This window comes from Cupressus sempervirens, chromosome 10 (assembly GCF_028749045.1).
Source record: "Cupressus sempervirens isolate cs-2001-9-10 chromosome 10, ASM2874904v1, whole genome shotgun sequence".
Lineage (NCBI taxonomy): Eukaryota > Viridiplantae > Streptophyta > Pinopsida > Cupressales > Cupressaceae > Cupressus > Cupressus sempervirens.
In genome coordinates this window covers 354,215,314-354,287,402 of record NC_143127.1, presented here as the reverse complement: position 1 = coordinate 354,287,402, position 72,089 = coordinate 354,215,314, and the positions used below count along the sequence as shown (strand labels likewise).

The 72,089-nt window shown below is 33.1% G+C and overlaps 1 protein-coding gene across 1 annotated transcript; it reads right to left on the bottom strand.

The window, feature by feature from the left end:
- Positions 1 to 29,296: 29,296 nt before the first annotated feature.
- Positions 29,297 to 30,032, bottom strand: LOC149534051 (citrate-binding protein-like). The gene is made up of 2 exons (XM_089805959.1): positions 29,781 to 30,032; positions 29,297 to 29,677 (listed from the first exon to the last, which is right to left on the bottom strand). Exons 1-2 carry the CDS (start codon positions 30,030 to 30,032, stop codon positions 29,297 to 29,299), a joined length of 633 nt encoding a protein of 210 aa, XP_089662085.1.
- Between the last annotated feature and the right edge of the window lie 42,057 nt (positions 30,033 to 72,089).

Sequence of the window (72,089 nt, the reverse complement as noted above, 5' to 3'; positions counted from 1 at the left end):
TAAATAAATTAGTTATTAAGAAAACAGCAGGTATTGTTGAATAATGGAGTTGTAAGTGTCAAAGAAAGAACATCCTTACATTTTGAAAATATGGTCTTAGTTGACAGTTATATAGAATACTGTAGTAAAAGTTTTTATAAACTTAGAAATTTGACTATGATTAGAAAAAGAAGTTATATTGATTTGAATGTATAGCCAAAAATGTATGACAACATTGTTATTGGTCAACTGTTCAAACAATGATGGGATCTGAATTTGTAAGAAAACTATCAATGGTGTTAGAATGTTGTATTACAATTCAGTCATAATGTTGAAACAAAAAGGAATTTATTTATATTAAATGTTGTACTCTATTTTATTAAGAATTAGAGTTGTTTTCCAAATTCTATTGAAATGGAAAGGTTATTTCATTTTAAGTTTCGATTATGAAATATGTTGATGAAATTCATTTTCACAATGAAGGTATCTTTTGTACTTGATCTTACTTTTTAGCTATTTCAAAGGATAAGTAAAGATTATCATGACAGCAGGGATAAGTAGTATAGTACTAAGATCAGTAAATATCATTAAGTTAAGATGTCAATTTAATTGTATTTATGCGTTCTATTATTATAATATTTATTTCTATTATTGTAGTAGTCTAAATTTACCTTGGAAATAGGCAATGTTAAGATATGTTCGAATAGATTACAGGATGTAGTATCATGTTGAAAACTGAGTTATATATGTAGCATGAACATTCTTAAAAAATCTGTTTGATGTGTGTTTTAAGATTAGCTGTGATGAACGTATATCAAGGTGGCTGAATTTGGTTTATCCTATTTAGTTAATTAATTCGGTGATAATTATAAAATGAATTGGGTAGGTTAATTACATATAAAAGATAAGTTGACCTTACCTATGACTTAAACCTATATGGTTAAGTACGGAGAACAAGGCATATCTCTATTCTGTCAATGACAAGTATAGTAGAGAAACCCGTTATATGTTGACTATGAGCATACCATACATGGATGCAGTATCTTAGTGCCATAATGATGACACCTTAATATATATATATGTTTCATTTACATGTTATTCTTAGTGCGAGTTTAATTTTGCAATAATGAGTAAAGGTTTACTTCATGCATATTAATTTTGGAACTGCACTATGTAAAAGTGAATTAGATATCTGCATTATGGTTTTGTATATGATTGGTCTAACATGCATGTAGGTGGATTACGCTTTTCAACTCAGTGTGTACTAAGCCCTCTTTTGTTTTGTATTGCATTCTGTGTGATTCTAGGTGCTTTGAGATTACAAGTAGCTAAAGATGTTTATTGAAGTTCTTCTTGAGTCATTATTTATTTGCTTGTAGGGTCCATATTTTGGACATAGGCATTTAAGGATGAGATTGTACTTCATTATTGTTCTGAACACAATGTGTATTAGAATCTTTATGGAATCATATTTGGATGATAATTACTTGTATTTTGAGGTTTTTAGATTTTGAGTGATTCAATCTATGTTATTGTACTTATATTAAGTGGAAATAAAAAAATTGCGTTCTTTGTTCTTGTTATTTGATTCAAATTTTGGTTCTGTTAGTGGAAGTGCTACATTAAAATACATGATATATGATCAAGTCTACCAAAATAAGTGCTATAGATGAGAGAAAAAGAATAGGATCCCACCTTGAGGGATAGTAGTGGTTTTTCTTTTAGATCTCAACTAACCCTATCAATTTGGACCAGAGATAGGCTAAGATATGAAATGCAAAGACATATAACTCCTCACTACAAAAATAAATTAGAACACTAGGAACATGTGTCTTTTGATATATCTATACTTAGTATAGTATAGTTTGTGGAAGCCTATACCTATAGGAGATGAAAGTGGAGATATCATATATTTGATGGATACTTTCGTTTTGTATCATCTTTTCAATATTTCCAATTCCTGGAACTTGCACGTACATACAAAAGGGATGGAATTCTTTTTGTGGAAAGGGGATTCCCATAGTAATCCCTTGTTTAGGAATCAAAATTTAAATGAATATATTAAATAATGAAGACAACATAAGTCATAGTATTCACCATTTTGTTTTATACCTTCATGTATCGATTCAAATCATCTATCTACAAATATGTCCACTTTGTTACATGTATGTTGAAATGTAGAAGTAGAGTGTAGGATGTCTTCACTTATGTAATAGATCAAATTTTCTCATGAATCATGGATTGTAGAAGAAGGAAGAATAAATTAATAGTGTATATTTTTCCTTCCTTGATGGCTAACTCATTTATTTTATATAGATAGAGCAACAAGATGTATCAAATGAAATTCTTCATTGCTTGATTGATGAAAATGCTAGCTTGCTTGAAACCCTTAAATGCACAATGTCTTGATGGATTGTTATTTTTTGTATGTGGATGGATGAAAAACTAAAGGGAGAAGACTTTATTTTATAGTGATTTAGGGTTTCAAATTTTGAGAATCCAAATCTAAAAGATATGAACATAAACAGAAATATTACATTAGGCCTGTTACCCTCAAAAAGGGCCTTCGAAGTATAGGTCACCCTTAGGTAACCTATACTAGGAGGGTACCAATTTTAAGAAAAATGTATGGGGATGAGTAAAGTCTTAAGTGGATTAGAATGATTTAGAAATATGCATGATGAAATTGATTAAAAATGTACTTGAATCTTTATTTCACCAAGATAAGGCTTAGGGTAAGAGTAAATTTTATTATTGGAGAAAAAATGGAGGAGGATGCATATAAATTGGATCCTACCTCAAAAAATTTACAAACTAAAAGATAGAGAAAATTTAAAGGAGGATGTATTAACCTTAACTATAAAAACAATTAGAAAAGGGAATTGAATTTGGTAAATGAGTGGGAAATTGTGTATAGGAACTAGAGACAACATAGAGTTTTGAGAAAAAAATGAGGAAATAAAAAGAACTTGATTTATTTGATGTATATTAAATTAAATGCAATGAGAAGACTCTAATTTAAGAGGGCTAAAAGGTCTCAAAAAGGATATAAAGTAATGACTACTTTCAAGATGATACAAGGGTAAAAGCACAAAATTGTGTTACATTTTAGGCTATCTTATTAGCACAACTAAATTTGAGTATTTCTAACTAAAAAAGCTATTTTGGTCAAATATATGGTCTAGATAGATTCATTCTAACTAGGTTAGATAAGTTCTAAAACTTTTGCAACTGGAATAATCTACTAAATGCATGTTTTATACCAATTTGGGTCCAATTACTAAAGTAATAATTTTTGAAAAGTGATGTTTCAATAACTTCCATTCTTTTTAATGGTATCTTTTTTAAAATATAAAAACACCCTTTTGTAGAGATCAAAGTCAAGAATATGCTCCTATAGATATTATAATATTTAAGTTACACATATTATATTATACTAAAAAGATATTGCAAGTTGGTATTTTGATAGTTGAGAAGATGTTGATTTGGAGAAAGAAAAAATAGTAATTCATATTAAAAAATAAAATGAAAACTATATTTTTTCACTATAATAGAGTTATTTTTTAGAATATTTAATTTCAATATTGATTTGGGTAGACTTGTTATGAGAAATATAGCCGGAGATGAAAATTGTTGATTTTAGGTGTTTTGAAATTTTAATTATTATAAAAGATAAAATATAGGTCAAAACCCAATTTCTCAATTTTAATGCACTAGTTGTATATTTCATCTATAACATATCCCTCTACCTCAAATTTCTAAACATTTATTTTATAGTCCTTTTTTAGTAAGTTTTAAGATTGGTTTGGAAAGAGGCATAAAAATGGTTTCTAATTTTATATTATACTACTAATAGTGGGTCTTTTTAAATTAATTTGTGCAATCTTTAGTTGAATCTTATAAAGGTTAAATTTATGGGTTGGCCTTTCAAAATATCTAAGCCCAAGGAGTGTAGAGAGCTCATATAAATAGTTAAATATGGGACATCTTGTTCAATGGAGATTTAATGCCTTATTTTTAGGTTATGGAAATACACAATACTACCCTCTCCATGTAATTATATAAACCATTTGACAAGGAGAATATGTTCATTTGAAGTACTAATTATTTTTATTGCTTCAAAAGTTATTGTGCTAGCTACAAGGTAGAGCATAAAATGTCAAAAAGCACAATTCTAAAGACTATAAGTCATACATGAAAAGGTTCTTGGAAAGGGGGAAAATTGGGGCTAGTTGGTAAAGAAAATGGGTAGTGAAGATTTTATCTTCTCCACCCACCATGATTTACTTAATTTTAATGTTGTGAAATACTTCACTCTAGAGGGTCATTATACTAATTTTCACAATTATCACTTCCTCATTCTTAACCACAAGTATAAAATTAATGAATTTTTTTTTTTCCTCTTTTCATTATTAGAATAGCCAAAGGTGCCTTGACTCATTTTATTTAGATATTAATTTATGCTTTTTATAAGCATAAATTTGACAAGTACCCATTCCAAAGACAATTCCGCTCTTACCCTCAATAAGATCTAAAGCAAAATTTTGAACCTACCTAAAGCTCTATTAAAATTGATCTCAATGAGAACTATCCCTTCCCTAATAAGCCTAATCTAAGAGGTAAGAAAAAGGATAAAAAAATTTAACTTTGTCATTCCCCAAATTTCTCTTAAAACTATTTCTCTTGATACAACTCATTTTGAAAGAAAAACCCCTCTGTGTAAGGCTTCACATAAAAATATATAAAAACTAGTAAAGGGGCTAAGAAAATGATCCATAAACCTAATTATAACAAGGAGGTAGATGATACTAAGAAAGTCAAAAATCTAGAAGAGATGATGTAGGACATGATTTTTGGGGAAATGAGGTCATCTCCTATGTTGAATAAAGAGTTTAAGGGAAAAAGAAATATGGAGGGAGTGGTGTTTGAAACTGATTTTTAATATGAACTAATTGAAGGAAGATCCATAAATAATTTGATGATGTTGACTATGAACAGGGAGAACATGACTCATGGGAGGAGGAAAAAGATAAATCTATGGACCTAATAGTTAATCAGAACAATCTAGATGAAGTAGCTTTTAAAACTTTTTCCCTCTATTATAGATAGAGATGAATACATGGAAAATACCCCTTGATCACCCCACCCCAATAAAAAAAATGATATCTTTTAAAAAATAAAATTAGATCCCTTATATGATCTTTAAAAAAGAGTGTTCATCTCAAGGACTTGACAACTTTGTCTATCATTAGTAAGAACATTTTAGCAATATTATCTTCTCTTTGTGTGGGTTTTGGATGGTCTTTTGAAGAAAAATATCTTCAATGTGTTACTAGTAAAACTAGGATGAGAAAGATAACAAGGTAAAGGAAATTTGATGTTCAAAGTGACGAGGAAGTGCAAGATGAAGATAACAAGGACAAGATAGGTGAGATGAGGAGTCTCTCAAGGAACTAGGAGATGATCACTAAATTTAATGATTACAAAGTTTAAAATCCTTAAGGTTTATATGCCTTTATTTTTTCTCATTATACTAGAATATGTTAGTATTACTATTATATTTAGCATGCTTCATAGTTACTATTTGTAGGATTACATTATTAAACTTACAAGCTTGGGAAAAATGAGGTATGCTCATGTTTTGTTAAAAACTCACTCTAATAGGTACTTAATGTTATTTTTGATGAAATGTTATCATGTTTAATATTAATAGTAGTGTTAGGTTAGAGTTAGATGCATATATTACTATGTTTTTTTTTTATTGATTATGGGTAGTTCAAGTTTTCAAGGGCTTATAACTATATAATGGTCTTGAACTAGGTATTCTTGTACTATGATGAGAATTTTCTATGTTATTGAACTATGATATCATGACCCATTCCTTGCCAAATTGATTAAAAATAATTAGGTAGATATAATTTTGTATTCTCAACCTACACCATAGCATTTTGAAATAATTTGTAAAACTTGTTAGATTATTTATCTTATTTATCCTCACTCGCTTGTCCTCCACCTTGTTGTGAATAAAATCATAAAAAATCTATCGACACATTTTCATAAGAAAAGTAAGGTTCTTGAACAAACTATAAGATCATGTCCTACTAAGAAAAACCACGTCATCAAATATGCAAGAAATATGGAATTCAAATAAGAAATCCCTATTTGACTATTCAACCATCCAATTACTTAAAACACAATCAAAATTATCAATTAGTTTTCCATGTTTTAATCAATATCAAATATAAACAATATTGCTTATTAATTAAGCAATTAGGATGCCAATTCTTTGATGTTGACCCAGTGTATGTCATACATCCATGACATAAAAGAAAAAAACATATGTTTGGTTTTATAATGTACCAATGGATGCATCAAATGATTAATTGCACCAATGATGTGATTTTGTACATTACACCACTTGAATATTTTTTTTAAAAAAATTGCTTCAAACATGCGTCCATCTTCATGTCTCACTCTCCATAGCCATCAACATCATACATCCACTATCTTAGATAGGAGTCTAGCCTACGCAATTGTAGCATGCCAACTTGACACAAGGAGGGAAAAGAATAACTAGGGCCAAAGGCACACGTAGCAATCCAAACCAACCTTGTAGAGTTAACACAACAGAAGCAAACACACAAAAAGGATAGCACCACAAAGAGAGAGAGAGAAAATAATAATTTTTTATTGATTCATGAAATGATTAGCATACATGCCTAGCTATAAGGCCTTCTAGTTTATGACTAGATACAATATACATTCAAGATGAAAAATCTAACATCAAATTCGTAGCTCCAACCACATATGCAACAAACTTTCTAAACTTTCACATTGTACTCTTAACTCCCTCTAATATGCCTAACCCTAAGTCTAAATACTCTATTTATACTTGCCAAAATAGCTTATAGATCATTCTAGAACATTGCATAATGGAAAGGCCGACCCAATAATGGTCTAGAAAAATACTAAGATAGGATCTTAACATAAATGTCACAAATGAAATAAATCTTGCAAGTTGGCTTGCACAAAAAAAGTAGAAATCATGTCCAAAATGCTGACACTTAGCATAAATAGAATAACTTGACACATGAAGAGTCACTCGACACATGAAGAGTGACTCAACATACACTAGGTAACTCAGCACATGAAGAGTAGCTTGGCACATGCTGCAAAGATGGGATAACATGCAAACCCGAGTGTTAACATGATGTGGGATAACTTGAAGTCATTTTAATCTACAAAATTACTGGCACTTAGCAATTGCTGCAACTCGGTAATGTCTGAAGCTCAGCAACAATTGGAAAAATGGGAAAAAATGAGTAGGATAACACATTGAGATGTTGCAACCTGAGCTAAATCCAACTCAAATTTAGAAATCCATGTAGCATCTTCAACTAGTCTATTTTTCCACTTCACCAAATATTCATAGTCATGCTTTCCTCTTGTGCTTTTGCCAACTCTTTGATCCAATATCTATTCAACTTATTCAATTTGCTTCTTAGGATAATCATCAGGTACAAAAACTTCACCATCTGACTCATGATACTTATACAAATCAACAACATTGAATATAGGAGATATATCCATGTCATCAGGTAACTCAACTTCATAAGCATTTCCACTATCAAACTTCTTCAAGATCTTACAAGGTCCAAACTTCTTCATCTTTAGCTTACTGTATGTTCCAACTAGAAATCTTCCTTTCTTTAAATGAACCATCACCTCATCATCAACATCAAAAATATGATGTCTTCTAGACTTATCAGCATTCTCCTTATACTTCTAATTACTTTGTTCCAATTTCAACTTCACTTCCTTATGCGAAGACTCCATAAAATCAACAAATTCTTGTCCTATAGCACTTGTCTTCTCTTCACCAACAATATCTCTTAAATCTGATACTTGGGTAGAAGCAACGAGTTGGGTGACAATTCTATGGAAGTCTACAGATTGAGATCATGCTCTTCTAGAAATGGGTACCTGGTTCTAAAAATGGGTACTCATTTTAGGCTCAGGCACCTAATCCAAAATATAGAAAATAGGCACCCATTTTTTTAAAAATCGGGTACCCATTTTTTATTTTCAAAAAAGGGTACCAATTTTTGAAAACATAATAGATTTCTATTTTTTTAGAAGTGGGTATCTATTTTTGAAAAGTTTTTAAGAAACGGGTACCCATTTTTTACTTTTCAAAAATGGCTACTCGTTTCTAAAAATTTTAATTTTTTTTTTTTGGAGTGATTTTACAAGCTGATTTGACTTTTTCAAAATGGGTGCCCATTTTTTGAATTTCAAATAACGAGTGCCCGTTTCTTACAATATTGGGCAAGATTTTTTTCTCCTACCTTAGATTTTGGTTTGGGATATGCTTGGTGAGGCCAAGCCTATGCCTTGGCCTCTGAAGATTTGGCTAAGGCATTGAACTGACAAATTCATGCCTTGCCATAATTTTTAGAGGGTCTTCCCAATCTTATTTTTTATGAAACAAAAACCCATTAGAGATCTCACTTTCCTAGTTTCAGAAATATAAATTTTATAGTGTTATGATTTTATTTACTATTTTTGCATTATTTTTTAATGAAAGATCGTACCTAAATGTAAAATAGTAAAGTTCACTAAAACTTTAATAACTTTTTTATTTTGTAATTTTTCTTAAATTAATTTATAAGTCACCAATCTACATACGGTTCTTTTGAGGTTGAAAATTTTGAAAAAAGTGAAATTTTGATCAAATGATGGTGTCTGTACGCGAGAGGTTTTAAAATTTACCTTTATAGCCAATTAATAATTAATAAAAAAAAAATTATTCCATTAAAAATTAAGGGAAAATATTGTCATTAATCTTAGGTGTATTAGGTAACTCCCTTTAAAAGGATTTATGAAAATTCAATTATTTGTATCAAATTATGGTGTCTGTACACGAGTGTGGTATAGTCCTGAAATACACATTTTGAAAAAATGATTTTTAAAGATCCATACCAAAAATAAAATCTATCATATGGGTACACAAATAAATTACATATTCAAAAACTAAGTTTCGAACACTAAAATTTTTATTTGTGAAGTTTTTTTATATTCAATCTCTAAATGCCTCAAATTTTGACATCAATTGACAAGAAATTTCAAAAATAAGAAAAAAGACTTCCACTTTTTGCCCAAAAGTGAGGCCCAACTTCTTGCACTTACCCACTCCTCTATGCTTCATTTTAGTAACAATCTCAAAAGGTGTCTTTTTTGTACTTCTATTCACAAAATTATTATATGCAAACTTAGCTTGTGCCAATACCATCTCCCAATTATGTGTTTCATCTCCAACTAAGCATCTCAAAAAATTACCCAAGCTTCTATTCACAACCTCTATCTATCCATCAGTCTGCAAATGGAATGTAGAACTGAACTTTAGCTCAGTACCCATCTTCTTCTACAAAATCCTCCAAAAATAGCCAACAAACTTACTGTCTCTGTCAAAAGTAATACTTTTGGGTAATCCATGCAATCTAACAACCTCTTTGAAGAAAAATTCAGCAACATTCTCAGCATCTGATGTCTTCTTACATGGTATAAAATGAGCCATTTTAGAAAATCTATCCACAACAACAAGTATAGAATCATACCCCTTTGTTGTTTTAGGCAATCCAAGAATAAAATCCATACTAATTTCACTCCAAGTTTTCTTAGGAACAATAATAGGTGTATACAAACTAGTATTCTAACGTACTCTTTTTGCAACTTGACAAACTCCACAACTCTTCACAAATTTCTAAACATCCTTATACATTTGTGGCCAATAATGCTTCTCTTTTAGCAAACTCAATGCCTTATCAATTCCAAAATGTCTAGCTAATCCACCACTATGCTTTTTCTTAATCAAATTCAACCTTATAGAACTTCTACGGATACATAGTTGAATGCCTTTGAACAACATGCCTTCTTGAATGAAATATTCATCATACTTACTAATGTGATCTATCAAATTTGGTGCTCTGGACTCTCTCCATGCCTCAAAAAAATCAGGATCAGCATCATAAAACTCTTTCATTTCATCAAAACCAAGAATTTCAACCTTCATCTCATTCAACAAAGAATGTCTTCTATTCAATGCATCGACAACTTTATTACTAACTCAAATCTTGTGCTTAGTCACAAATGTAAAACTTTGCAAATACTCAACCCACTTCATATGTCTTTGATTTAATTTATGTTGACTTCCCAAGTATTCTAAAGTTTTATGATCAATATACAACACAAACTCCTTAGGAATCAAATAATGTTTCCACTTCTTCAAGGCTTGAACAATAGCATAAAACTCTTAATCATACAAAATATACTTCCTTTTAGCATCATTCAACTTCTCACTAATGAAAGCATCAGGCTTACCTTCTTGACTTAATAAGGCTCCTATTGCACCACCACTTGCATCACACTTTATTGAAATCAGGAAAAGCTAATATAGGTAATTCAACAACCCTTTGTTTCAAAGTCTCAAAACTCTTAATAGCTACATGTGTTCACTTGAATTCCTTTTTATCTCCTCTCATTGTCTCAGTCATAGCATTGCAAACAAAGCTAAAATTCTTTATAAACTTTCTGTAAAAACTAGCCAAACCATAAAATGATCTTACCTCACCCACATTCTAAGGTGTAGGCCACTCCAAAATTACTTTAAGCTTTTTCAGATCCATCCTTAAACCATCAACTGAAATAATGAATCCCAAATACACAACCTCCTCTTGAATAAATGAACACTTTTTCTGATTAATCAGGAAATTTTCATCTTTTAATCTTTGCAATACTTGCCTAACATGCTCAAGATGTGATTCCTTAGTCTTACTGAATATTAGAATATCATCCAAATAAACAATCACAAACTTACCCAAAAATCTTTTCAGAACTTTGTTCATCAACCTCATGAAAGTACTAGGTACATTAGTCAAACTAAAAGGCATAACCAACCATTCATACAAACCATCTTTTGTCTTGAAAGCAGTCTTCCATTCATCACCTTCTCTGATTTTGATTTGATGATAGCCACTCTTCAAATCAATCTTGGTAAAATACTTTGCCCCACTCAAACAATCCATTATGTCATCCATACTCGACATAGGAAACCTCTATTTCACCATGCTCTTGTTAATAGCTCTAGAATCAATGCACATCCTCCATTCTCCATTCTTCTTGGATGCTAATATAGTAGGTACATCACATGGACTTAGGCTTTCTCTGATCAAACCTTTCTACAAAAACTCATGCACTTTTCTATCAAGTTCTTCATTCTCTATAGATGTCAATCTATATGGTGCTTTGTTTGGCAAACTAGCTCTAGGAATCATATCCATACAATGACTTATACTTCTTATTGGTGGTAAACCATCAGGAATATCTTTAGCAACAATATCCTTATACTCGTTTAGCAATTTTGTAATTTCCTCTGGTACTTGGCTACCACTATCTACTGTCATTCAGTCATTACCAGCTTCTGTTATCACTCAACCATTACTGCCAACACTCAGTCCTCTAGGAACTACAACAAAATAGACTTGATTCTTCTTCACTTCTTTTTCAAATTGTTTCCCACACACCATGCAAACTTTTATTGTAGTGCAACTAACCTCATCTAGACTTTCAATCAAAGGCAACAGTATTTTCTTCTTCCCATTCACCCAAAGAGTATATTGATTCAATCTTCCATCATGTACAACATATCTATCATATTGCCAAGGTCTACCCAACAAAATATGACAACAATCCATAGGCATAGTATCACATAGTACTTCATCAAAATAATGCTCAATCTTGAACTTTACAACACTTTGTTCACTTACCAATCTCTTATGCTCATCTTTGATCCATGAAACATGATAGGGTTTGGGATGTTTCATCCTCTATAGCTGCAACTTTGTAACCAACTCTTCTGATGCCAAATTTGTAGAACTTCTACTATCAATGATCACCTTGCAGCATTTTTCAGCTATCTTACATCTGGTCCTGAAAAGACTTCTCCTTAAAACAGGTTCCTCATCACTTCCCTTATTACATAAGGTTCTTCTCACCATCAAATTTTCTCTAGCCTCAAGTCCTCTTGGTGAACTCTCAATGTTGTCTTGAATCATAGTATTTCTATTATTTTTCCCACCTTCAGAAGATCTACATTCAAAAAATCTATGCCCTTCTTTACCACATCTAAAACAATTACCATAGAAACCACCTTTGGAACAAGAATTACCTCTTCCTTGGTATGATCCAATACCTCCTCACTATAAGCTACCACCTTTCTACTCAGTCCTATCTTTGTCATCATTCTTCCATTCAGATTTTCCTTTATCATGCACAGAACTGTCAAATCTACCACCTTCTCTATAAGACCTACCTTTGCCTCTTTGAAATCTACTACCTCTACCTCTTTGTCTTTGTTCATGCTTGATTGTCAAGATCTCCTTAGCTTTCAAGGCATATTGATATGCTTCTTCAACACTTTCCAACTTCACAAAACTTATTTTATCTTGAATTTTGGATCTCAATCCATTTATGTACCTTGCAATTTTCTCAACATCATCATCCACATCTCTATATTTGATGTCCAATCTATAGAATTCCTTGATATACTCTTTCATAGTTATGTCTTTTTGCTTTAAATTTTACATCTTTCTCAACAACAAGCTAACTTGGTAATTAGTAGGAAGGAATTTGTTCTTTACCTTACTCACCATTTTTTGCCAAGTCTTGATCTTCTCCCTTTCTCTCCTTTGTCTATTAGTTTGCAAATGTTGACACCATAGTGATGCATGACCTTTTAGCCTAGTAACTAAAATCTTCACCTTTCTATTATCAGGAGTGTTTTCATACTCAAAGAACTTCTCCATATCTAAGATGCAATCCAACACAACATTAGTATCCAACTTTCCATCATATGGAACAACTTCTACAGTAGGCTTTGAATGTGCCCTAGACAATACTCTCGGCAATCTTCTCTCATTTTGATCTTCTTCCAGTTCTAGATTAGGGTTTGGTGCTATCATTTCATCATCACTCACATCCTCAAGATGAGTTCTTCTCCTCTAGGATATCTCCACATTGGTTGCAATTTGTCTCAATTAATCTAATATAGCATTATTGACATTTCCTCTACCATGAACCATCTTTACATATCTGGTTCCTGCAAGATTGTAACCCCCTGCAAGTTATAGGTCAAATCTACAGATTTGTAACCCTACAACCAAATCTGAATCAGTGTTCTACATGATCCAATCAAGCTACAAGGATGAACCTCAAGCTCTGATACCACCTAACACAAGGAAGGCAAAGAATAACTAGGGCCAAAGGCACACCCATCAATCCAAACCAACCTTGTAGAGTTAACAAAATGGAAGTAAACACACAAAGAGGACAGCACCACAGGGAGAGAGAAAATTATTCTTTTATTGATTCATGAAATAATCAACATGCATGCCTAGCTATAAGGCCTTCTGGGTTATAGCCAAATACAATATACATTCAAGATTAAATATCTAGCATCAAATTCATATCTCCAAACACATATGTAACAAACTTTTTGAACTTTCATGTTCTACTCTTAACTCCCTCTAATCTACTTAACTCTAAGTCTAAATAATCTATTTATGCTTGCCAAAATAGCTTACAGATCATTCTAGAACATTACATAATGGAAAGGTAGACCCAATAATGGTCTAGAAAAATACCAAGACAAGATCTTAACATAAATGTCATGAACAAAATAAATCCCATAAGTTGGCTTGCACAAAAAATGCAAAAATCACATCTAAAATGCTAACACTTGGCATAAATAGGATAACTCGGCACATGAAGAGTCACTTGGCATACACTAGGCAACTCAGGACATGAAGAGTAGCTCAATACACACACTTTGGATCTTGACACACACTGTAGAGATGGGATAACACATGAACCCAAGTGTTAACATGACATAGGATAACCTAAACTTGACTTAAACTACAAAATTACTGGCACTCGACAATTGCTGCAATTTGGAAATGTCTGAAACTCAGCAACAACTAGTAGAATGGGAAAAAATGTGTGGGATAATATGTCAACCTAGGATGCTCCTACATCACAACCATAAAGTCTCTAGCTCCCTCAGGGTCTTTTCCTAACATGAAGAACACCCTAACTTTGGCATGAGAATCCTAGAAACTTGGAACAAGAGGATCAAATATAGTTCTAGTGTGGGTTTTAAATATACTACTTTCCACATATGTATAAGTAGCCTAATCAAAGAATGTGGAAGGGAATACAAAACAACAACATATCGACACATATATAGTGAAATAAGTAAGCGTATGAACTCATATACAAAGGAAAAAATGAAAGAATATCTATGCATATGCAATACAATGAAATAATGACATATCTACACATATATTCAATAAAATAAAATGGCTTTAGCTACAACACTTTAAGAGCTAGATTTAGCTGACTGACCAGAAAAAATATATTGTACCCATTCTAATCAAAACTAACAAATAAAAAGACACAAAACCTACTATATCCATTTCTATCTCTCCCAAAGTGATGCATTACACCCAACCATAAGGAAACTAAATTCTCTCAAGTAATCCAAATAATATAATATAAATTAGAGAAATTAAGCCATATAATGATTCACACTAACTCAAGGAGTAGTTTAAGTTCAAAATTTAACTCAAATTGCACTATCTACACATAGGCATAAGTTTATGCATGCTTGCAAGGAAATGAGCATGAAATTTATGAAATAGTTTTAGTGCACGTATTTTCTTCACCATTTAGCATGATATCAATCTTCGAAATGAAGTTTTCTTGACTAAATTTCCAATCACAAGGATTGATGTATTGTAATGCATGTTGCAATCCATTCCATAGAAAAACATAAATAGGAAAATATTATGGATTTTAGATTTGAACATAGTTCTTATGCACTATGTCAAAATTTCATATAATGCACCTTTTTTTTGTATAGACTTTAATGGATTATATGCTCAATAGTTTTATTTTATATAGAAGTAAACCAAACAAACTATAAGGAATATTGTTATATCACAAAGCTATGGAAATCCCTATGCATACCATTGAAATAATTGTTTATAATTAAGTTCAATGCCTATCAACACTCTTCCTAGGCACAAGATCTTTAAACATGATATCCAACATACCAAGAAAAATGGTATTCTCCTTTAACATTCCAATAAGTACCTATTTTCCTTAGAGAAAATTGTCATAAAGCACCAACTTTTGACATGTAATAATGTCATAAGAACATCTCACTATACATTATATATAGAAAAAGTACTTTCTTACTAATTATACTTGCTTCACTCATTATTCTAAAACAAGCTATATCATTCATATCACAACAAGAAGAAAACTTAAACTGTCATTTGCAAAATATTCCAATCCAACATATTCAATCCCTTTATGTGGTTCGTAGTCAAGTTGAACATAACATACATAACTATTGGTCCTTATGCCAATAAGAATGTTACCAATAATGGATGAGTTCTAACATTTCATAGACTACACAACAACTATACTTACAGTTAGAGTTTTCAATTTCATTCTCATTATGCATTTAAATTCATTTTCAAGGAGTTTTATTCCTAATGTTAAATGTCGATACGACCCATGTTTCTTTTCCTATGAAATTTTTGTTAACATTTCTACTAAGAAAAAGGAACATTTTAAATATTCCAACATGAGATTCAATACAAAACTTTTCATGTGCTTCCTGTGAACACCAAAAGTAACACAAAAATGACCCGCGCAACAAAAGTTACTAAAAAGAAAAATATTCAGAGACCCATTTTTGGAAACTTACTTCTTAACTCTAGCATGGTGGGATATACTTAAAAGAAACATATTTAGTGACCCATGGTCTCTCACACCTCTATTGAACAATCAATTTTGTAGTGATTATCTATTCTTAAGGCAACAAAATATTTGATTGTTTCACTTGTTTGGATTTATCCTATTTCTAGCTACGACAGAGTTCATTTACAATATGCACCTAAATAGATGTACACTAATGAAATAACTAACTTAAAAAATATATACAAGATCCCTTATTCATAAAGAGGAACAACAAGTTTAGAAAACTACTGGCCAATGTATTCATTTGTTTGTATATAGAATAAGTCCAAACAATGATTGGAAAATATGTTTAAATATGCCATCATGTACATGCAGCAATGCACATCCATTTTTAAGATAAAAAGGAATCAAAATGAATACTATTCATATTTCTTAAGGTTGTACATGCAATTTTGAATTCTAGTAACTGCAAGAAAAGGAAAATGGAATGTGGTTAAATGTTGGTTGACTTGAGGTTGTTTTCTTTTCGATTTTATCTTTAGTCTCCCCCAATCCTTCAATCGTCGATGATCTTATTCCAAAATTATTTTTGTATTTAATTCTCCCAAATTCTTTAGGTGCATAATTGGCCTAATTCATTTTCCTTATTCCTAAAAGAAAGTTTTCTTTATACTTATCCCATCAAAATTAAATTATCAATTCATATCTAATGCATGATCATCTTGGGTTTTCTCGGTGACTACTTTGGATTTTATGTGGGGAGGATCAGTTATGCTTGGTAAAACATTGACACTTGGCATGGTTTCTTTGATGCTCTATTTGGCATTGATTCTATGTTAACTGAGATGTTTATGGGTTGACTTGAGCATTTAATTTTGGTTGTAGGTATTTAATAAGTGTTGTAGCCAACTTATGGCTTGCATGGGCATTTAATGTAAGGGTTTATTTTAATTTATAACATACTAGGCCAACCTATGGTGTAGTTGTGTATAAGTAGTCGGTCTTGTGGAGTCTTTTGTGATAATCATCTAGCTTGGAGAAGAGGATGTGGAAGAGGAGTGAATTTTGAAGAGCTAGAAGCTAAGACTTCAAGGAGATTTCTTGGTTGGCTTGTGAGCACAAGTTTAGATATTCTTTCAAGGTTTGTACTAGAGTGTGGATCTATGCTAGCACATGTTTAAATTGGATCTTGAGGGATCTTGCAAAACTATTACTTGTTTCGTATTTGGTCATAACCAAGAAAGCCTTATAGCTTGACACATTACATGTAATCAGTTATTTTATGAATAAAGAGTTGTAGTTTGGTATCAGATCTTGCATTGTTTTTGTGTTTATATTGGGTGGTTATGGTTATTTGTTGGGGGCTAGGACATCTCATTTGGGGATTCTCCTATCTTGCACTATGTCAGATGGTATCAGAGAATAGTTTTTCCTAAGTGTCTAGACAAACCACTAAATTTGAGGTAGTTTGCACCATGACCTTGGATTAGGACAAGTTGATCTAATTAATATTGTAGTGGATTGTAATTTTTGGAGTCCTAGATATATTGGTTGTGAGGTAGAAGATTGTGGTTCTGACTTGAAATTTTAGAGGACTTGCAAATGGATCAATGGATGCAAAGATGGAAAGTTGATGTCATTGAAGAATGATCACAAAGAGTTGTGTGCTTTATGTTGTAGATCTATGTTCTTGGACTTGTTATTTGTTTCTAGTTATTCATGCAAGGTGGTAGGTTGTGATCTGACTTGCAAAAAAAATGGGTTTATCACAAGGTGTGTGGGAAGGATTTGTTGCAAGAAATTTGTAAAGATCTTGGAAGATGTCTCTGAGAAGATTGGACCCTGGGATGATTACAAATTTCTGTGATATGATAAGGAAGAGGCTTTCTGAAATGTTTGCTTTGTTGGGGTAGTTTGATTGATCAAGTTAAGGAAGGGATGGTTGAGTTCCATAGATGTTTGTGGAGCTAGAGTCTACCAACCTAGAAGAAATTTGTTTGGTTGGTTAGAAGACTTGTCCATGAGAGAACATGGGAGAACAAGGTTTTAGAGGAGGTAAAAAATGTATGTGAGGTTGGTTTTGATTAGTTTGTGGAGTCTGATATGAAAAATACAGAGCAATTGGTGGTTGTTTCTAAAATACCCAAGCTTATCGGGGAGATTCCTAACCTTTTTGATGCTAGGATGTAGATTGGTTTTCATGATTAATTGGATGGATCTGGCATCTAGATTGTAGAGTGCTTGGTTGTGGGTGATCAGGCTGTTGTTGCTAATGAGTTATGTGTTGCAGAGAAGATCTTGTTGTGAGCAATGAGATTGCTGATATTAAGAGTTTGGCATATTTTGCTGAGAAATTACATATTGTTGTTGATGTGGATTTTATCTTGAATCTACATGTTGTCATTATGGACGTGGAGTTGGATGCTCTTGTTTTTGATTGGATGGTTAAGATTTTGGTGTTTGACAAATGGATGTAAATGTGGATGAGTTACATGTTGAATTTTTTGTCCCTATTAGAGTGGACATCTTTGGTGAAGATGAAAATGGTTGTAGATTTTTCTTTGGGAACAAAAGTGTGGGACACACTTTTCTATTTACCTTAGGAGTTTGATGTAGGAGCATGTTGGGTTTTCTTAGTGGCTACATTGGAGTTCATGAGAGGAGGCTTGGTAGTTTCTTTGGAGGGTTCTTGGATGGATACTCGGTCAAAGAAGAGGTGCTCAATGGAGGTTACTAGGTCATCTCTTTGAAGTTCTTGGTTGAGAAATCAGTGGATGAATACACTTAGTAATCCTAGAGGTGCTTGATTGTTGAAGGAGCTACGCATACCTTGGGGCACTCAATCATCGAAGGTACTCAATAATTCTTGTGGGAACTCAGCACACACTGGGAGCTCGGTGAAGCTTTGTTGTAGTGTTGCTTGAATTTCTTGGTCTTTGAAGGAGTTCAATTGCTAGAGGAACTCAGTCTATAAAGGTGTTCCTTGACATATACTACGTGTGCTCAGTTGTGCTTAGTGAAATGCGGATACTTAGCATGGTTTCTCTAATGCTCGATTTGGTCTTGGTTCTATATTAACTGAGTTTTTTGTGGGCCAACTTGAGCATTTAATTTTAGTTGTATGTATTTAATGTATGTTGCAAGTGACTTGTGGCTTGCATGGGCATTTAATGTAAGGGTTTATTTTAATTTGTAACATACTAGGGCAACCTGTGGCTTAGTTTGGTATAAGTAGGGGGGGTCTTGTGGAGTATTTTTTGATAATCATCTAGCTTGGAGAAGAGGATGTGCCAGAGGAGTGAATTTTGAAGAGCTAGTAGTTGAGGCTTGGAAAACAAGGAGATTTCTTGGTGGGCTTGTGAACACTAGTTTAGACCATCCTTGGAGGTTTCTATTAGAGTGTGGATCTAGACTAGCTAAGGTTTGGATTGGATATCAAGGGATCTTACAAAACTATTACTTGCTTTGTATTTGGCCATAACTGAGAAGGCCTTACATCCTGACACATTTCATGTAATTAGTTATATTTTATGAATAAAGAGTTGCAATTTGGTGTCAGATCTTGCATTGTTTTTGTGTTTCCATTGTGTCGTTATTTTCTAGGGGCTAGGACATTTTCTTTGGGGATTCTCCTTCCTTGCATTATGTCAATATTCTAACTTATTAATTTGTTAATAATAGAATAAGGCTATCAATTAAATTAGTTAATCCACATGGCATTGAATTTTCCATTTTGTTCAGGCTGTGGAAAATGTTTCGGACACAAACTAATTTATACATGAAATTCTCATAATCAACTTGTATTGTAGTATATCATAAGTAAACATCCAAAGAATAATTTTTTCCTAGCGGGAAAAATTACATTTTTGAACTCAATTATCTAAAATTTTAAAAGGATATATAACATATGATTTTCTCTAAAAACTCATTCCACCAAGAAGTATATATTTATTATTGGGAGGTTCAAAAATACATTTTATTTAATTTTCATATCTATTTTACTATCACTTTGATTTTTATTTGAAAAAATTAGTGTTCAATCATAAATTTATATGCACTATGTAAAATGCCTATTAAACTTTAGTTTATAGGAAAAAAAATGTAGGACAAAATGTTATTGAGTTTATTAATTGTACAATAAGTATATATTGTGAAGATGTTATCCTCATGTAGAAATTAAATAAGTAAAAAAATATAAAATATGGATAAAATTGTAAGATTTTATACTGAATGATTAGCTCTATAACTCTACTCTACTCATTAATGATTTTTAATGGTTGTTACTACACGAGAAAACCTATCCTCTTCCACCTAGGAAATTAGCCTAGATTTATGACTAGTCATGTCAAATGGAAAAGGCATGGATACTAGGGGTATCCTTGGTGGAGGAGAGTTCACATTTTTATCTTCATCAAATCTACTAGAAATCTTGCATTTTTGGAGTATTCTGGGCCTAGGGCTCCTAAGTAATATTCGAGTGTGGTTGACCCTAAACCGAGCTAGAAAGCAATACTGGTGGGTAGAACAGACTCTAGACCCACCCCTAAGGCTACCCCCACTATCTAGTATGGGGATTCTAGCCTGGAGATTTATTTTCTAGATGTTGTTGTGGATCATTTTTCAAGAAGCTTTTTGCTAAGCCTTGTTGGAAGGTTTTTGGGTTATAGACCTACCATAGAGATGGTTAGGAAATGGCCCTCTAATAGGTGGAAGCTTAGAGAATTGATCACGGTTTCTTCCATGACGAGAAATATATCTATTTAGGTTCATAAATGAAGAGGATAGAGACCACAGTTTGGTGGGTTCTTGGAATTTGGAGAAACACATGTTAGTCATAGCTAAATGGAAACCCAATTTCAACCCTAACCTTGACCTACAGAGAATGGCCCTAGTTCGGATACATCTCCTATATTTTCCATTGGAATTCTAAGATGATAAGGTCTTCCAATGGATAGGGTATCTATTCAAGCACTTCATTACGGTAACAACTATTATGCAAAATAGGTCCTAGTTAGGATTTTCCAAACTTTGTGTGAATGTAGTCATTAATAACATGCTCCCTAGTTCTATTGTTCTAAGATAAAAATGGGGAATGTGGAGGCAAGCTATCAATGATGAGAATGCAAAGCTATATGTCCAAAATTGTAGACAATATGGTCATGTGGTCTCTAGATGCAAAATAGATATTAAGAAAAGGAATGATAAAGAGTTGGAAACCACAAAACCTCTGAGTGCCATAGATGCAAATCTTGATGAATCCATGGTGATGTCCTAGGACCAGCCACTATAGTTGGGGGAGCTAGTGAAATAGGTGAACTAAGAAGAAGCTAAGACTTAGATTGGTAACAAGGACCCAGATGATCTCTTAGAGGAGGGTGAAACCTATTAAGATATAGATGAAGTAGGATTGCTCTAGACTAACAAGGTAGGCACACATGGTTCAAGAGATCATTTGAAGGCTATGAGAACTCAGATGGAGGCTATTGCAAAAATGATGATCAAGAAGGATGAGACACTAATGTTTTAGACTGAAGAGAAAGAAGTGACTCTAGACCAATCTAAGGATGGATGAGGGGGCATGAGTGTGGTAGTAGGAAAAGATGAGAGGAATGACACACTGTCATGGGGCACTCTTATTATTAATATTCCATGTATTGAGCTTTAAATGATAGAGATGATCTCATCATCTTCAACTTTGGGTAGCCCTTTTGGGATGGAGGGGGGTAGATGGAACCCAAATAAAAGGTGCAAGACCAATATAAGGCTAGTATGGGCTCTAAAATAGGGATTGGTAGGCCCCCAACAAGGGTTGCAAGAAAAGAGGCTACCTCTCAAGACATAGCTAATGGGTCATAGAGGACCTTGGAAGATACCCAAAGAGGTAAAAAATGAATTTAATCTCTAATAATAGCAAGGGTTTTAACAACCCCAAGAAACAATTTGACTTCAAATCTATGATCAATTATTATTATGTGGATATCGTTCTCATTTAGGAAGTCAAGATGAGTAACCATAACTTTGATAAAAATGCCCATTTACTTGTGGTGAGGGGAAAAATATTATTATAGTGAAGAAATTAGAGCTTTTGGGGAGATTGCCACTATTTGAAACCCCAATAAACTCAAAGGATTGGAGATGCATTTTCACCCCCACTTTGTGGTAGTTTCCCTCAATGAGAAAAACCATAATTGGGTGTTACTAAACATTTATGCTCTGAACACTAGAGGCAGATGACTTTTGGTCTAGAATGAAGCCTCTAACTACATTAAGAACTTGAAGGATACTTGTTTCATGTGTGCGGGAGATTTTAACACCCCCTTATACCCTTCAGAGAAAAAGGGTGGCTTAGATGAGATCTTAGAGAGCATGCAAGATCTGGAGGTATTCTTGAGTCAAAATTACCTAATGGATATTGAGCTATAGGGAGTTCAATATACCTAGTATAATAATAGGATGGGAAGTAATCTTATTTAGGTAGGGCATGATAGAGTGCTAATATTGATAGGATGGGACATCCATCCTTATACCTCCCTCCACGGATTCTCAAGGTCGGTCTATAATAACTCAATTCTCTTACTCACTTGGCATTCCAATAATCACCATTGGAAGAAACCCATCTAATATGAAATCATGTGGCATTCACATCCTTGGTTCATAAACTATATCAACCGTTGGTGGAACACTAGAATACAAGGATCTTCTATGTATCACATAGCGAGAAAGCTAGGAATATTAAGATGAGAAGTTGACAAATGGAGTAAATATTCTTTCAGATATATCTTTAAATAGAAGAAGAAAATTACTACAATATGCAAGAGTTACAAGGGAGGATGGTGGAAGGTAGCCTTTCAATGGATACCCATAGGGAAGAAAAAAGATGGAGTAGAAAATGGAACATTATGGTTGGAAGGGAAGAATTTTTCTAGAAGAAAAGATCAAGAGTTCAACAGCTTCTAGAAGGAGATAGGAGCACATCATTTTTCCAAAGGTTATCTTCCAAGCATAAGAAGAGAAATACTATTTGGAAGCTATTCAAAAATGACAATGAAGAACCTTAGGAGTAGGAGGTTCTAGAGAAATGGATGATAAGCTACTTTCAGAAGATTAACAACCAACCCCCACCCCCTGTCCCCCTCCAAGTGTTCAAGTTAATACCTAAGACAAGTCTAACTTCCTAGAAGTTATGCACTTGGACATTGATAATAGCACAAACTAGAAATTTATTATGATGGTGACAAAAAAGGAAATCAAGAGTGTAGTTTTTTCCATGGGTCCCTCCAAAGAGTGGGACAAAATGGTTTTTCCTTGATGTTCTTCCAAGAATTTTGGGAAATCATCAAGTATGATCTTGTCCATGTCATGTGATATTTTATCAAAATAGGTAGGATTGTTAGAGAATTCAATGATATTTTTCTTTTTTTTATTCCTAATGTTAATGACCCTACCGGATTAGAAGAATTTAGACTGATAAGCCTCTATAATACTATCTATAAGATTTCCTCAAAAGTGATGGTCAATAGAATGAAACTTTTCTTGAATAAAATTATTAGTCAAACTCGGAATGGATTTGTTCCCAGGAGATAGATCATGGATGCTTTCATCACTTCACATGAGGTAATACATTCCATGGAAAAGTGTGGTAAGCCTACTATAGCATTGAAACTTGATATCTCTAAGGCTTATGAAAAGGTAAGAAGATAATTTCTTATTAAGATTCTTATGAGACTCAAGTTTGGGAAACATTTTATCACCCTTATTGGTGTGATGACTAATACTATTCAATTTTCAATGGTAGTGAATGGATCACCAAGACCTTTCTTCTCAGTAAAGAGGGGGATAAGACAAGGTGACCCATTTTTTCCATATCTCTTCATAATGGTTGTTGAGATTCTTGGTAGGAATCTTCTAGATTTAGTGGTGTGACTCAAAATCAAGGGGATTAAGCCTATAATGCCCGCCCCCCCCCACCCCCCCCTCCCCACCAAGGTTCTTCAAAATTTTGTTGATGATATCTTTCTCTATGGATTATCCTCTATAAGAGAGGCAATGGTCTAGACAAGGACTCTGAATGGATATGTTGAGGTGTTAGTATAACATATAAATTATTAGAAAAGAAAACTTTATTTCTACAATAAAAAGATGGGCATTTAGAAAATAATTAATAGGGAATTGGAATGCCAAGTTTCCTCCTTTCCTAACATTTATCTAGGTCTCCCCCTTACTATCAATGAAGTGACCCCTCAATTTTGGAATATGGTGGTTGAGAAGATGCACAGGAAGCTAGCAAGTTGGAAGGGGAAGGTCTTAATAAAGGTTGGTAAGCTTCAAATACTCTTGACTTCCTTGCAATGTATACCAATTTACTTTCTATCTTTATTTAAGAAATTTAGTAAATTTATAGATATTATCAACAAAAATAGTGTAATTCTTGTGGGTGGGAATGAAGGAAAATAAGAAGTTAACTAGTTAGTTGAGATACCTTGGTTTCATATTATGAGAGCTAAGTATTTGAGTTCCCCACCTTTCTCTCAAACTCTTTTTGGTGAAGATCCTCCAACTGGTTTCAAGATATGTAATAACATCACCAAGATAAGGAAATAGTTGAAAGGGAGAATGCAATTCACCTTGCGAGATGGTAACCAAATCATATTTTGGAAAGATAGATGGATGGAGGAAGGTCCTTTAGAAGAAAAAAAGTTCACCATGGTAAAAGGAAGGAGGGAGATTGGGATAGTGGAAATGGTGAAGTTACACTACATCCAAAATAACCAATGGAAGATATTCAACTAAAATACCATAGATGGGATGAACAAAGCCTTAGCCAAAGAGTTTAACATCTAGCTAAAGGGGACCCTTATCCCTTCCTTCCTAAAGGAGGATAGAATAATATGAGACAAGAACTCAAATGTGAAATTTGGTGTAAAGTATGTTTACACTTCCATAGTTGGTGATAGGGGATATCTAGAGTGGAAAAATGTTTGGCACCCTCAATTTTTACCCAAAATCATTTTTTCCTCTTGGTCGATCATGCACAATAGTATTCTCACCATTGATAACCTCAAGAGGCTTGGCTTCTAGATGTATAATAGGTGTGTGCTATGTTTTAAGGAGGAAAAGTTCATCTCACACCTCTTTATTCTCTACCCTTACTCTTCCCAAGTTTGACAAAGTATTTTTGTGCATATTGGATTATCATGAGTCTTACACCATTTGATCTCACAATTTATTCTTGGGTGGTAGTGCCCTCTCGACTATCCCCTAATAAAAATGATATGGAAGGCTATCCACATATATGTATGCTAGAACTTATGGGAAAAAAAAAACATATATTTAGAGATATAGGTACCACCTAGGGGTGCTTGTTCAAAAGTGTAGAGGAGGAATAAGCAAGGGAGCCCTCATATAGAAGTGGAAACCTCCTCCCTACCCACCAAACTATGCTGAGCAGGCCTTAGCGAGAGTGTGGGTTATTAATCAAAGTATTGAGAGAATGAATAATTCTAAGATAATAGAGAGGATGCAAACTAAATGATAGCCACCTCGACCCCCCCTGCCCAACCCTACCTAGTTGAAGTTGAATATTGATGGATCTAAGTGGGTGGAGTGAGTAGCTATGGGAGGAATAATCTAAAATTTTCTAGGTGTTAGTATTAGAGGATACTTAATGAAATATGGAAATGTCTCGAGTAATGAGGATGACATGTTTGGGCTTGTATGGGGGGTCAAGTTAGCTATGAGCATGGGGATTAAAAAATTGATTGTGGAGGGAGAATCTATGATAGTAATTAGAACTGCTAAGGGAGAGAATAAAATAGGGTGGAATGGCACATCGATCAGCAAGGTTGCCTAGTGTATCATGAATAGTCTTAATGACGTCAAGATACAACAAATATGTAGGAAAGGGACTCAAGTGGCAAACAACCTAGTGGGATAGAGACATGCAAATATTAATGATCAAGTTTGGTGAGATGAGAAAAATCTCCTAGTGACCTTCAAATCACTCATTCATAAAGAGTCAACTAATGATGTACAACCTAGTGTATGACAAGGGTTGTCCTTCCATGATGGGTTTAGTTAAGATTATTAACTATCCTACTATTTGAGTTGGGTGTGCTATGATGGTGATGATTAACTACCCAAGATGGGCTTCCAAACTGAAGATAGGGAGTTAATGAGATGTCATGGAGATTTGGTAATTTGGCCACTTCATTTAAACTTAATTGTTGTGATTACTAAAGGCCTTTATTCACTCAGGTTCTCTTAGCTATAAAAGCTACTACATGATTTGCAAGGGTTTGTCTCTATATTTTTTTGCAAAAATTTGATCAGTCGTGTAGAGAAAATGATGATTAGGCTTAATAATGGAGACAAGGAGTTGGTAGTTGATGACCTACTACCAAGATTATGGCAGGGGTGAATTTGAGACTTGAACCATTGAGAATTGAGAATATTATTATAGATGACAAAGTAGTGTGGTCCCATCTAAAAAAGGACAGATTTATTCTGTTTAAGGAAAGCATTGAGGGCCATGATGAGATGGTTACCAAGAAAATTTTCAATTCTCTACAGAGCTGTTGGGTCACCATCGACAAGGTCACTTTTGAGGTCATAAAAGAATAGATAGTCGATGCCACTAGCCTCTCATTGGAAGGGAAGTCATGGAGGAAGCAACCTAGAGTTAAAGATGAAGTGAGCCTCACGAGTCTCTTCCACTCTGATGAAGTCTCAGTTTTCTTTTGTGTTGGGTTTTCTCATGAGAAGCTTATAGAGCCATGGAATATGATTTGCTATGTTATCATGCACTATGTCACCCTTGAGGATAAAGTTAAGTTTTTCTATTACTACCATTTCCATCTTCTGAATTATTTCCAAAAAAAAGAACACATTTCTTTTCCTTTTCTCATGTTACACTCCATGGAATATTGTGTAGTTGGAATATAAGGAAAAAATGTGAGGAGGACAAAAATTACATAGTAAACCATCAAGCCTTGATTTTTTTAGTTTATTTAAATTTTTTATAGGCCTCCTCCTCTATAAATAACTGCACAAATCTTGTCTCCCCTTTCTAAACCAACCTCCAAAGACAACCCCATGGCCATGGAAAGGAAAATTAAGGAAGAGAAAATTGAAGTTTTGGATGTTGAAACTGAAACCATAAGGACACAAACCGGTTGACCAAGAGGCTGAGAGAGAAAAATCCCTTGACAAACTCTACCATACCCAAGATAGACAATTCCAAGAAAAGGTCTAGGCCTCATCCCAAATGTAAGGCCACTAGAGTAAACTATGGAGAAAAGGATGAATAAGAAATAGAAAATGAGGATTAAACCAAAAATATGGAAGAAGCTAGGCCTTTTCCCTTAAAGGTTTCAAACATGTTTAAAATTTTTACTCTAGATTCTAAAAATTTTGAGAATGATGAGCATGGCATGGTTACCTCACCGGTTAAGATAGGAACTCTTGGTAGCCAAGCCCAGGCGAAAAGAACCTAGGGAGAATAGAAGGTTAGGGATGAGTAGGGGAAAGACCACACTTAGCAGAAAGAAACTACAACAAAAAATGAGAACATGGATTAGGGGAACCAGGTGGTTGAGAAATTGGAAAAGTCAATTACAAAGTTCCTTCAATGGAATGAGAACCTGGAGGACAAGTTGGATAGCATGGCTAATATCTTAGTTCACGTCATGCACTTGGCAGCCACTATGCTCTACCTAAAGCAAATCAATAAAGATTGGGGAACTAATGATACAAATTATGCCCTGTATGGCTTCCTAGCTAATGATTGGCTTTGATTGCTACTAGAAAATCTGAGGAACCACTGATGGTTCCCTTACTAGTGTGGTTACATTTTGTCTTATTTATTATGATGTTTAATTATACTCTAAGCCTTCAAACCCATTTTGCTTTTCATCTCCGAACTGATAGTAGGGCCAATATTTATTTGATGGCCATAATTTTGTATATTGTTAAGACTCTTGATGCTTATGGCAATATTTACTTTACTATAATTGTTATTGGTGGCTTTTTAAAATTTTGAAAAGGGGTGGGATAGTCTTGTGGTAGTAAATACCAATTGATCTTTAGACAGTTGTTTTTTTTCAGTTACGAGTTAGCCCCCATTTTGGCTACTTCTTAATTTCAAAATTATGTGGATAAACAACTAATTAGTGAATAAAACATGCATTATAAATTTTGAAAAAAATAAAATTATGTAAATAATATTTTTTCTTTGAATATAATGAGAACAATATTCAATTCACATATGTATTTTATGGAGAATTCATATCATCCACAATGTCACATAGCTATACGGTATGGTAAGACAAATCTTTAGGTTGAAATCTCTTTGACTAAGAGTTGATAATCAGAAGTATCCACTCAACCAAATTCACTTAAGATAACTCTATAATATTTGAAACATAAATCTGATTAAACTATTGTCCCACACCTTATCCAAACAATTTATTTTTCAAACCTTTTACAATTAATTCAATATATAAAAAGATTTATGCATCACCAACTAAAATGACTTAAACATCACACACTAAGCCTAATTCCTAGATCAAAAGTGTTGAATAGTCGAAATTGACTTTTTTTAACAAGTTTAATTCTTCCCTTAATATGTGATGTTTTCACCAACTCACCTTATACTACCAGACCTCGATCAGTTATTACCGACATTAAGTCGATTCCATTCAGATGTGCCAACAATAACATCATGCGCGAAATGCTTCTCTATATTGCCAAGGAAGAACAAGGTAAACTTTCTTGTTTATTCAATCACTTACCATCTTTATGGGGATCATTATTACCTCACTGGATTGATGTGACAGAAAATATGTGGCAGCTCTCTAAAATGACATACAAATTACGGGGATTACAAAGAAGACGATATGTTGTAGTTTTCAATTGATTATTCATTGCAGTGAATGCTCTATGTTGTATCTGATCGGCACTTCGAACAGCGTTCACGAGGTCTAGTTTGGCTTTTACATATTCTGCAGTTGGGTGTATCTCACAGATTTTATAAACGACAGAATAAATTGGCTTGTAGAATTTACAAAAAATGGAGAAAGCTAAAATATTTTACTAATAGTCATTAAAAAAAAGGTATTAAACTGGTTAGTAGAGCAATCTTTATATCTTGTTTTAATATATTCCATGAGCATGATAAGGTTAACGGATATTATATTGTATGATAAAAAACAATAAAAGTTTGATCTAATTAACATTGTCTATTTCTTTCGTTGCTTAGCGTGATCCATGCCTTGCGAGATAAGAGTAATATTGACATGGCCTTTAATGGCTTTTGATGGATTAGAGAATATACATGCGTAAGATGATGGTAGCGCAGAAATAATTTATCATATCAGACAAATTATTGGAGATTCCTCTTATTAGAGCAATAGTCACATTTTATTACAGACAAAAACACTACACTCCAAATACTTACTGCCAAGTTCCAACCATCAAAAGCTCTCACAGCCATTATTTATTTGCTCCAGAGTTTTATATTTCTCCACCGAGATTCCATGCAAGATGAAGCGTCGGTCTGAGCGTATACTCCACACTTGAAATAATAACTATCACCCCCTGTCACATTAACAGTTATCCTCTGCTCTCCATCCACAAACACAGTCACTATTCTCAGATCTGTATCATGAATCACATTCAGATGAAACCACCGGTCATAAATATCAGGCGACACTACATCTGCATGATATCGCTTGAGATCTCCAGCCACAGCATCCAACATTATCACGGTAGAAGGCCCAACATACCCATGAATCTGCATCACACACACTCCACTCGTCCCACTCGGAACATATCCTTCTCCCTCGAATTGCCATATCCCACTTTTATAGTCCTTTCCCTGCAATACACCACCTGATATAAATTAAACAAACACAATTGAATATTGGGGCATATTATGTAAATTGTAGGAAGGGATGGTGAATAGAAAATAAATGACTAACGACTATGCGTATTTCTGTCCTGGGCCTGGTGTTGCTGCTGATATTATGAGATTTGTCAGTGCTGTAAACCCACATGTCATGGACGCCATCGACGAAGCTGTAACGTTCAGAGAGGTTTCTGTCATATGGTTTTTGTAACTCAATATTTGCGTCAGTTAATGTCTGCTGAGTGAAACCATCAGTTGGTGACCCAGTTGCACTTCCTATCCAAAACACCAAAAACCCACACAGGAGAGAAAACATAGCGGCCATCAAGATATTAAATCCTCAATCCAAGCCAATAGTCTACTTGATCATAGAGGGGAGATCCAATCCGCTCTTTATTTATAGAGGGAAGACATTAAATTGTAGCTTTGAAAATTTCAAGCACGCATTGGAGGACAACCAATGAAGTGGAATTGAGGCATCCGTCGCTGTGCTGTCATTTTGACATTTGTCTAGTGTTCTATGTATAAACAGTTCAGGAAAAGATTCTGACGGACTAGAATGAGGTCAATCATCGAAGAGTTTTAATAATTTTCCCTGTACATTATCTGTCTTAACTAATTATAATTGTGTTTTCTTCTATATTATGTAATAGTTTTCTCTCTATTATTTTCTTGTAGTAATCTTAAAATACAAACAAGGAAAAGGTCGTTATCATTAATGAATAAATAAAATGAAGCCATTGTCATTAATGAATAGATTTCTATTGTTTTTTTTTGAATAGTTATTATGATTTGTTGTAATTCATTATTTTTATGTGTTAGGCTTGGGCAAATTCAATCTCAAGACCTTTCACATGAGAAGCTCATAATTCATTGTAAGGTCTTGCCTCAACTTATATTGTTTGTCAGTGTTAATTCTAAAAAAAAATTACAAAAATATTTTAAAAATTATCAAAATGAAAAATGCACTAAACATTAGATCTAATTAACTAAAGTAAGTCAAAATATATTTAATAAGATTATAGATACAAAAATGTTGAAATGGTTGTTTATTTTGGAAAAGTAAGGCTTGAAACTACATAGAAACTGCTATAAGTCAAATCATTAGTTATATCATTGGAGATTATTGACCACACATTCTTATAAGTGATATATTTAAGTTAGTTTTGAATGTCTTTATTAGACCAAATATTGATAGATGCTCTTATTAGATCTAATTACCAAAATAATTTAAATTTGAAAGACATGAAATCTAGAGTACCTATTTATTACATTCTATACTTTTTTTTGTTTGAATCTAATGAGTCCTCTATCTCTTCATCTTTTATTTGATTGGGTGAATATAAACAAAAGTAAAAAATATATAATCATTCAAGAATAATTATTATAGATGCTTGTAAAATTGTTCTAAATAGAAATAGATTTTCATTTGAAGATGAGATTTGAATTTATAAATGTTGTGAAAATTTTGCTTGTCAAGCAAGACCAACTCTCAAATTTTGATTTTTTGAAACCTATTTATTAAGAAATGTTATAAATAAATAACTATCTTTAAGAAAATACTAAAGTTAGATATCTATATTATCTTTTATATTATTGAAACAATAAATACAATATGAAATGACATGATACATGTCAATTAACTCAAGATTACAAATTTAAAAAAATTAAAAAATTTAAGAACATATATAATTACATAAAATCTTTAATAAAATATATAAACCTGCGTGCTATTCACTCTAATTTTAACCCTCTAAATTCTGATGAAGTATGTCATTCAATAGCGAAATATCAAATTTTTAATCCAAATTTTATGTAATTTTATATATAAGAAAAACCGTAAGACCTTCCATACTAGAACTTTGTCATCTTATCATACAATTTCCTTTTCTAATAACTTTTGAAAAGAAAAAATGCTCTGAATATTCCTCTCCAACCAAAAGCTCTTAGACAAACAGACAACAACAGATTTCTTCCCTTATATAAAGACAAGAACATAGAAATAAATTTTAAAACTCCAAGACAAAAACTATGATGAACTTAATATAGTTACTACAAAGATTATGATGAACTTAATATAGTTACTACTATTGAACAACACGTCATGTTGTTGATTACGCTTACTATAAATTGTTTAATAAATAATAAATAAAACATTGATACATTATACAAAATTTCTCCATTGTCGTCGATTACCATGTAACTTTGTCCAGTGAACCGTTTGTTTTCTTTTTATGTTACGGCTGTTTCGAAGAATTCCATCGCTACAAATAATTATTATTTTTTCACTAAAAGGCGAGTAAGTTAACTATGTATTATCTTGGTTATTCAGAAAGAAAGCTTGTCACAGCTATATAGCAATGAAAAGTTAGCGAGTAGGAAAAATTCTTTTTGTAGGCCAATTTCTTCGCCACAACAGATTTCTTTTGTATTTTCGGTATCCATCGGCTGCAAAGCAATCTGAGAGAATATTTGAAAATGATTTGAAAAGTCAAATTTCACAGGATCTGTACACACTCATACAAATATTTACATGCATATATATGCTCAGAAATATAAACATATACAACTAAGAAAAACTGAAAAAAATCCATACTTAATAATTAAATAAAAAATCAAAAGAAAATCAAATGGTTAGTTTTAATTTAATTATAAATTTAAAAACTATCTTGTAAGACATCAAAATGATGTCTATATAAACATTTCCTACACAATTAACAAATACAAATACAAATACATAGACATAGATTGCAGAAATCAAATCAGGGTAACAATTAAGAATTCAAAGGATTTGTCCTTGGTCTAGGGCACCGCTTAAACATCACACACTAAGTTTCATTTCAATACTAAAAGTGTTAAATAGTCAAAGTTGACTTCTTTTTTTTAACCTTAATTTTCTCCTTAGTGTATGATGTTTAAATGATGCAGGAGCATCCTGGGTTGCCTTGTTATCCTGCTCATTTTGTTCACCTAGTAGTTCCTTCATGTGCTTAGCAGTTCTTCATGTGCTTAGAAATTTCTTCATGTGCCTAGTAACCCTGTTTTCTTCATGTGCCGAGTTACCTAGTGTATGCCAAGTGATTCTTCATGTGCCGAACTACTCAGTGTATGCTGAGTGTTTCTTCATGTGCCGAGTTACCCAGTGTATGCCAAGTGTTTCTTCATGTGCCGAGTTACTCAGTGCATGCTGAGTGTTTCTTCATGTGTCAAGTTACCTAGTGTATGCCGAGTGTCAGTATTTGGATGTGATTTTGCGAGCCAACTTGTGGGATTTATTTCATTCGCGACATTTATGCTAAGATCTTTTCTTGGGATGAGTCTAGACCATTGTTGGGTCGGCCTTCCTCTTATGTAATGATTCTAGAATGATCTATAAGCTATTTTGGCAAGTATAAATAGAATGATTAGGCTTAGAATTAGGAAGTTTTTAAAAAGAAGCTTTTAGAAAGAAGATTAGAGAGCAGAACTGAAAGTGCGAATTTGTAGTTGGATCTTTGAATCTGAATGTATTTGTAATTGGCCGCAACCTAGAAGGCCTTACAGCTGGGCATGTATGAAGATATTTTGATGAAACAATAAAAGTATTTCACTCTTCTTCCTCCTTTGGTTGTTGTTCTTTGTGTTTGCTTCTGTTGTGTTAACTCTTGTCGGGTGGTTTGGATAGCTGTGTGAGCCTTTGGCCCTAGTTATTCGTCCTCTTTCCTGTGTCATTAAAGGTGACTGTGGTTTACAAGCTAGTTGAATTTTAGGAACATTTAACAGATTCCCCGAATTCCCTCAATCCTATCACTATCCAATGTTTTTTAGAAATCATTCTTTCAAGTAATTTGTCCACTCACACACATTCCAAATTGACCCATATTCTCCTCGTGTATTTTGAATTGATCAACCTACACCATACACATATTTGAATTTTCAAAAGATAAATTCAATAATAAAATGTAGGTCTATATCCCCACGTATACACAAAGCATGGAAAATAGTATACACGCATTTTACTTCCCCCATTAGAATCCCTCAATCACGAAGATGCTTGATATTTTGTGTGGCATTTTGATTTTCCTAAGAAGATTTGCATATGCATCATCAATAGATTGCTCTACTCAACATAAGTTAACTAAGGCAAATTTGGACATAGAAAACCACATGACAAAAGAGAAGCCAAACATTAAAACTTAGTTAATGGCATTCATACCATATGGGTTTAAAAAATTAAAAAATTCATACACCAGAGAGAAACACTAAACCTAGGGTAGTAATCTACATAAGGATTATTTCATATTTTTTGTCCACTATTTTTCTCTTAAATTGATTTAAAGTTTCTCATCATATGTTATATTTTTTTGAATTTGGACTTCATTAGTAGGGATATGACTATACAAGCGTAGTGTGGAGATTTGAGGGGGATTTGTATGCCCCATGGGGAATGGTGGGAGTATCTATCATGCAATATTTTTAGCAATATTGAATATGCCTTGACATTTATGTTGTTTTTTTACCATGGAAAGCTAAAGTGTTACAGTGATCAAGTGTTGGCATTTGATATTTACAATTCGTGGATTCATGCCAACTTTATCTAGAATATTAATCATAGTAATACAAGGATACACCTCCCCTCCTTTTTGTCCCACATCTTAGAGATAGGGAGACACCTAGGACTTGGGGACTTTGTTCCCTTATTCTAAGCGGTGCCACCAAATTCTTCCACCTCCACCAAGGATGGGGTGATGTCTTGGTGTTGACTATTTTCTAATTTTGCTATTTTTTTTCAATGTTAGATGATCCAATTCAATGTTGAAGTATTTAGTCTTTTGCATCTTTATATCTTATATTGCAATACATCTTTTCATAACTAGCATTTTAAGTACCATATCTATAGTATATACAGCCCCTCCCATCCCTAGCCATTGTTACCCTATCATTTCTCCACCATCCCCAAATTAAGGCACCTATGTTCCCCATCCTAGGAACTTGTCCCCTAGTTCTTCCATCCCCTCATCCCCTAAAGTGGTATAACTAAGATATTAATCCAGAGCATGTGTTTGTGGATGGGAAGGAGAAAAAAGTTGTTGATGGAAGAGGTCACACTAGGCTTAGAATTTGGTGGCTATTTTGACCATATATGATAGGGTGAAAAATTGTAAGACCATATGAATTGACAACCTAAAATTTTAGAGAACGTCAATATGACAAATAATTTTATTAATAAACCATCAATACTTGTTAAAGGCAACATAGTATTATCTTTCATAATATACAAAAAATATGATTTTATAATATGTGTAATATATATGCATCATTGCATGATAAATATGTATTATTTTATTTTATAAATGTTTATATTTTGTGTTTGTTTCCATTTAGATATGTTTCTATTTTGATGATTGTATATTTATATTAATTTATAATCTTTGTTGAAATAAGAATATAATGAATTTTAAAAACATATTTTTATGTATTTTTATATTACATATTACATAATTTTATTAGTTTAAAAATCTATTAAAGCATCATGAACTTAAAAACTTCTTTTATTTGATATTTTTGTATATATTACTAATTACTAATTTTAAGTTTTCATTAAAAATTTTATACATCTTATTAATTTATATTTATTATTCTCATTTATAAAATATTTAAATTTAAAATGATGTCTTAAGTTATCTTAAAACTAAAAAAAAAGACAATCAATTTTTTTTTTAAACGTAAAATGAAAGGCATGAAAAAAAATTAACCATCATTAAAAAATCATATGGCAGGTAGGGGCGACGATCAAATTCCAGGCCTGCGTTGCACGAAGGATTATTTTAAGTTTGGAGTGTCACTTAGGAAAATCTTTCATCTTGTATGATATTTCATTGGATAATGTAAAAGCATGGAAGAAAAAACTTTTTAAGCATGTTTTATAGTTGGATTTTAATTTAATTCTCATTAATCTAAGATTTTTAATTTATTGACACATCAATGAGTGTGAATGCCATTCTATACAATTTTTTTGCTAGACATTGATATTTGTGTATTTCTTTTAAATAAGAAAATAGTGAAAATTTTATTATTTATTATTTATATGGTTGATTCCAGTTGGAGCCTTGCATTCATTAAGACTTGATCTCTAGTGGGTTCATTTGAAACCATTGAACTTCACTAATATACCAAGGGCCCATTGACAATTGATTAAAATATCTTTAATAGGTTCATATAGATAAAACTTTGTGAAAATATGTCGAAATGAAGAAGAGAAAGGAGTATGACAATATTATATAATGAACGTAAAGAATGTATTATTTTTTATTGACAATTTCCTTTAGAAAATGAGCAAGACAATAAAAAAGATGAACCTAAAGATGAAAGAATTATTTTCCATTAACAATAATTCAAGTTGAATTATCTTTTAACAATAAATGTAAATTGCATGTTAACTCATTTGATGCATAGATAACATTTAAGAACATTAAATTTTTTATAAGATTTTATAAATTTAATTTTAAGATAATAAGCTACACATGTGACCTTAATTTTTGTCCTCTCAAAATGGAATCATATTATCTATAAATAAATAATCTTAGGATGAATATTAATTAGTTAAATTATATAAAGAAATGTATCTTCATTCTTAAGAAAATATTTGCAATATTATATTTTTAGAATATTTTCAAATTTTGAATCAAATGTAAAGTTTAAATTTCAAATAAGAGCACAAACTTGTTGGTATTTAATGGTGTGGATTCAAATTTCAATAAAGTGTTATTGATTCAATTTTAGAAAAATATGAGTTTTTTCATTTGTAGTTTATAAGTTTATAATTTAAATGGAAAAGTAGTTATCCCCATATAAAAAGGACACAATTTCTTCTTCTAAAGTGATAAATTTAAATTTAATGAATTCAATTTTCACAAGTTTTAACCATGTTTTATGGATGACTATTCTAACCACATACCATATAATTGAATATAAATCACATGAAAAGTTATAAATACCTTGATATTTTTTTAATTAGATCATATAAATGGTCTAGAAGAAATAATAGATATAATGCAACATTTTTATTCCTTGGGATGCACCATCTAATGCATTGGTCTCTATAAGCCACCTTAGAAAAAATAGCCTTATTATCAGAAGAGAGATTTTTTAAACTAGCTAAAAAGAGCATTTTTAGAATTTGTTTATGAGTTTCTTAAATATATTTTAGGAACATTTACATCCTTCATCCATATATTCTCTATATTGTAGCCTAGGCATTCTTCATTAAAAAGAGAATTTGTAGGAAGGAGAAGTTGTGTAGCTTTGTAATGATTCATTGAGTAGAGATTATTCAAGCTCTTGAAACATATGGGAAATGTTTTTAGTTGACGTTCAACAACTACTTGAATATAATATGGATTTCTTTTGATACATTTACATAATTATTATTATTGATTTGTTTCAATGATTAAAAAATTTGATTCAAAATGTATTATCATGGTTTCTAATTTATATATAATAGATCTGTATGATATTTGAATTAAAAAATATTTTAAACCTAATTTTCAAAAAAAAAATATAAAAAATGTGAATTTTTTATTATGAAATACAAGTTTTTAATTAATAGAATTTCTTATTATAAAAGAAATTAACAATTTTAGAAAAAATATTGGCAAGCTCTGTGAGATTTCTTAATTCAATGAACTATGTGTAAATTCAAAAATTTGCAATAGATTTAAAACTTGCACTCATCTAAAAATAGAAAGTCATGCAAAATTATACTTTTTAAGAGCTAAATATTCCATGAAGGAGCCTTTGCAAAAAAAAATCTAGTCAATATCCAAGCCGAACAAAATAAACCCTAATCTTATGGAACTGGAGGAGCAAAGAAATAGATTGAATCAACAAATAGCAGTTTTCTTTTAAAACTAGATAATCAAAAATAGAAAGTGGAGGAAAACAAGAAGAAAAAGAATGGATTACTATAATAAGAAAGAAAAGTTGTGCTACGTATCCAACTGGAGAATAAAACCCTAAATCTAGGAAGATCTTTAAAGGAAAACAAGCTCCAATTACAAACTCAAAATCATTCACCCAAATTGATCCTAATATGCACAATTGTTCAGTAATATACACATTCCCCCTTATTGTAGACCCCCTTTCATAATTTATATTCCTATAATTAGCCTAAACCCCAAATTTATAATCAGCCCAATAGGAAAGATTTAGCAAAAAACAAAAAAATATGATGGCAATGTCCAAAACACTAAAAAATAATCATTATAAGCAATAAAATTAGTGAATAGAGGTGAGGTGGGTGGAATTTTATGAATAGGGACTCTGTGCATACTGGACTAACTCTATTATGAAATGTTCAAAATGATCAAATGGTTTGAAGGACTTTGTGGAGACTAGGTAAGTATTTCTTCTTTTCCCAATAGATTATGATATATTCATTAGTAAAATAAATACCTAAGAGAATATTTTTTATCAAACCCCTTTTGTCTCTTTAAAGGTCACTTTGTTAAATTTATCAAATGGGAGCCTAATTTTGATCAATCTAAAGTCAAAAAATATTCAACTCAACCTAGATCTCAATAGATTTTATGCATCCTGAAATTAAGCATATATGAATTATCAAATAGATTGGATCGTCATTAGGAAATCTCATAGGAATAGAAGTTGATTTTGTAACAAACAACAAAATAAACTAATGCTAATTAATTTGGAAATAGGTTACAATGAATCAAAACCTATTAAAATTATAAAAAATAGATCAATCTACAATACAACTACTGCCAGATTTGAAGGATGCAGTAAAAAAATCATTAAAAAATTGATAATCACCAAATCAATAATCAAAAAATAAAATCTTTTAATTTTAATTTAAAATAAACATTTCCAATTATTTGCATCAAAAGAAATAATAGTCAACTATACCATTGGCAAGAACAAATAGATCAAGAAAAAGAGGAGATGTTGGGAAGAGTAGCTACTAATTTGGAAGGCAAATTAGATATGATAGAATTCTATGAGGAGGAAATATAATGAGGAGAATTAGAAATAAATAATGGGATCACTTCAATTAATAAAAACACACTGAGATCAAAATTAGAAATATTAAATGTAAATCAACATATGATGCATTTCAACACAATAGAAGAAAGCATACTTCCTCTACAACAATGTGAGATATGCATCAAACAAAACCTATTTATAGAAGATATCAAAATCAATTTGAAAAAATATAGGAAGCTTACCCATGACATTTTACTTATCCAGAATGATATTAACACGATCAAACTATATTATGGGAAGACCCTCATAAAGAACACAAAACAATGGTCCAATCATAGAGTAAGAGATCAGACACCAAAAATGGGACAAACATGTATACAGAGGTGGAAGGGAACTCATATGAAGGAAAAATAAAGACAATGATTAGAATTATAAATTTAAAGAAAAAATCAATACAATGCTTGGAAAAGAAAATACTAATGTGAAAGAAGTAAATATAGAAGAAATTAAAGGCATAATTTAGTCACAACATAAAAGTGCCTTAGTATCTCAACATAAGGAAAATGAAAAAAATTGTACTCCAACTAAAGTGGCCTCAAAATATAAAACTTTTAAGGAACCTACCACTTTCTTAAAAAGATGAAAAGAGATTAGAAAATATTTTAAGAAGTTATGGGAAACTCCACAAGATGGAAAAGACCCATTTGCAAATATAGATAAGGGAATTAATTAGAACTGGAATCAAATACCTATAGAAATGGAGAATTATATTAGTGAAAATAGAATAAAAAAATAAAAAAGAAAGGAATGATGTAGAGAGTAAGGAATTTTGGGAAGAATTTGGAGTTCAAGAATCAATAAAGCAAGATAATCAAAGCATAATGGAAAACCAAGAAGAAAGAAAAAAACAAAACAAAATAAAGGAATCAATTTAGATAATGAAAAAAAATTAGAGAAGAAGAACTTTTTTTCTAAAGATGAATCTACTAAAAAATGTTTAGGTAATGCTAAGAATTGCATAAATTGTTTGGTTTTGGAATGCAACATAGAAGCAATAAGTGCTCCACACTATGGAAAACAAAAAAAAATTTGAAGCTAATAACTTGGAATGTTAGCGGACTAAACACCCCTAGCAAAAAATATTTATTAAAGTGCAACTTAACCTTAGTTGAATCAAAATTAATACTAAAACACGAAACAAAATTAAGTAAACTAGAAGGAGAAAAACTTAACAAAATACTTGGGCTATGGAAAATTGATATGATAGAATCTGTGGGTGCATCAGGAGCCATTGGGATAATTTGAGATCCCAAGAAAATAGAATATCATAGAGTTATAGTAGAGAATAATTAGATGAGAGGGAAGATTAGAAATTTTACAAATGAGCTACAATTCAATATTATCAATGTATATGGTCCTAGCTCAAAAACCAACAAGAAAGAGCTATGGAGCATAATAAGTACTTTTATAAGAAAACACAATGATGATCTCTTTTGAATTGGAGGAGATTTCAATGTGATTATATCGTTAGAAGGAAAAAAGAGAGGTGTGCACATGCTATCACAAGTTATGATGAACTTTAGGGATTGATTCACCAAGGAAAACATTGTAGACTTACCTCCAATCAATAGGAAATATTCCTGATATAACAAAGGAAAATAATTTTTCCAAATAGCAAAAAGATTGGAAAAAAATATTTTCAAAGGGGATCTTCACAAGCTCAATCATACATCACAATCAATCACTCTTCCTTATGCAGGTTCATATCACTATCTAGTTCAATAGGAAATATCAAAACATCAGAAACCTTTCTAAAATCCATTTAAATGTGAAATAATGTGGTTCCAAGATGTATATTTCTGGAAAAAAATTAACCAATGGTAGCAAGAGGGAAACTTTGAAGGATCTAAAATATTCTAATTTGTATCCAAATTAAAATTACTAAACAAAAAAATTCCTAAATCGAATAAGAAATCATTTCAATAATATATTTGAAGAAAGCCTATAAATAGAAGAGGATCTTAAAAAACATCATGAAGAGATTCTAAAAGAAGGTTTCCACAATAAAAAATATACTAAAGAAAAAAAAAATTTAACCAAATAAGAAGACATTTTAGCCAAGAAGAAATATTCTGGAAATAGAAATCTTGGGAAACATTTTCATTAGATGGAGATAGAATATCTAACATAAAAGATGAATAAGGTGATATAATTGAAAATCCATCTCAAATTGCATATACTTTTATTGAATATCTCTAAAATATACTAAATAATTATGAAAGATCCAACCAAATGGCTCAGAATTGTATGCTAAATATCATTCCAAAATTAATAGTAAGAGAAAATAATAAATTTTTAAATAAGGATTTCTCTAAGGAAGAAATAAGAACATCTCTTTTTAATCAAAATCTAGATAAGTCTACAAGTACTCTTCTTTCAAAAATGTTGGGACATCTTAGGAGAAGATTTATGTAAAGTGATAGAAGATACAAATAATTTAGGATCATTACTACCTGAAATTAGTAATACATTCTTAGAATTGATACCAAAAAATCAATATTTAATTATCTAGTCTAGACTACCAGTCAATAGCTTTATGTAACCAAATATATAAAATTTTGACCAAATCACTAGTAAATAGACTTAGAACATTACTATCAAAACTAATCTTAGAATAAAAAATTTGTTTTATGCCTAATTAGTCAATCAATGGCATGATAATAATAATACAAGAAATTTTACATTCATCCCAAATCAATAAAGAAGCATGCATGTTGATGAAACTAGATATTCAAAATGCCTATGAAAAAGTCGACTAGAGATTCCTCTATAAAAATTTAGAAGTATTTCTTTTCTCACATCAATGGATTAATCTAATATTCAATTGTATAGCAACTCCAAAATTTCTTTATTAATTAAGGTTACCTCAGAAGGCTTTTTCAATAATACAAGAGGCATTAGACAAGGAGACCCTATCTCTTCATTATTGTTCATTATTTTAGCAAAAACCATTGGTAGAAGCATTAAAAAAAGTCAAGAACAACTTCAAATAAAAGGAGCTTTAATCATAGAAAATTGAGCCATAATTACCCACCAAAAATTTGCTAATGAAACCATAATCCTAAGGGAAAGTTTAATGTCAAAATCTCAAAACTTCAAACTTATCATATCAACATATATGGAAGCTTTGAGGCAAAGAGCTAATGTAGAAAAATTAGACAAAATAATTCCTAAATATTTCATTGCATTTAGAAGATAGGGTTTTTCAATTAATAGGTTACAAAAAAGGGACCTTTCCATTTAAGTATTTGGGAATTCAACTAGAGAAAAATATGAAGGAAGCGAATACTTGGATTCTAGTTCTAGAAAAGTTGGAAAGAAAGATGGAAACATGGAAAGGAAATTTTTTAATGAAAGTAGGAAGAGTAAATAAACTAAAATTAGTCTTAACATCCATTCCAACTTATCAAATTATTTTTCTCCCTCTTCCTAAGGGAGTTAAAAAGAAGTTAGATAAAACTATGAGAATTTTCTTCTAGAATGACATAGAAGAATTTTGAAAAAAGTCTAATAAAATGAGATAACAATTGTAGACCTAAAGGATTAGGTGGACTAGGAATCAAAAATCTTAGTTGGAAAAATGAAGCACTATAGTTTAAATTAGTTTAGATAATATGTCATGAAAAATATAGAAAATGAGCCAAGATATTATATCATAAATATCTAAACCTTGACAACCTGCTCTCCCTTTTTAGAACAATAACCCCATCGAAGAGATCAAGAATTTTGAACTTTATGATGCAATGTAGACCCCTTATAAGTAAATATTTAACATGGGACATAGGAAAAAGGAAATAAAAATCTATTTTGGAAAGACTCCTAAGATGGTCTTCCCTCTCCATATAGCTATAGCCTTTGCCCAAACATTAAAACATCTTATCAAAAACATGATGTAACTTAGTTAAAAATTATCTATCCATCAATATTGATGATCATGCAACATCAAGTAAATAGAAATCAGTAATGAATACAACTTTAGCAAAGCTGGAAAAATCTCCATATGAATAATTTATAAATCAGAGAGAAACAAATTACAAAGATAGGCTAAATAAACTAATCTGGGGAGCTTCTAAGGATGAAAAATACATAATAAAAAATGGTTAGGAAATAATCACAAAATTCCAATAATGGGATGAAATATAAATTCCACTAACATTGTGTTAGGATCATGTATGCTTAACTAAAGAAGGAATCTTTGAATGGGAAGCTATTCCAAAAAGAATTTCAACAATGGATCTATTTAGAAACATGGGCTATGAAACGCCATTAAGATGTCCTCTTTGTAAAAACCACTCAAAAAAAATAGAACACCTCTTGTATAAATGCTCATTTTCTAATGAATGTTGGCAATGGTTATTCAAGAAACTTAATTGGAATACAATCTTACCAAATAAATTTGAAGATCACTTATGAAGCTGGCTCGAAAAAGGAAAGTCCAAAATCTATAATAGTTTCTAGAAGATATCTCCATCAATAATTCAATGGGAAATTTGGAAAGAAAGAAACCACAAAATCTTTAATAATGAAGATTTGACCATCACATCACTTCTATATAAAGTAGAAGCTAGCATTGGAGAAATTATGAATAAGGAACTTAAACACACCATCAAAGAGGAAGGATCCTTCTTAGATTGGGATTTAGAAATGATACATACTTGGTCCTTTCTTACCAATCCCCCACTTTTATACCCCAAAATTAACCAATCATCTCACCAAACCTATGAATTGACTCCATCTCCAAAAGGATGGGGAAAATTAAATTTTGATGAAGCTTCTAGAGGGAACCATGGGAAAGTAGGATTAGGATGTATAGTTCATAACTTCAATAATAATTGCATGGAAACACGGGGAAAATTTCTAGGAGAGGTAACTAAAAATGTAGAATTTGAAGCTATAAAAGAAGGTTTAATTATATTTCTAGAGGTAGGAATTCAGAATCTAATTATTGCAAGTGATTCATAAATAATTTAAATACAATAAGAAAAGGAGAAACTCCAGATTAGAAATTAAATTCAAAAATTTAATTTGTTAAAATACTCATAGAAAAATTTAAAGAAGTTAGAATATAACATATTTATAGATAAGGAAACAAAGAAGCGGACAAACTAAAAAATCAAGGAGTAGAAGGAATAGAATTACTAATTAAGAAAGAGCAACTTTTAATCACATCAATTAAAAACAAATAGAAAAGGAACAATTATGAAATAATCCAACTTTAATGATAAATTCAAATATAATTGATTACAACCTAATTAGTTAAAATTTTATATATTCAAATCCTTGGCTTAGTTTAAAATTGGGAGTCAATATAATTCTTTAGCCATGTCCACCTCCATTAAACTCAAAAGCCCCTTTTTTAGATTGCCTTTGATTCTCCCATAAACAAATGATGGGTCAAAAGTATCCTACTAGCCACCCATTTTTTAGTAGTCTTAGTGGTTCTTTGCATTTTCGGAAATAATTCATGAATATAAGAAATATAGAGTAAATTTGAGTATTTCACAAAATGTTCATTGCTTCCAATATACAAGTGGATCTAGACAAAGTCACCATCAAAATCCTCTATAGAAGAGTGCTTAAAGTAATATACATCCAAATTTTGGAAATAGTAATTTCAAACATCAAGGTAGATTTGACAATCCCCAAACCAAAATTCTACAATAAAAGAATGATAGGAAATAAAGAAGCACCAAAATATCCTCTTATGGAATTCAAAGACTTGGAAGATTTTCTTAAATGGAAGCCAACTCTCAGAAGAAAACTAGACCCTCTTTTTTCACTGCCTTCATGTTTGGCCTCCCCTAGATTAACTGGATTGTTGCATTCATCTCAGATGACCATATAGATGCATGGGAATGGGAAGTGGACACAACTCAAGATGAAGTTATAGAATAATATGTTGATGATAATATCTCAATAGAAATGGACAATATAAGCTAATCATGTAACCTCTATGAAATTAATAAATAAATAAATATCATTATCAAAATGATAAAAAGAAGAAGATGATATTCATAATTATTTACTAAAAATTTAGAACTTAATTAGGTATATTAATCAATGATAGTACTTAGGGATGATAGTAGTAAATAAAACAATCATGGTATTTAAAGAGCAAATATAAAAAAAATCTGAATAGATAGGAAACACCCTTATGATAATGAATCTTGATTATAGATGATATGATAATAATTTTAAAAAGTAGTTTCGCAAACTTCAACCATAGAATTAAGGATGAATTCAAGTTTAGTTTAATAATTAATGCATAAAGGATAGATATAAAATTATGGTAAGTTTTGGGAAAATAAAGTAGTCCTCTCAATTCTCTCAAAAAGTGCTTCCCATTATGGTAGTTGAGGCTATAAATTGGAGCCAAAAGGAATTTTTTGACATCAAGGTCATCTAAAATTTAGTAGCTTCTACAAATCCCTTATAGAAATGGATACTACCATCTGTATGAAGTAAGGTAAGAGAGAAATATCTTTGTGGTATAGAATCTCATATCTAAGAATTAGGAAATTGACAAAAGCGAGAATAATCTTATCTTTAGGGTCATTAACATAGTAGTAGGTGAGAAATTTTTGTCTCTCATAGATAGGAAAAAGCATAACACTGATAAAAATCTATAAAGTTGTATATAAAAAATAAATTATCAAGGAATTAGACCTAGCTCTTGAGAATATAGACGATGATCTATGTATTCCCACAAGAAGTGAATATGGCATCCTAAATAATCTTGTCCAAGTTTGTCTAATTTTGGAAATGAAGAATCATGAGAAATTTGCAACAAGAAAGGAGGAGATCTCTAGGAACTAGATGTTTCTACTAGTGACTACCAACACCCACATTTATATGGATTAGAAAGGTTTTAACTTGTACATTGAAGTGGAAGGTTTAATGAGGCGATATTTCCCTTTTGTTTCATTTTTGTAGCACACTGCCAGGGAACCCAAAAGAAATTTACCTAAAGTTTCACTAAATTTGTCAAAAAAAATTGTTTTATAATAACGAACAATAGTTAATATAGTGAAAGTAATAAAAACAAGAGATAAAAGAGTGGAAGCAATATCTCACATATATACAACCATCATAAAAATATTACATCTCTTAAGGGTCCCATGATGTTGAATCATATTTAAGTTTAATTAATTCTAAATCCAATACACAATAGAACCACATAAAATAATAATCGCAAGTACAAATCCATTTAAATAATATACAATTATATAAGATATCACTTGGCAATAATCAAAATTGCTTAATCATCCATTGTACAAGTCACAGTGTATGATAAGCCCAAAGAACATACAACATATATAAAATACATCATCTCATATGATCTATGATAAATCAAGTATAGTATAACAAGATATAACTACCCAACAAAAATATAAGATCAGATAGAAAGGAACATCTACACAAGAATATCGACCAACGACATCCAATCATCAAATCTCAAGCATACAAGAAAAATACACTACCACCCGACCTCTTGGAATCCAAATGTCTCACTCCTACTGTATTGAGGAGATAAACTCAGGTCCCAAATGGATATCAAAACACAAGTCATAACCAACATCTAGGTTCAATGAATCACTTAAAAGAAAACTATCTCAAAGGGTACCAAGACACAAGTATCAACTAATCCTAGAGGCAACAAGACACCTAGGAAATATACTATGCAACTGGGAAAGTTGCATCACATGAGAAAACTCTAAGGTTATCCTAGTAGCCTCGATAGACTTTAGCCCCTTAGTGTCTCTATGTGATATCAATATCCTTTTATACATACAAGACATACTAATGAGTCAACTATAAGGTGACCCTTGTAGTTTCTTAATACTTTGACCCCCTAGTGACTTTATGTGGCACCATATCGTATTAATTCATTTTAAACCCATTTAATAAAATGTTATCACTTATTCAAACAACCTACAATGTGTTACTCAGGCGGCCATTTAGGGCTCTAGCCTCCATTGCAAGCCACTTCCCAACATGACATATAGAAAACTTACCTAAAGCTTATCAAAAGCAAAAGGTCTCATATGACCATAAATCACACATTAGTTCTTAAACAAGCAACTAGAAAGTACTAAAATATCATTGATCAAAAATCATAGATTTCACCAATATAATCATCCTAACAAAACTAATCCAAAATCAAGTACACATAACCCATGACATCACCAAGAAAAAATCATAATAATTACCTCATTCCTAAACAAGCAACTAGAATACAATTCAAAGATAATTGATCAAAGACTCAAAGGTTACACTAGAAAAGTCACAACATTCACTTTAGTTGTACACGAGAAACTAGAAGCAATATCAACCAACAAATCAAACACATTAAAGAAGACATGTGACTACATCACAATGGTCAGATATAAAAGATCAGATACATAACATCATCATAGAATAGAACCCCCAAGCCTTTGGTAAAACATCCTAATAGGTCAAGAGCTAAGTCAAAACCTAAAACCCCAACACCAATAAACCACACACTGCATATTGTACATACAAAAGTAGCTTTCCTAATTCATTAGATTTTGAGAACACAAAAGTTCTTTTCACTATGGTTTCAATTTTTTATTTTCATTTTCAAGTATTGCAAATTCGCTAAAGTTCTTGAGTCCACATGAGTCTTGTTATCATTTGTTCGCCCCGCCAAGATTCAATTTTTAAAAATGTCTAGCCCGTCCAATGGCTAACTCCCAAGTTAATATTATTTAATGCCTAAGCTTTATAACATGGTTTCTATGGCCTGTAGGTTCTCTGTCGTCAGATCTAAGGCAGATCAATGGTTGGCGTTGTCTTGCCATCAAAAGTTGCACAATTAATACGTTAGTGACATTGTGCCTGGAGGACACGTGTCCTCATGGGTCCAGGTTTGGAGGCACAAGAAATACAGATGGTTGGCATGTGGCCAGTTCCCATTGATTGATACACTGAGGGGCAGGGGACAGTATCTATCTTGCTTGTCGTCGGATCAAGGAAAATCGACGGAAGGCACCATGTCGCCATGATCAAGTTGTGTGATCTTTACCATAGCGAGATGGCACCCTTTCGCCATGTGTTAGTGGGGCTAGGTCTCACTAGGGTGCGGTCGCTGAGGTGATGCCAAGTGTGTTGATAGCATTTCGCAGGCCCAGAAGTTGAAAAGCAAGCACGAAACATGACGAGTCTTCATGATTGTCAGATCAGGGCGGATCAACAAAAGGCATTGTCTCGCTATGGTAAATTTGTGCGATCTTTACCATAGCAACATAGCGTCTTGCTGACACATGTCTTGCTGGCAGACCAGGGTTGACGGTTAATGGCTGGCAGCGGGTGCAATCGTCGCGGTCAACGTGGCAGTTAGTTTTGATGTTGCGGCTAGGTGGTGGAAAGGTGGCGCAGTCAGGTTGGTGACCACCACGGTTAGAGATAATAGTAGGGTGTTATATCGCTATAATGACCCTCAAGGCATGGTGCCCATAGCGACATAGCGCCCAGTCCAACATAAGGAATGGTCAGTGCGTGGGACCTTGAGGAGGTGGCAAAATAAAGAGAGAGGATTGGCCCGCATGGCCTAGTTAGCACATAAGGAACTATTTGACTTGCTTTGACCTCACAGATTCATGAGCCAGAAACAATGAATCAAGTTTTTTGCCGCGAGATTTCGATCCTATGATCAATGCCACCGACTCAAAAGTGAATGCAAAGTGCAAGGACATTCTACCACCATTATAGATCTATCTACTATGTCAGGGGATGTTTGTTGGCACCGTTCTGTCTTCTCCAGGCTCTTTCTCAGAGGAATATCAGATTTTTGGTACTCAAGACACCAGATATTTGATTGGATTTTTAGGGTGAGAAGTTAATGCCAGTAGGTGAGAAGTAAATGTAATGCAAAAAATCCTCAGTTATGCTTGAACTATAAAGGCAATTTTGTGATCTTTGGGGGGTGGACTCCTTTTCTGATTTCTGTGCTACTGCTCACAGGTCTGTAGTGTAAAATCCCCTTTGTCATTGAACTGTATAACATTCTATATCATCTCCTTCAGCTATCAATGTGTATGTGCATCCATCTTGCCTCTCATTGGTGTATTGTTGAGATCTATGGCCTGCATACTATATCTATTTTCAGCCTATTAGATAATATATAAGTGAAATCTTTTTCCTTGTGTTATTCAATTTGGTTTCCTAATCTGTATGTGGTTGTTGATTGACATAAGTCTAGGTGTGTATGTCTTTTGAATGTTATCTTGGTTTTGAAGTGCATATATGGGTAGAAATGAGTCTGAACACTCTATTATGGTGCATCACCTCCTTAGATTAGACTAGGTAGATTTGCTTTTATGCTCTCCTTCTCCCCTTTCCTCTCCAAGAAGTAGATAGGTGCGCCCTGATAGTAAGAGGAAGTCGGCCTTCTCCGGAGACTCAACCTCATAGTTCAAGTCCCATAGCTTGGAGGTTGTTTCCATGTTTCACTAGGTTGTCCTCACGCATAGGCCTTAGAAAAGGGTGCAAACCTAAGTGACAACAGTTTTTGGCACACCTGGTGGGACACTTTTTCAAACAAAATTTAAAGTCTACTGGTGTCAAGAAGGAAGAGTTTCAAAGATTAATGCTGAAGAGGTAGTGCTGGCTTCAGCATTCAAGCCTTCAAGAGACTAATTCTTCAAAGTACTTGGTGACTTTGAACATCAACAAATCTAGTTCCAGGCCAAAGTTGCAAAAATTCATGCACATAACTAAAACAAGGGCGTCTTCTAGAGGTAAATTTCAATATCAAGAGCTTTCTCTTTCAAATCCTAGAAGAAGGAGGACTAGAACTTCATTATCACCAGTTAGGGGTGTAATGACAGTTAATACACCTATAAGATCTATCTCTACTCCTCCTACTGCTCAAACTCAGCCTAGATTTCCATCAACGCTCATCAATAGAAAACTTGTTTACATGGTACAGCCAAGAGTTCATGCTTTTGCCACCTTTAATGGTGGAAGTCCTCTATTGTTAGCCCAAAGACATGATATACCAGTGTCTGCATTAAAAAGTATACCTGATTTTACTAGTGAAACTTCCATCTACCCCTTAGAGCATATCCAAGAAGTAGCAAATGTCTGTAATATTCATGGTATCACAGAGGATGATGTTGTTGTCAGACTTCTAGCCTCATCTTTAAAAGGGAAAGCATTACAGTGGTATATAGGCTTAGCTCATGGTTCTATAACCGATTGGGATGGACTAGGAGCAGGGTTATGCAGACATTTTGAGGATAAAAGTGACCATCTGTCACTTTTAGAGCAGTTGACTACTATAAAAAGGGCCCCCCATGAATGTATGACTGATTTTAATTATAGATTTCAAAATACATGGGATAGAATACCTACTACATTGAAACCTACCCCCGGTAATGCCTTCTTGCATTACCTTAGAGCCTTCAACAGCGATATTGCCACTACAATCCAAACTATGAGAGCAGATACCTTGCCTAATGCTTATGAGATAGCCATAAAAGCTGAGAATATCCTAATACAAGGAGGAAAGTTGGCTCCAAGGCCCCCTATGCCTTTCTTTCCTGATGTTCCCAACCACCAACCAGCAATGCCCCCTCTTCCTACAACTTCTACATCAAAAGCCCTTCCTCCAGTCCCTCAAACTTCTACATCCTCAAATGGGATAAATGAACTCAAAGAGATGCTCCAAGGTCTAGTGTTGAATACAGATAAGAGAGAGAAGACCCTGGATAAAAAATTGCAAGAGAAAGAGAGGGAGTTGAAGGACTAGGGGAAGAGATTAGAGGATAGTTTTTCTATAATGCAAAAAATGAGTAACAAGGTGGTGGCCTTAGAAAGGCAGCAAGCTCAAGGTGGCAAGCCTCCCCAATTGCAATATCAAGCTCCAAATAGTGGTAGGCCTCCTAATCAGTGGAATAGCTCTTTTGATCAGGGTAGGCAAAATAGTCATGCTTCTACTTCAAGCTCAAATCAAAATAGAGCTATAGTCCCTCAAAATAACTTGGCCCAAGATCAAGATTTATGTCCTTCTTGCAACTATTCTTATGCCTATTGCATGTGCCAAAAGGCAGAATCTTATTTGGCCCTAATTGCAACCTGCAACAAAGCAATCGTACAAGGAGGATCATCCCAAGGAGGCCTCATATATTCAAGGACATGATGATTTCTTTTTCATGAATCATCAGATTGGGGAACATTGTAATGTAAACCAGGATTCCATTGCTCATAACACAAGAAGCAAGAAGAGAGCTATGGAACATACTACCCCTCCTTCTCCTAAGCAGGCCTCAACTTCAAGTGCTACACCTCATATACAAGCATCAAATGAACAAACAAGTACTTCACAGCAGCAAAAACAAGATTCTAGAAAGAAGGATGCAGGTGATCCTTATGTTGCCCCATCTCAACCTCTTATAAGTGCAGCTCCCAAAGTTTCTACCAAAGTTCCTAATACACCTTTCAGTGTGGTAGAGAAAATGAAGAAGACCAATGTGAATATTTCTATGTGGGATGATGTTGATACCATACCAATGCAGAAGAGGATGTTGCAGTAAGAATTAGAGAAGATTGAACCCAAGGATCAGCCATCTACCATGGAGAGTGCCACAAGTCTAGTACAACCAGCAGGGGATGTGGAGACAAATAAAAAGGTTAGACCTCCTCCATTCTATGTTTCTCTGATTATAGGGGGCAAATTAGTCCATAATTGCATGATAGATTCAGGGGCTAGTAGCTCAGTAATGCCTAGGTGTGTTGTTGATGCTTTAGGAATGAAGTATGAGCCCATTGTTAGGGATGTGTTGCAATTAGATGGTAGTACTGTCAAAACTGTAGGTATCCTTAGGAATGTGGAGATGGCCCTACATGCATGCCCTGGTTGCACTGTGATTCAAGACATATCTGTTGCTGAAGTCAACCCTTACTTTGCTATCTGCCTTTCTAGAGACTTCATTTCTCAAATTGGTGGATTCATATCTACTGATTGATCATATATGTCATTTAAGACCAGATATGGAGCCAATGCCTCAATTAGAGCACCTTCATCACACTGAATCGTATACCCCTAATCCCATCAACATGAATTGCTCTATTCTAGAGATGTATGAAAATGACATAGTAGATGAGCCTGCCACTTCCATAGCGGAGATTCCTGATTTCTTCTTAGATGAGTGGGCAAATGCATATCAGTTTGAGCCTATGTTAGAGACTCTTGAGATAGGCCTTAGTACATATTGCATAATAGAGAAAGATGCTCAAGTTCCTAATCTTATTGGGACTAATGATGATATAAATGGAACATGGAGTATGTACTTTGATGGTTCAAGGAATAGAAATGGGTCAGGGGCTGGTGTTATGTTGATCTCTCCTGCACAAATAAGATACTAGTTCTCCTTTAGGCTCCAATTCAGTTGCACCAATAATGTGGCCGAGTATGAATCCTTGATTCAAGGCCTCCTACTTGCCCAAAAGAGAGGAATTCAAGCCTTGGAAGTATATGGAGATAGTGAGTTAGTAGTTAACCAAGTGAGAAACCAGAACATCATCAAAAATGGCCTGCTCAAGTCTTGCAAACACAGAGTCTGGGATTTGCTTGAGGGTTTCAATGCATTTAATATTCAGAGCATTCCTAGGAAAGAAAATAAACATGCTAATAGACTTGCAGCAATAGGTGCAGCTTATGATGTACCAGGGAATCTTGAGGAAGAAAAGAAGCAACAAATAAGGGTGGTGGTGAGGCTTGCCATCCTTGACAACAACACTCATTGGCAGGTGTTTGATTCTGATGAGCAAATTGTGAGTTTCTTGCAGAATGAGGCAGAATTCTCAAATAGAAACCAGTGAAGACTGCAAGATCAGTATGGTGATCAGATCATTCATCTCAGTTCTAACAAGTTGCCCAAGGGTCTCATTACCTTGGAGAGTGTCTTTAATCCTAATGATCAAACACGAGGCAAAGGAATGAATCTAGCTGCAGAAAAGGATGATCATGCCCCAGTTACAATTGTTGATGGAAAATCTCTGAATATGGGGAAGGTATGTTCTGAAACTGAGAAAGAAAACTTCATTCAGTTATGTCAAGAATTTAATGATGTATTTTCTTGGACATATGATGATTTAAAAGGGTTTGACCCTAGTTTGTTTCAACATACCATAGATTTAATTGATAGGGCCAAACCAGTAAGGCAAAAATAGAGGCCAGTGAATCCTAAGATTGAACCTCTAATGAGAAAAGAACTATCCAAGTTGATAGAGGCTAATATAATATTTCTTATCAAACACTCATCATGGGTAGCTAACCTAGTCCATGTTAGGAAGAAGAATGGAGAAATTAGACTGTGTGTGGACTTTAGGGATCTTAATTAGGCTTCTCTTAAAGATCACCATCCTCTCCCTTCCATGGAGAAGATCCTGTCTAGAGTTAGTGGTTCAAGGAGATTCTCTTTTCTTGATGGATTTTCTAGTTATAACCAAGTGTTGGTTAAAGAATCTGACAGATATAAGACAACATTCACTACTAAATGGGGCACCTATGCTTATTGCAAGATGCCATTTGGACTAACAAATGCAGGTGCCACATTTCAAAAGGCAATGGAGATGGCCTTTAAAAAATTAATTGACAAGTTTGTCTTAGTATACCTTGATGATATAACTGTATATTCAAAAAATGTAGAAGATCATTTTAATCATCTAAGGCAGGTATTTCTAAGATGTAGAGAGTTTGGGGTTTCCCTTAACCCATCCAAGTGTGTTTTTGCTACAAGACAAGGAAAATTATTGGGACACATTGTATCTAAGGATGGGCTAACCATTGATCCAGAAAGAACAAAGGCAATACTTGCCCTTCCTCTTCCTAAACACAAGAAAGGGCTGCAAAGTTTCCTTGGTAGGATAAATTTTGTAAGAAGGTTTATTCGTTATCTTGCTACCATGGTGAAACCTCTTACAACTATGCTTAAGAAAGGTATGATCTTCTCATGGGCCAAGGAAGGGAAGGAGAATTTTGAAGAGATCAAGGTAGCCATAGCCTCAGCCCCTACTCTCATGAACCCAAATTTCAAAAAACATTTCCTCCTCTACACTCTAGGTGGTGAGTCAAGTATCTCTGTTGTCTTGACTCAAACAAATGACAAGGATGAGGAGCAGCCCATAGCCTTCTTTAGTGAAGGGCTCAAGGAATATGAAGATAAGTACAGCTTTGTTGAGAAGCAAGCCCTTGTGGTCATCAGAGCCTTGAAGAAATTCAAGCACCTCTTGTCCCACAATAGGATCCATTTGTTGGTGCCCCATGCCAGTATAAAATATTTCCTGTTAAGAAAAGATATCAGTGAAAAGAGAGCTGGATGGATCACTAAGGTAATGGAGTATGATGTTGATATTCAAATTACCAAGCTGGTAAGAGGGAAAGGGTTGTGCAAAGAAATGTTATCAGGCTAGGATTCAAATGAAGAGGCTGCTATGGTAATAATAGAGCAGAAAGAGGTAAGAAATGCTAATGGTCCAAGGAGCTGGATAAATGATATGAAGAGCTTCTTATCAGGGAATGGATACCCTCAGGGATTGGACAAAGCTAAAAGAAGACAATATAGACTACAGTCCATTCCCTATGTTGTAATTGATGGTATCCAATTCAGGAGGGATTTTAATGGGACCCCATTGAGATGCATTGAAGAGGATCAGGCTGAAAGGATGATTAAGGAACTTCATGATGGCCCTGATGGTGGCCATTTCTTTGCGAGAACAACTACCATGAAGATCATGAGGGCTGGTTATTATTGGCCATCTCTATTTCATGATTGTTATGGATATGTGAGAAAATGTGAGAAGTGTGCTGTCTTTTCAGGCAAACAGAGGCTTACAACTCTTCCCCTTCATCCTATTCAGGTGGATCAGCCCTTTACCCAATGGGGGTTGAATTTTATAAGCCCCATTAATCCTCCGTCTAGTGCCGGTCATAAATGGATTTTGGCTACTACTAATTATTTCACTAGATGGACAGAGGCAGGTTCCTTGAAGGATGCCACAGAACCATCAGTTGTTGAATTCCTTGATGGAATTGTATCTAGGTTTGGTGCTCCTTCTACTATCATCTCAAACAATGCCAAGTCTTTTGTTGGAACCCAGATCTGTGCATGGGCAATGAATCACAATATTTACCTGAGCACATCATCAAATTACTATCCCCAGGGTAATGGTTTGGCTGAATCTTCCAACAAGAATCTGATCAGAATCATGAAGAGGACAATAAACAACAATCAGAGGGTCTGGCATAAGAAATTAAGAACTGCTCTGTGGGCTGATAGGATAACACCCAAGAGATCTATTGGGAATTCACCTTTTGTGCTGGTATATGGTAGGGAGGCCAGACTCCCAATTTCATTAGAATTCCCATCCTTGGAGTTGGCTCATCAGTTGGAATTGATTAGAGATAATGCCATGTTAGTAAGAATGGCAGAGCTGATTGAACTAGAAGAAAAGAGAAATAAAGCTATGCAAACCCTAGAGATACATCAGCAACATATGAAGAAAAAGTTTGATAAGAAGGCTAGGGTCAGAACCTTTAGAGAGGGAGATTTAGTTCTAAAGTGGGATGTAGATAGGGCAAAACTAGGAAGACATTCCAAATTTGATGCACTATGGAGCGGCCCCTATCTAATTGCCAGTTGCAAACAGGCTAAAGCATTCCAGCTAAGCCAGCCCAATGGAGAGATTTTGCCCATTCCAGTCAATGGGATCTATCTGAAGCCCTATTTCTAAAAATTTGGGAATCCATGTACATAAGTAGTTTAGATTCTTTTGTGTTGTTTCCTGCTTTTCAAGAAGTGTGCGGGCACATCCGCCTTCCTGTGAGGTAGCAGATTTGGAGGTGTTTTAGTTGCAGAGGAAGTTTTGGTTTTTTGTTTCTAGTTGCAGTTGCAGAGCTAGGGTTTTCAATTTTTGGATCTCCTCACTGAAGGGTTAGGGTTTAGCAGTTCTCAGGTTCATACTTTTTAGACACTGTGGCCCAATGGATTGTTTGTAGGCATTGGTCGTGCATCGAGCAGGCTCATGTCCCCTGTGAGTCACCATAAATGTTATCATTTGTTCGCCCCGCCAAGATTATATTTTTAAAAATGTCCAGCCCATCCAACAGCTAACTCCCAAGTTAATATTATTTAATCCCTAAGCTTTATAACATGGTTTCTACGGCTCGCAGGTTCTCTGCCATCAGATCTAAGGCAGATCAATGGTTGGCGCTGTCTCACCATCGAAAGTTACACGATTAATATGTTAGCGACATGGTGCCTGGAGGACACGTGTCCTCGTGGGTCCAAGTTTGGAGGTGCAAGAAATATAGATGGTTGGCACGTGGTCGATTCCCATTGATTGATACACTGAGGGGCAGGGGGCAACATCTGTCTTGCTTCCCGTCAGATCAAGGAAAATCAACGAAAGGTGCCATGTCGCCATGGTGAAGTTGCGCGATCTTTACCATAGCGAGATGGCACCCTTTCGCCACGTGTCAGTGGGGCTAGGTCTCGCTAGGGTGCAATCACAGAGGTGATGCCAGGTGTGCTGACAGCATTTCACGGGCCTAAAAGTTGAAAAGCAAGCACGAAACATGATGAGTCTTCATGATTGTCAGATCAGGGCAGATCAACGGAAGGCACTATCTCGCTATGGCAAAGTTGCGCAATCTTTACGATAGCGACATAGCGTCTTGCTGAAATGTGTCTCGCAGGCAGGCCAGGGTTGACGATTAATGGCTGGCAACCGGTGCAATCATCACGGTCAACGTGGCTGTGAGTTTTGATGTTGCGGCTAGGTGGTGGAAAGGTGGCGCAGTCAGGTTGGTGACCACCGCGGTTAGAGATAATAGTGGGGCGCTATGTCGCTATAATGACCCTTAGGGCATGGTGCCCATAGCGACATAATGCCTAGTCCAACGTAAGGAATGGTCAGTGCGTGGGACCTTGAGGAGGTGGCAAAATAAAGAGAGACAATTGGCCCGCGTGGCCTAGTTGGCACATAAGGAACTGTTTGACTTTCTTTGACCTCACGGATTCATGAGCCATAAATAATGAATCGGGTTTTTTGCTGTGAGATTTCGATCCTGTGATCAATGCTAGACAGACTTAGAAGTGAATGCAAAGTGCAAGGACATTCTACCACCATTACAGATCTATCTACTATGTCAGGGGATGTTTGCTGGCGGCGTTCTGTCTTCTCCAGGCTCTTTCTCAGAGGAATATCAGATTTTTGGTACTCAAGCCACCAGATCTTGGATTGGATTTTCAGGGTGAGAAGTTAATGCCAGTAGGTGAGAAGTAAATGTAATGCAAGAAATCCTCAGTTATGCCTAAACTATAAAGGCAATTTTGTGATCTTTGGGGGGGACTCCTTTTCGAATGTCTCTGCTACTGCTCACAGGTCTGCAGTGTAAAATCCCCTTTGTCTCCGAACTGTATAACATTCTGTATCATCTCCTTTAGCCATCAATGTGTATGTGCATCCATCTTGCCTCTCATTGGTGTATTGTTGAGATCTGTGGCCTGCATACTGTATCTATTTTCGGCCTATTGGATAATATATAAGTGAAATCCTTTTCCTTGTGTTATTCAGTTTGGTTTCCTGATCTGTATGTGGTTGTTGATTGACATAAGTCTGGGTGTGTATGTCTTTTGAATGTTATCTTGGTTTTGAAGTGCATATATGGGCAGAAATGAGTCTGAACACTCTATTCTAGTGCATCACCTCCTTAGATTAGACTAGGTAGATTTGCTTTCATGCTCTCCTTCTCCCTTTTCCTCTCCAAGAAGTAGATAGGTGCGCCCTGATAGTAAGAGGAATTCGGACTTCTCCGAAGACTCAACCTCACAGTTCAAGCCCCACAGCTTGGAGGTTGTTACCATGTTTCACTAGGTTGTCCTCGTGCATAGGCATTGGACAAGGGTGCAAACCTAAGTGACAACAATTCTCAACACTCAAAAAATGATAAAAAGTTGTTTAAACATAAAACCCCAAATGTAAAACCACAGACATCTCATTAGAGTCTTTTAAACATTTTTTTTCATAGTTTGTTAAGTTTTCTTCAAACATAAGAGTTTAGTATACAAACAAGGTTTCTCTATTCTCATTTCCAAGTATTATAGAATAGAGTTTTTCTAAATTTAATTAGGGTTTCAGTTTCCATTTCTCTAGTTGCTAGAATCACTAATGTTTCCAAGTTCACTAGAATCCCAAATGATTCAACAATTCATATAAAGTTTTTTAAACATTGCTTCATAGTTCAATTCATTATCAAAACAAAATAGTTCAATAAACATACACATTACAATTTTCATCTTTTCAAAGTATGATATCTACTAAGGTTTTCAAATCATAAAATTTCCCTAGTATAATAAATCATTTTCATATAAAATTATCCCATCAAGAAAACCTTATTTTACCAACTTTTTGCCAATTCACAAATCACAATGTACTATATAGATACATTCTAATAATTAATTAATTAAATACTTCAATTAAATATTATTAAAATTATACCAAAACTAATTAAATTATTAATGCTTAAAATTCTATTAATAAAATAACTTATTTTAAATTATTAATAAAATAATTACTAATCTATCAATAAAATAATAATGAATAATATTAATAATATAATTAACAAATTTTATTAATTTAAATTAATCAGCAAAAAACCATATATAAAAGATTTATTAAATTACTTAAAATTTAATAATTTTAAATTTTAAAATATTATTAAAATTCAATAAGATTTTTTTAAAATAATATAGTGTTTTAGGCTCGTCGATCATGTTGGCAGTGTTGCAGTAGTAGTAGAGTACTACGTCAATAGTGCTTGCCACTATGCACATAGCTATAAAAATATTAGTGATAGCATGGAGAAGGGAGGAAAGTGGGTGGGGGTGTGGTGGCCCCTACCCACTATAAATTTTTTTTTTTTTTTAATTTAGTTTTATAAAACATAAAATAAATCACCTTCCATAACCAATTTTATTTTTTAATATTTAATAATCTAATTACATAATAATTGGTAATTATAGTGTAGTTATATATATACATATATATATTTTGATTGGTAAATGATCGAAGCTTAGATTAATTAGTTTTATTTATTGTAACTAATTATTTTTATTTGTTAAGCAAATTTGAACCCAGGACCTCCCATATGAGAGGCTCACACGTTATTGTAGTGTTGTAGGCTCTTGCCTGTTACTATGTAGTTATATTATTATTATTATTATATTAATTTATTTATTTATTTAGTTTTATTATAAATTTTTCCAATATAAACCTAGTATGGAAACTCGAATCAAACAGTCAAAATCTATAAAGAAAAATTAGTTTTCTTTTCAATACCCACATCCCAATTTTAACAAATCCATTAGGAACCACCCAATTTAAATCAAATGAGCATTTTAGATATTAAATTCATTCACAGATGTTTTGAAAACAGAGAACAATAAAATTAATACACAAGGGTTTCAAGCTTCCTTTGTTTATAGACGATCAAGAAATGAAAAACAATAGAATCAAAACAAGGGTTTCACATTCAATTCACATATAGAGGTTTCTTAAACAAAGAGTGATAAAATCACATACAAGGATTTCAACCCACCTAAATTTTGAAAATAGATTCACAAACATGGAGAAGATAGAAAAAAACAAAGAACAAGAAACTTCTATACAAACCCACAAGATCCTACCTAGATCTCATGCTAAACAACAAATGCGATAGGGTCAATGCCTAGTACTTGCAATCTGCATAAAATCCACACATGTATATACTCATATATTCTAAACTAAACAAGCAATGACAGGGAGTAGTACATTATGTAGATCTCAACTAGTACGTGAGTATAACTCCCTCCCTCAATCACATTAGGAACATCACACATAAAGTAAAACATACACATACACTATACACGTGCAAGTATGGGGTAGGTATACATAGAATTGCATATAAGTCATTCATCTAACTAACATCATACAATAATCTTGAACACATGAAATAACTTAGTAACTCATCACATATATAAATTGAGTATGAAATACATCTAATCTTGTAACCAAGTACTAATGATCATAAACATAAACCTAAAATAGGCCTAAAATAATCTGAGAATACAATAAAAAAAGTCAACTACGGGTAGGCATTAAATTTTTAAACTTCCTTTATAGGTTTTTTCCCATTTTCTTTTGTGCTTCCCATATATCCTAAAGTTTAGGTTTTCTCCTTGTATAGTTTGGTCCCTGTCCATCAAGGTCCCACTAGTATCTAGATTATGTTTATATGCAAACTTTTAGGTTTTTAGTGTTTTCCAAGAGCATTGCCCCTTTTGTTTTATTTTAAGGATATTATATGTAGTTTGGGAAATTAGATCAGTGCCCCTACTACTCCTATAGGCATTAAAATATGGGCTCTTAGGACTTCATCTTTCCTTTTGGGCTTCCTAGGGTTTCTCTATAATTAGTGTTGGTAGGATTTTGTCCTTTTAGTTTGGTACGTACTCATTTGGGATTTTTCCATCTCTTCTAGGTTTCCATCATATAGTTTATATTATTAGATATATATTTAATGTAAATATAAAAGATTAATGAAATTAGACTTCTATGCATTCTCTTAGGGTTTTAATTAAATTAGGATGTGAGTTGAATTACGGTATTACAAAAGATTTATTTTAGGTATGCCTTATTTTGGTTTAAATTTGATTAGATTCTTTTAGAAGAATGAAACTATCAATTAAGTATTCAGTTATTAAGTAATCCTTCAGCACCACATTCAATATAATAAGGACTCAATCTTTTAAGATTATGTCTCTTTTGGTCTAGAAGTTTATCTCTCTGCCTCTTTCCCTGTCTCATTATCCCTTCCATGTCTTTTCCCCTTCCTAGTGCCCCCCTTTGTTGTGTCCCTTTCTCCCTCTTTTCTTCTCTGCTTATTCCTCTTGTTCTATTTCTTTTTTTTTTGTTCTTCTTTCTCCTTCCTTGTACTCCTTGTTTGGTTTGGTTTTTTCTCTTTGTATTGTGAGTCTCTTGTTTTCTTTCTTGTTAAGGTCCTTTTTTTCTCTCCTTTCCTTCTCCTACCTTTGGTCTTATTTTAGTTCTCTTTTTCTATCTTTGGTTTTTCCACACACCCTCGCAAACCTTTTTTCTTCTTATTTTTTGCCTTCACTTTGTGTTTTTTTGGCTCTTTATTTTGAAGTCAGGCTTTTGCCCCCTTTTTTCTTCTTCTCCCCTATTTTTTAAAACCTTCGATGCTTACGAGGATTTTATTTTATAGCCTACTTTTAGGTCCTTTCTTTTTATGGGTTGTTTTTCCTTTTATTTCTCTTCGTAGTTGGGATTGTAATGATGTATCATTTATGTTTTTTAAACATTTTTGTTTCAAATAGGCATATGAATGATTATACAATTATTGAAAAATATCTATGTGAAACATATATGCATTTGAGTCTTTCTAGAATCGAGACCATCAGACCATGTAGATTTCAAGAATCCCATAGACTATAGTAAAAACTCAAGATTATATTAAGAGTACCTTCAATGGAAAAGAAAAGAACACACAAATCTAAAATTAAAAGAAGGATATATTTTTTTGGAAACTAAATTATGGAGATATATAATAATGAAAGGTTATAGCTAGTTATTGGTCATATGTAAGATAACTATCAATCATCCTTCTTTATAATAAAATACAATTTGGAAAAAAAGACACATTGAATATGTGGAGACATGAATGTAAGATTTGGAACCTTAAAAAATCTCAAGAACATTTGCTCAATTTTAATTACTATCTCAAATACTCTATTGAATCCTTTAATTGGGAAGCCTAGTATCAAATTGTTATGCAAAACATGAAACAATAACAATAAAGGATCTTAAGAGAAATAAGCATATTAACTCCAAAAGCTTCTCTATACGCATGAGGATTTATAATTTATTGACTACAAACTTTTTCAACAATCTTAGAGTCTCACTTAATCTATTGAAATAGAGTCATTACAATTAAATTGATAATTACAATTTAGATAGGTTATATAATATTATAGATGCATTATCAAATATTATGGTTGATCATAGAAGTTACATAAAAAGATTAAAATCATGCTCTAAATTGATCATATCATCTTAGATTTATAACTAGGATCAATATTACTCATAATATAGACTCACAAAGAAGATTTATAAACTAAAACTTTAAACCTAATAGTTTAAGTAGAATATATTCTATTTAAAATAAATAAAGACTAGGTCAACTTTGACTTTAAATCAACATCAAAATCATAAGCCTTAATTTTAAAATGCCTAGCTCCAAATTTTTTTAAGCAAAAGATCAAGTAATGTTTTATATTTATTATTTATATATATATACCTGAATAGAAGAACTATTCAACATTAAAAGGAAAGTATGTTAACCTTGACTTCTATTAAGGACTAATTTGACTTCTAACCCAAAATGTATATTTCAATTTCAAAGATATGGTGTCTACTAACATTGATCTTGGAAAGTAAGAACTTTATGCGACATTTTTTTAGTTAATTAAAGGATGGTGAAGTCTCAATTGGAAAGAATAGATGGAGGAGAACAAGGAATAAGCCCCACCAAATTATCAGGAAAAGGTCAAAATGTGCAAATATTGTAACACACAAACACAAATTGAATTATGCTTAGGAAGACAGAGACAACTATTCAAAAATTCTAATGAACAAAATTGCAAGTAAGTTTATATGAAAAAGACTATAAGCAATATCCTTCTTCATGGTAGATAAACTAGGGTATGCCCCTTTCAATTTTGTAATTTTTATAACTTTATATAGGACATTGGTCTTAGACAAGACTAGAGGTTTTCTTTATCCATTCTTTGCTATCAATGCCTATTTGAACAGAGACAATACATAACTTTATTTTATTTGAATAATATAATATATAGGGCTTCAACCTTTTACTAATTAAAAAGGAGAAAGATTTCTTGTTATAAGAGAACTTTTAAATTTAATCAAGATTCATTACATTCTATTGTTAGTGGGCTAGTTTGTTTCTAAAATAAGAACTTAATGAAATTGTATGTATTTAGCATACAAATATCAATTAATTATTGTAGCCCCTTATAACATAGTTTTAATTTTATTTTATTTTTTATCTTCTAACTTTAAATCATAAGGCACTAGTATATTTGACCTCATTTTTTGACAAATCTTGGTCAAAATTTCAACAGAAGTTGGTCAAAAATTTTCTCATAGCGTAGAGCCTTCCCCTTGGTCACGACTCTGTTATTGTTTCCAAACTCTTCTTGGTGTATTTTTCTATTAATTAAGTCTAATTAAAAGATTTAATTTAACAAAAAATTAAAAGGAGATTTTAATATTGGTATTTATTTAATTATTTGGAAAATTAATTAAATAAAAGAGAATTAAATAAAAAGAATTTATTTGAAAATGAAAGTTATAAGTCTAAGGTTGGAACAAGATGATATTTATTTAATAATAATTTATTTAGTGTTCATTTTTAAATAAATTACTAAATATTATTATTATTTAAGTTAATAAATAATCATCAATTAAGTTTCAAAAATAAATGTAAAAGTGGAAAAGAAATTATAAATTAAATTTAAAGGGGTCAAGTGAATATTAGTAAAATTAATGCATATTATTTTAATAATATTTACCTAGGAGTATGTGCACCTCTATGATGCACGAGTTGTCTCCATCATGGGAATTAGCATGTCAATTAAGCACATGGTGTCTACAACCATATCCTTGTCATCACTCATCTAGAAGGCTGGGATAAGGCGAAGGTTGGGATAAGGCTTATGCTTAGTTGGCAATGCTTATCTTATCTCCTAGTTGCTTCTAGAAGATTCTTGGTGCTCCCTGAGAGGTCTTTATATCCAAGCATTCCTAGTCACTCAGGGGGTGGTTGAGGGACTACAAATTAGCACCTATGTTCAGTAATTTTGGTGACAACCTTCGATGCATGCAATCGGGTGTATGAGCTAATTAGAGCCTTCATTTCTTCATGATTGTAGTCATGTTTTTCTATGAATGGAGTCAATAGAATTCTTTTACAATGCTGATTTGAGGACACAACATTCCCTCATTTTTTGGACTTCATGAGAAATATGGAACATTAAGCTACAAGAGAATAGATTGAGGCAGCAGATGGATATTTTGGAAATGAGTATCTTCTGCAGGGGCTCAAAATAACCATCGGCATACATATATTAGGTATGTTCTTTTTCCTGCTTAGAAATGCATTATGTAATTTTCTCAGAAGTGACTGAGACCATGTAGAGTTTCTTTTTGGATTGGTATTCTTTCATTTTGTCTCGAGATATGCTACCATTCAGTTCAACCCAGCAACGAGCTTTAGGAAACAATAAATTATCCTTAGGGTATTCGAAAAAGAAACTTCACTTTTTCATTTGGTACAGTTCTGAAATTATTGTGTAGATTTAAAAGAGAGATAAGAATTTGTGGCCTAATATATAGAGAGATTTAGAAGGTTGCATTTTCTTCACAGAATACATTAATCGTTAAAAAAATGATATGGCTCAAGGAAAATATCTATTGGAACTAAACTAGAACCATATCCTTCTAATTTGCATGATGATTCTTTATACATATCTCTTTGGTACGTATTTAGATTAATTACTAAGATTAATCGCTTAGTCTGTCGCACTCTTGAGCATCTCAGAATTAACACAAAACACAACATCTCATGTCTTTGCTTATTAAATACTCAAAACTGCTTATTTTAATCACGATATCAATATATATATATATATATATAATATATACTTTTAATCATTTTATATTCAATATGGTGGCTTCTCTTTAATGTCTCACCATTTGCTACATGATATAAATCGACATCTCACTATCGATGCTCTGTTATTGTCATCATTGTATAAACCTAGTTCACCATATATCCTCAATTCATGTAAACTCCAAGCATTGACAGGATATCTTGTATTCTTGTCGCCTGTGGATACACATATATATTTGTTTATATATATATGGCTATTTTCAGTTTAACAAGAAGACGATGTATAGCGTCTTTTGTATATTCATTTATGTATATTGGAGGAATCTTGACCTATCGGTGAAGTGATGAAATACTATCCTCTCTGTGTGAGCTGTTATTATAGTGTATTTCCCTAGGCTGACAAATATTTTCAAAATTTGAGAGATTCCTCAATTCGAGAATTTAAGTGGGGAGACATTTTGATTTCCCTTACCCTCACTATATGGGTCCTTCCTTCGTTTTCTTGATTTAATCATTCTCTTTATGCTTTTCATTCTCCTTCATCTGCTAGTTCTTTTCGTCTCTGGTTTTCAACATCATCTATGTTTAGCATCTTTGCAAATTTTTTAGTTCTTTAGCATTGGCAAACATTGCTATTTCCAATCAATGTAGCGGTCAAAATATGCTACAAACACTCCTGATGTTTTCTTCAGTATTAATCACTATTGCATTTTATGATCCATTTTCAAGATGGATAAACGGGAAAGGAGACTTCTCGAATTAAACATTGTCTGGATCTGTTAACTCCTCCTGAACGCAGGTAGCACATCTCCTTCTGAATTAGACAAAGGCATGCCCTCACACACAACCTCACCCCTATCAAAATTGTAGTCAATTTCCTTAGGGAAAGTCACAAATTTACAAGACATACCGTAAACTATTCATTCGATAAAAAATTGATTTGCGATTTAAGTGTTACTAATGTTAAGTCAAGATTAAAGTAGTGTATGTTGATTGTTATAAGGTTGTACTATCATAGCCTGTTGTCACGACATATGCTATACAGTTGTATAAGGGATTTTTAATTAGTAACAAGTTTATTATTTCCTTTGGGATTGTCTAAATATAATATGCCTATATCATTAGTGGTAATATATGTTATTAAATATTAACTAGTATATATAAAAACATGAATCAATATTAATATTTACTATGTTACAAATATTTTATGTCATTGTTGATGTATTATATTTGTTAAATATTATTATTATAGTAATGTTAATATGGACCATTATTTTGATAATAATTCGTTAATTATTATTAATTGAACAGAGATATCCGCTGGTTGAATTTAATCAATAATAAATGGTGGAATAAATAGTTTACATAATTATTAATTAATTCAATTCGATTAAAATCAATTGTGACTAATTAATAATTGAGGTATTGTATTGGGATTAATTCTAATCGAGGGTATTAAATGATTAGAGTGTTGTGGAAAGTTATAAATAAATTTAAATGAATGGAAGTTGATCAAGATCGAATTTAGAAGGGAAGTGTTTATTGGAAACTATATCAATTGATATTTATGTCTCTATTAAGTTTTTAATAAAATATATTGGTGATCCTATGAATAGTTTCAAATAAGTGTTTAAAGGAAATAATGATAAGTCATTAAGGAGTTATAACTACCTATTGTTAATTTGATTTTGTGTAACTTAATAATATTGGGAATACTTAATAAATTCAGGAATGTAAGTTGTGCACTTATGTGGTTATGTTATCAGAAAACATTGGAAACATTAGATTTACAAATTGATTTATTGATATCAACGAATAATTTAATAGGGATCAAATGGAAAAGGGAAGTGGTTAATAGAAATGAACTCAATTTGACTTAACGATGATTTGTACCATATTGGAAATAAATCATTGAGAAATTATTAACTATGGTCTCGATGATTTAAGTTATTCAAATGTTCACCCATAATTGATTTTGAGGAGGTTAACTTCAAAATAGTTTTGGGAGTTAAGCCTTGATTTACTCATGAGAGAGTCTTCTCACTTGTATAGATACATCTTGATCTCTCTTAGAATGAGACCTTAGGGTCATTGAGTTTTAGTATAGCTATGTAATTATTAATTAATTTAATTAATTATAGAATTAATTAAATTTATTGATAATTGAGTTGTACAATGGAATTTAGTTGATATAATTATCATTGGATATTGAACATTATCATTTGATGTCTTTCAATTGTCATAAGGAACTGTTGTGAATATTATGATTGTCTCTTTCTGGATGCTTTCCTATTACTCGTAGGGAACATATGTGAATATAGTGAACTATCTTTTGATGCTTATTAGTTGCTTTATACTATTATGTGGTTGGATGGCATGATATGTCCTATGATTCAATTGGAAATTATATTTATGAGTTTTACTTTGTGGAGCATTTTGTTTACTTGGGTGGAAGTACCAGCTTGTTTTCAGGTTGCCTGTTAAGGAACCAAGTTTAATTATTGTGAATGTTTTGGTATTAAGAGAGGCTTTCTAGGTACATGTCTTTGGGAGTGGGTTGCAGTAGGGGTCCGGGTCCCAATGTGGTCAGTACCAAGGTAACCTAATGCAATTTATGTAAGAAGTGATAATCTAGTAATTAATAATTTTTGGGAAACACACTAAAAAGATAAGTTAGGAATATTTAACCCGCCCACACCTTGAGTGCTTGTATAGACTCAGGATGGGAATGGGATGATTGCTTGATCTTCATGAGAGGGCTTTCTGGTTCCACATGTGCCACATTGAGGGTTTGGGGTTCAGAGTAACTAATTCAGGGTAAATCAATGCTTGAGGGTTCGAGGTCTATTGAGAGACCAGTCCAAGGTAACTCAAGAAGCCATGTGATGAAACTCTCTAGAATGTAGCCTAAGTCTCCTCTATAGAGTTGGTTTGTACCTCTAATGGTGTACTTATTGCTGAATGTGCATATTGTGATTATTGATTTTCATTGATGATGACTGGCAATTTTTGGATGATGTACTCTTGACATGTTGATTTTGACTTGAGTTTATCTCCTCCAACACATTCTTTGTTGGAATTTACCTTCATTCTGTTCTTGGATCATTATGATGGATGTTATATCTTATGTTAGATGTTATTTGCTAACATGATTCTTTATATTGATGATTAGCAAGTGATAGACAATGCTATTTACTTAAAGAATCATCTTATGCTTTATTTTGTATGAATAGATTTCTCATGCATATGTTGTAGCATGTTATATTTCTTTTTGCATATGATGTAGTATGTTTTAGGAGTGACATTCCTACTTTGGTAATACCGATGATCTCTTCAATGACTTGAGATGTTATGTGCAGAGGGATGGCTAGGGCCCACGATGGTCTAATGATGCTATTGATAGTTGGGAGGAACTGCACACTTAGATTAATTGTGTTTTATGATGGATGGTTATCTTTTTCGATGATTGTTATATCCTTAGTGATGAATGGATGTATCATGTATGTTATTAGTTTCATTACTTGAATGTACTTGTATCATGGATTTAATAAGGTTGATGAATCATTATCTTTGCATTTTTATATCCTTTTGAGCCATTCATACCATGTGACTTCTACAAGTAGATGATTGAGCATTCTGAACTAATTTGCCAAGATGCATTCAGAACAAGTGTATATTATGGTCATTAGTCTTTTTAACTATTATTTCATGAGGATGTAGTATTTGTTAGACTTAGTGTTAATTAGATTAAATGTGACTCAACATTTTGGGATCCTTAAGGAATGTAACTAGTTAGGTATGATTTACATGATTAAATGTTAATGCTTCTGCTATCACGATTTGATGTGAATGGTTGATCTATCATGTATTAGGAAAAAAAAATGTTTGGCAAAGTTTGTAATACTTTAGGTTAATTCTTTTGGATCCCTTGTTGGGGTGTTACATATGGTATCAAAGCCTGAGTTTCAACATTGGGAACTTTGGGCATAATGTGTGCCATCACTTGAGTAATTAATAAGCTTGCAATTGATTTAAAAGACAAACTTGTATTGACATCGAACTTGAAAGAAAATTGTTCTTAGCATGGAACTAGAAAACTCATAGAAACTTTCTGGATTATTGCTTCATGTTTATGTTGAAATTCTTAGATTTTGTTCTTGTATTGGGTGTTGTAGGAGAGATGACTTCTGGCTCTAGATCCATTGCTAAGGGTCATAGCTTTGGATGCGGTAGAAGCCATGGGAGAACTAATCAACATACCCCTTCCTTGGTCCATTTAGGAGATCATATTTAGGAAGAGGCCAGAGGGGATGATAGTGTTGAGAAACATGCTAAGATAGAAGAATTGGCCACTAGAGACTTGGTCAAGGAGATCCTAGCACGCCTAACTTTGCAGGATAGAGCTCATCATTCATAGCATGGAGATAGAGAAAGGTCCATGAGTCCTGGGGAAAGGTACCTAGAGAGCAGTAGGCGGTCTAGCCAGTCGATCTAGATGAAGGACCTACTACGGGTCAAGGTCAAACCTTTCAACGGAGAAGGTACTGGATATGATGTTGAGAATTGGTTGATCGCACTAGATAGGTGTTTTTCCATGCAAGATTTTGACTTGAACATCAAAGCAAGATATGCCATCACTCACTTAGAGCACTTTGCAGCAATTTGGTGGAAAATAAAGGAGAAGAAACTTCGGGTAAATATGCAGACTATCACATGGGAGTTGTTCCTCGAACACTTTCGTGAGTGATTTTTGTCAGAGCAGTGGCAACAACAAAGGGCAGATGAGTTCCATGATTTGAGACAAGGTACCAAGACTGTGGTGGAGTATGAAGGTAAGTTCTTTGAGCTTATGTCTTATGCAGGAATTAGTGAGAGCTCACCATTGATGGTCCAACATTTCATTAGAGGACTTAATGCTAACATCATTGGGGGTGTTAAGGTGTTCCAACCTAAAACCCTTAAGGAGGCAATATTGCGAGCTACTTTGGTTGAGATGAGTGTGACTTCAAGTCAAGGTGGCCTACTAGGTATTCAGGCTAAAGGGTCACCTTATTCAAGAACATCTGGGGATAACCAATCTCAAGGAGCTGGAAGTTCTAAAAAATCTCCTAACTTCTTTATAGGTAATCAAGAGAAGCCGGGACGAAAGTTTTTTTCATGGTAAGAGTGGTGGCTAATAGTCAGGAAACTATCGCAATTGGAAGCATAGTATGCGCAATAGGTTGGGTGAAGTTCTGCAGAGCCACATTCAAGATGCTGGTGTTGGTAGTTTTCATCAGTCGCATGCATCTAGAGCTCAGAAAGGCTTTAGTGGAGATTGCTACTCTTGTGGTCAATATGGTCATAAAGCAATCAATTGCCCCGAGCGTGCACCTTAGCTTGGAGTAAAGGCTTGCAGACTTTCAGTGTACAGTGGGGATAGATGCATATTCAGTTTTGAGTTTTGAGTTATTGAGTTTGATTCATGTCTCTTTGTAATGGGGCTCGCATAGTGAGTACCTTAGTTTTTTCATTCTTGTAGGCTTCCAGGAGTAAGCCTAGTTCAAGGGGGGGTGGATGTAGTGCCTTCCCCTTGGTCGCGACTCTGTTATCGTTGCCAAACTCTTCTTGGTGTATTTTTCTATTAATTAAGTCTAATTAAAAGATTTAATTAAGGATTTAATTTAATAGAAAATTAAAAGGAGATTTTAATATTGGTATTTATTTAATTAATTGGAAAATTAATTAAATAAAAGAGAATTAAATAAAAAGAATTTATTTGAAAATGAAAATTATAATTCTAAGGTTGGAATGAGATGATATTTATTTAATAATAATTTATTTAGTGTTCATTTTTAAATAAATTACTAAATATTATTATTATTTAAGTTAATAAATAATTATCAATTAAGTTTCAAAAATAAATGTAAAAGTGGAAAAGAAATTATAAATTAAATTTAAAGGCGTCAAGTGAATATTAGTAAAATTAATGCATATTATTTTAATAATATTTACCTAGGAGTATGTGCACCTCTATTATGCACGAGCTGTCTCCATCACGGGAATTAGTGTGCCAATTGAGCACATGGTGTCTACAACCATATCCTTGTCATCACTCATCTAGAAGGCTGGGATAAGGCGAAGGTTGGGATAAGGCTTACGCTTAGTTGGCAATGCTTATCTCATCTCCTAGTTACTTTTAGAGGATTCTAGGTGCTCCCTGAGAGGTCTTTAAATCCAAGCATTCCTACTCACTCACGGGGTGGTTAAGGGACTACAAATTAGCACCTATGTTCAGCAATTTTGGTGACAACCTTCAATGCATGCAATCGGGTGTATGAGCTAATTAGAGACTTCATTTCTTCATGATTGTAGTTATGTTTTTCTATGAATGGAGATGATAGAATTCTTTTACAATGCTGATTTGAGGAGCGATATTTACGATTCGAACTATGATTGGGAAATAAGTTGACTGAAACACAACATTCCCTCATTTTTTGGACTTCATGAGAAATATGGAACATTAAGCTATAGGAGAATAGATTGAGGCAGCGAATGGATATTTTGGAAATGAGTATCTTCTGCTGGGGCTCAGAATAACCATCGGCATACATATATTAGGTATGTTGTTTTTCCTGCTTAGAAATGCATTATGTAATTTTCTCAGAAGTGATTGAGACCATGTAGAGTTTCTTTTTGGATTGGTATTCTTTCATTTTTTTCTCGAGATATGCTACCATTTAGTTCAACCCAGCAACGAGCTTTAGGAAACAATAAATTCTCCTTAGGGTATTCGAAAAAGAAACTTCGCTTTTTCATTTGGTACAGTTCTGAAATTATTGTGTAGATTTAAAAGAGAGATAAGAATTTGTGACCTAATATACAGAGAGATTTAGAAGGTTGCATTTTCTTCACAGAATACATTAATCATTAAAAAAATGACATGGCTCAAGGAAAATACCTATCGGAACCAAACTAGAACCATATCCTTCTAATTTGCATGATGATTCTTTATACATATATCTTTGGTACGTATTCAGATTAATTACTGAGATTAATCGCTCAGTCTGTCGCACTCCTGAGTGTCTCAAAATTAACAAAAAACAAAACATCTCATGTCTTTGCTTATTAAATACTCAACACTACTTATTTTAACCACGATATATATATATATATATATATATATATATATATACATTTTTAATCATTTTATATTCAATATGGTGGCTTCTCTTTAACGTCTCACCATTTGCTACATGATATAAATCGACATCTCACTGTCGATGCTCTATTATTGTCATCGCTATGGCCCCGTTTGGTTGCTGGAAGATGAGGGCCAAAACCGGGTTATCAGAGGCAAAACCAGGTTTTGCAAAAAAAACTTTGGTGTTTGGTTGGTTAAAATTATAACCTGGTTTTCAATTTCATCTTCCAATTTTGGTCAAAAATTGGAAGAAGTTTCTTCCAACAAAAAGGTGGAATTCGAAATTAAAACTAGGTTTTGAATTTTATGACAGTTTTTTTAATTATATTGTGGGGTCCACAGTATATTCATCTTCCGTGTCAACCAAACGGACTATTGGCTTT

Bases quoted from the DNA above. Each gene is read 5' to 3' on its own strand.
- LOC149534051 (XM_089805959.1), bottom strand. From the start codon at position 30,032: ATGGCCGCTATGTTTTCTCTCCTGTGTGGGTTTTTGGTGTTTTGGATA. The intron at 29,678-29,780 runs GTTAGTCATTTA...GGTGTATTGCAG, and splicing joins GGACAGAAATACGCATAGTC to GGAAAGGACTATAAAAGTGG.